The sequence below is a fragment of the Hypanus sabinus genome, chromosome 16 (assembly GCF_030144855.1).
Source record: "Hypanus sabinus isolate sHypSab1 chromosome 16, sHypSab1.hap1, whole genome shotgun sequence".
Lineage (NCBI taxonomy): Eukaryota > Metazoa > Chordata > Chondrichthyes > Myliobatiformes > Dasyatidae > Hypanus > Hypanus sabinus.
In genome coordinates this window covers 69,455,213-69,521,873 of record NC_082721.1, presented here as the reverse complement: position 1 = coordinate 69,521,873, position 66,661 = coordinate 69,455,213, and the positions used below count along the sequence as shown (strand labels likewise).

The following is a 66,661-nucleotide window of genomic DNA, read 5'->3' as shown; positions in this document are numbered from 1 at the left end:
CTGCCTGCTAGCTTCATATTTCCCCTTATTCTGATTAAATGCTTTATCTCAGATACTTGCATATGGAGTGAGTATTGGTCCCAGATGAGGTAGTTCGATGATCTCAGAAAATGCTGATTTCCAGGAATTTTCATACACAACAGTTTCTAGAGTTTACAGAGAATGGTGCAAGAAACAAATAAAATTCCATTTTGCCACAGTTCTGTGGGCCAAAAAGCCTTGTTAAAGAGAGAGGTCAGAGGAGAATAGCTAGACTGTTTCAAACTGACACGAAGGTGACAGTAACTTAAATACCACAGTGGTGTGCAGAAGGACATCTCTGAACATGTACCATGTCGAACGTTGATGTGGTTGGGAGATGTGGTGTGTAGAAGACCAGGAATATACACTCAGTTGTTACTTTATTAAAGCGGCACTGAATATACACACAGCAGACCAGAGGGCTCCAGGGGGCATGCGTGACTCCCATAGAATGCCTTGAAAAAGTATTCAGGCCCCAAACCTTTGTTCACATAAATGAGCACTGCAGCCAGGAACTTTGATCAATCTAACAGAATTTTTTTTATTTGTGAACCTCATGCTCCTATTTTCAGAGCAGAGCCCCCAAAACAGGGAAAACTGTAAAGCACGAAAAACTAAAAAAACAAAAATTAAAATGTCAGCAATTCAGAAGTATTCATTCCCTCCCCCCCTCCTTTGCTTGGTACTTAGTTGAACCACTTCTTGCAGCTATGACAGCCTGGAGTCCTTTGGGATAAGTCTCTATTAGCTTTGCACAATGTGATGGGTCAAGATTTGCCTATTCCGCCTTGTAAAGTTTCTCCGGTTGTGCCGGGTTATTTGGGAAGTGGCGGTGTACAGAAAACTTGAAGCTTTGCCAGAAATGTTCATTTGGGTTAGGGGCTGGACTCTGACTGGGCCACTCAAGGACATCAATTTTCTTTATTTGAAGCTATTCCATGGTTGCTCTGCCTGTGCACTTTGGGTCACTGTCCTGCAGAAAGACAAACTTCCTCCCCAGTTTAAGCTTTCTGACGGGGGCTAGTGGGTTTTTATCCAGAATCTCTGTGTTTAACAGCATTCATCTTTCCATCAATCCTGACCGGATTTCCAGTCCTTGCTCCTGAAATACAACCCCACAGGATGATGCTCCCTCCACCATATTTTACAGCAGTGATGGTATCAGCTGGCTGCTGCACCATATTAAATTTACGACATACGTACCGCTTAGTGTTGAGGCTAAAATATTCCACTTTAGTCTCATCCAACCACTAGACCTTCTTCCACATCTTTAAAGTATCTTCTAAGTGATGCTTTGCAAAGACATGCTTTATTTTTTTAACGGTTCACATCTCAACCTGCACATCGGGCAGGTAACACCACCCTACTGTAAAGAACGGTGGAGGTAGCAACATGCTATGGGAACGCACACAAACTGCTGGAGGGACTCAGTAGGTCAGGCAGCATCCATGGAAATGAACAAGCGGTCAACGTCTCAGGCCGAGACCTCCCCCCTTCAGGATTTAGGTTTCGGCCCAAAACATCGACTGTTTGTCCATTTTCATGACCGCAACCTGACCGGTTGGATTCCTCCAGCATTTTACGTGTGTGGCTTTGGATTTCCAGCATCTACAAAATCTTCTACGCTTATCATGCTGTAGGGATGCTCTTCAGCAGCGGGGACTGGAGATCTGGTCAGGACTGATGGGAAGATGAATGCTGCTGAATACAGAAAGATCCTGGATAAAAACCTGCTAGCCTCTGCCAGAAAGCTTAAACTGGGGAGGAAGTTTGTCTTTCAGCAGGACAATAACCTAAAGCACACTGCCAGAGCAACCATGAAGTAGCTCCTGAAGTGGTCCAGTCAGAGCCCTGACCTTAACCCGATCGGACATCTCTGGCAAGACCTCAACATAAGAGAATAAGACATAAGACATAGGAGCAGGAGTCAGCCATCTGGCCCATCGAGCCTGCTCCGCCATTCAATAAGATCATGGCTGATCTAGCCATGGGCTCATCTCCACCTACCTGCCTTTTCCCCAGACCCTTAATTCCCCTACTATGCAAAACTCTATACAACCTTGTCTTGAATACATATACTGAGGCCGCCTCCACTGCTTTACTGGGCAGAGAATTCCACAGATTCACCACTCTCTGGGAAAAGCAGTTCCTCCTCACCTCCATCCTAAACCTACTTCCACAAATCTTGAGGCTATGTCACCTAGTTCTAGTCTCACCTACCAGTGGAAACGACCTTCCTGCCTCTATCTTATCTATCCCTTTTATAATTTTATATGTTTTTATAAGATTTCCCCTCATCCTTCTGAATTCCTGTGCATGCAGTCCCAGGTGACTCAATCTCTCCTCATAGTCTAACCCCCACGTCTCTGGAATCAACCTGGTGAATCAACCACCTCCAAAGCCAATATACCCTTCCTCAAGTAAGGAGACCAGAACTGCACACAGTACTCCAGATGTGACCGCACCAGTACCCTATACAGTTGTAACATAACCTCCTTGCTCTTAAATTCAATCCCTTTAGTAATGGCCAACATTCCGTTCACCTTATTGAAAGCCTACTGCACCTGCAAACCAACTCTTTGTGATTTGAATAATAATCTGATCTTCCATTTCTTCTTCCAAAGTGAATGACCTCGCATTTACCAACATTGTACTCCATCTGCCAGACCCTTGCCACGCACTTACGCTATCTATATCTGTCTGCAGACTCTCCATATCCTCTGCACAATTTGCTTTTCCACTCAATTTAGTGTCATTAGCAAACTTAAATGCACTACGCTCGGTCCCCTCTTCCAAATCGTTAATGTATAGTGTGAACATTTACGGGCCCAGCACCAACCCTTGTGGTACACCACTCACTACTGATTGCAAACTAGAGAAACACCCATGTATCCTAACTCTCTGCTTTCTATTAGTTAACTAATCCTCTATCCATGCTAATACATCACCCCTAACTCTATGCATCATTATCTTATGGATAAGTCTTTTATGTGGCACCTTATCGAATGCCTTCTGGAAATCCAGGTAAATAACATTTGTCTGATTCCCTCCATCCACTGCACTTGTTATATCCCCAAAGAACTCTAGTAAGTTTGTCAAACAGGACCTGTCTTTGCTGAATCCATGCTGCGTCTGCATGATGGATCTATCTCTTTCCAGATGCCTTACTATTTCTTCTTTAATGATAGCTTCAAGCATTTTCCCAACTACTGATGTTAAACTACCTGACCTATATTTATCTGCCTTTTGCCTACATCCTTTTTTTGAACACCTTCTTCCAATCCGCCGGGACCTGCCCAAAATCCAGAGAATTTTGGTAAATTATCACCAAAGCCTCAACTATAATTTCTGCCATTTCTCTCAGTTCCCTAGGATGCATTCTATCAGGACCAGGGGACTTGTCTATCTCTAGGCCCACAAGTTTGCTCAGTATTACCTCTTTAGTGATAGCTATCCTCACCTCCCTTCGCATCCGTATCATCTCTCTTCGGCATGTTAGATGTGTCCTCCACCGTGAAGACTGACATAAAATAGTCATTCAAAGCCTCAGCCATTTCCTCATTACCCAATATCAATTCCCCTTTCTTATCATCCAAGGGACCTATGTTCTCTTTGGCCATCATTTTCAGTTTTATATAATTATTAAAATCTTTTACTATCTGTTTTTATATTTTGCACTAGTTTATATTCATAATCTATCTTCTCTTTCTTTATTGCTCGCCTAGAGGTTCTTGGTTGCTTTTTAAAGTTTTCCCAATCTTCCAGTTTCCCACTACTCTTGCCAATTTTGTATACATGAGCTTTTAGTTTGATGCCTTCCTTGATTTCCTTAGTTCTCCATGGCTGTCTCTCCCCAGTCTTACTGTCCTTGCTTTTAACTGGAATATATTTTGTTAAGCACCGTGAAAAATCTCTTTCAAAGCTTTCCACTGTTCCTCCACCGTCCCACCATATAGTCTGTATTTCCAGACTACCTTGTTCAAATCCTCCCTCATCCTCTTGTAGTCTCCCTTGTTTAGGCACAATACACTGGTTTTAGATTGAACTATTGCACCCACAATCTGTACGAGAAACTCAGTCATACTGTGATCACTTTTTTCAAGAGGAACCCTCACCACAAGATCACTAATTTTACCTGCCTCATTGCACAGGACCAGATCCAAGACAGCACGTTCCCTTGCAGGCTCAGTAACATGCTGTTCAAGAAAGCTATCACATGTGCATTCTGTAAGTCCTCCTCAAGACTGCCTCATTTAATTTGATTCACCCAATCTATGTGCAAGTTGAAGTCCTCCACAATAACTGCTGTTCCGTTCTTACCTGCCTTAGGTATTTCTCGATTTATTGCCTGTGCCACTGTCATGTTATTATTCAGTGGTGATACACACCTCCCACCAGTGATTTTTTCCCCTTTGTTATTCCTAATCTCTACGCAGATTGATTCAACATTCTGCTCCTTAGATCTGATATCATCTCTCACTATCACCCTGATCTCATCCTTAATTAAGAGCACTACCCCACCTCCCTGTCCTTCCTGTCTATCCTTCTATATTACCTGATGTCACTGGATTTCTAATTCCCAGTCCTCTCCACCCTACAACCACATTTCTGTAATGGCCACTAGATCATACCACTTTATAGTGATTTGTGCCACAAATCACTGACCTTGTTACGAATACTACAGGCATTCAGATAAAGTCCCCTTACACTCATTGTGCCTTTAAAATCTAGTGATCTGTGTCTCCTATGCACTTGACTTTCCTGCACTCCACCCTTACCTTTCTCTTTTTTAACTTTAACTTCTACTTTATCTTTATCCACACTTTTCTCTTTTACTTCATCCATATTTCTCTAAACTGTTAAATCTACACCTCCCCCCCAACCCATGTTATAGTTTAAAGCCCTTTCAACAAGCTTGGTTTTGCGATTCACCAGGATCCGGGACCAAGCACAGTTCAAATGGAGCTGATACCATTGGAACCGCTCTCTCCTTTCATGGTACTGGTGCCAGTTTCCAATGAATTCAAACCCACTTCTCCCACACCAATCTTTAAGCCATGCACTTAACTCTCTAATCTTCTTAACCCTATGCCAATTTGATCATGGCTCAGGTAGTAATCCAGAGATTACCACCTTTTGGTTCTGCTTTTTAATTTAGTCTCTAGATGCACAAATTCCCTCAGCAGAACCTCTTTGAAACATAGAAACATAGAAAACCTACAGCACAATACTGGCCCTTCGACCCACAGAGCTGTGACAAATAAGTCCTTACCTTAGAAATTGCTAGGGTTACCCATAGCCCTCTATTTTTCTAATCTCCATGTACCTATCCAGGAGTCTCTTAAAAGACCCTATCTTATCCGCCTCCACCACCATTGCCGGTAGCTCATTTCATGCACTCACCACTACTTGCATAAAGAACTTACCCCTGACATCTCCTCTGTACCTACTTCCAAGCACCTTAAAACTGTGCCCTCTTTTGTTAACCATTTTAACCCTGGGAAAAAGCGTCTGACTATTAACACGATTAATGGCTCTCATCATCTTATACACCTCTATCTGGTCAGCTCTCATCCTTCGTCCAAAGAGTCTCATCCACTCCAAAGAGAAAAGGCCAAGTTCACTCAACCTATTCTCATAAGGCATGTTCCCTAATCCAGACAACATCCTTGTAAATCTCCTCTGCACCCTTTCTATGGTTTCCACATCCTTCCTGTAGTGAGGCGACCAGAACTGAGCACAGTACTCCAAGTGGGGTCTGACCAGGGTCCTATATAGCTGCAACATTACCTCTCGGCTCTTAAAATCAATCCCACAATTGATAAAGGCTAATGCTTCGTATGCTTTCTTAACCACAGAGTCAACCTGCGCGGCTGCTTTGAGCGTCCTATGGACTCGGACCACAAGATCCCTCTGATCCTCCTCATTGCCAGAGTATTACCATTAATACTATATTCTGTGATCATACTTGACCTACAAAAATGAACCACTTCACACTTATCTGGGTTGAATTCCATCTGCCACTTCTCAGCCTATTTTTGTATCCTAACCTCTGACAACCCTGCACACTATCCACAAGACACCCAACCTTTGTGTCATCAGAAAATTTACTATCTCATCCCTTCACTTCATCATCCAGGTCATTTATAAAAATCATGAAGAGTAAGGGACCCAGAACAGATCCCTGAGACACACCACTGGTCACCGACCTCCATGCAGAATATGACCCATCTACAACCACTCTTTGCCTTCTGTGGGCAAGCCAGTTCTGGATCCACAAAACAATGTCCCCTTGGATCCAATGCCTCCTTACTTTCTCAGTAAGCCTTACATGGGGTACCTTGTCAAATGCCTTGCTGAAATCCATATTCACTACATCTACTGCTCTTCCTTCATCAATGTGTTTAGTCCTATCCTCAAAAAATTAAATCAGGCTTGTAAGGCACAACCTACCTTTCACAAAGCCATGCTGACTATTCCTAATCATATTATGCCTCTCCAAATGTTCATAAATCCTGCCTCTCAGGATCTTCTCCATCAACTTACCAACCACTGAGGTAAGACTCACTGGCCTATAATTTCCTGGGCTATCCCTACTCCCTTTCTTGAATAATGGAACAATATCTGCAACCCTCCAATCCTCTGGAACCTCTCCCATCCCCGTTGATGATGCAAAGATCATCATCAGAGACTCAGCAATCTTTACCCCCGCCTCCCAAAGTAGCCTTGGGTACATCTCGTCTAGTCATGGTGACTTATCCAACTTGATGCTTTCAGAAAGTTCCAGCTCGTCCACTTTCTTAATAACTATATCCTCAAGCCTCTCAGTCCGCTATAAGTCATCCTTACAATTGCCAAGATCCTTTCCCATAGTGAACACTGAAGCAAAGTACTCATTAAGTACCTCCGCTGTCTCCTCCGGTTCCATACACACTTTTCCACTGTCACACTTAATTGGTCCTATTCTCTCACGTCTTATCCTCTTGCACTTCACATACTTGTAGAACACCTTGGAGTTTTCCTTAATCCTATCCGCCAAGGCCGTCTCATGACCCCTTCTGGCTCTCCTAATTTCATTCTTAAGCTCCTTCCTGCTAGCCTTTTCATCTTCTAGATCTCTATCATTACCTAGTTTTTTGAACCTTTCATAAGCTCTTCTTTTCTTCTTGACCAGATTTACAACAGCCTTTGTACACCACGGTTCCTGTACCCTACCATCCTTTCCCTGTCTCATTGGAACATACCTATGAAGAACGCCACGCAAATATCCTCTGAACATTTGCCACATTTCTTCCATACATTTCCCTGAGAACATCTGTTCCCAATTTATGCTTCCAAATTCCTGCCTGACAGCCTCATATTTCAAGTCAAGTCAAGTCAAGTAACTTTTTATTGTCGTTTTGACCATAACCGCTGGTACAGTGCATAGTAAAAATGAGACAACATTTTTCAGGACCATGGTGTTACATGACACTGTGCAAAAAAACTAGACTGAACTACGTAAAAAAAAAACTATACTAGACTACAGACCTACCCAGGACTACATAAAGTGCACAAAACAGTGCAGGCATTACAGTAAATAATAAACAAGACAATATGACAGTAAGGTGTCAGTGTCATTGGCTAACTTGATGATTTGGTTCGAGCTGTGTATTCAGCACAGTCGTGGGTCAGTAGAGTGAACAGCAGTGGACAGAGCACACAGCCCTGGGGGGCCCTCATGCTCAGTGTGATGGTGTTGGAGATGCTGCCTCTGATCCGGACTGACTGACTGACTGACTGACTGACTGACCCAGTTGCAGACGGAGGTGCTCAGGCCCAGTCGGCTCAGATTTCCAGTCAGCTTCTGAAGGATGACTGTGTTGAATGCCGAACTGAAGTCTATGAACAGCATCCGAACGTACGTGTCTTTTTTGTCCAGGTGGGTTAGGGCCAGGTGGAGGGTGGTGGCAATGGCATCGTCTGTCAAGCAATTGGGACGGTACGCAAACTGCAGGGGGTCCAGTGAGGGGGGCAGCAGGGTCTTGATATGCCTCATGACGAGCCTCTCGAAACACTTCATGATGATGGATGTGAGTGCAACGGGACAGTAGTCATTCAGGTAGGACACTGAAGACTTCTTTGGCACGGGGATGATGGTGGCGGCCTTGAAGCATGTTGGAACGTTGACACTGCTCAGGGAGGGAGATGTTGAAGATGTCAGTGAGAACATCTGCTAGCTGGTCTGCACATCCTCTGAGCACTCTACCAGGAATATTGTCTGGTCCAGCAGCCTTCTGGGGGTTGACCCTGTACAGGGTTCTTCTCACATCGGCCACGGTGAGACACAGAACCTGGTCATTTGTAGGAGGGGTGGACTTCCTCACCGCCATGTCATTTTCCACCTCAATCCAGGCATAGAAGTTATTCAGCGCATCTGGGAGGGAGGCATCACCCACACAGTCAGATGATGTTATCCTGTAATTGGTGATGTCCTGTATGCCCTTCACATGTGCCATGTGTCGTCGCTGTCCTGGAAGTAACTGTGGATTAGCTGGGCATATGCACGCTTTGCCCCTCTGATGGCCCGGGACAGTTTGGGCCTCGCTGTTGTTAAAGCTGCCTTGTCGCCTGCTCTGAAGGTGGAGTCGCGGGACCTCAGCAGCGCACGCACCTCCGCGGTCATCCATGGCTTCTGGTTGGCACGTATAGTGATGGTCTTGGACAGAGTAACATCATCAATGCACTTGCTGATGTAGCTGGTCACTGATCCTCTAAGCTGGTAGAGTCGCCATCGCTTGCAGCCTCCCTGAACATGTGCCAGGCAGTGTTCTCAAAGCTGTCTTGAAGAGCAGAGATGGCTCCCGCTGGCCAGGTTTTCACCTGCTTTTGAACTGGTCTGGAGCACCTGACCAGCGGTCTGTATGCCAGGATTAGCACAACAGAGATGTGGGGTAACCGAGGTGGGGGTGGGACTCCACCCAGTATGCATCGGGGATGTTTGTGTAAACATCCCCTTACTCCAATTAAATGCTTTCCTAACTTGTCTGTTCCTATCCCTCTCCAACGCTCTGAATTGTGATCACTGTCTCCAAAATGCTCTCCCATTGAGAGACCTGACACCTGACCAGGTGCATTTCCTCATTCTACTGATGTCGTTGATACCCAGATGGACCACGACAACTGGATCTTTCCCCTCCCACTGCAAATTCCTCTGCAGGCCTGTTAAGATGTCCTGAACCGGGGCACCAAGCAGGCAACACAGCCTTCAGGATGCTCTATCCCTGCACCAGAGAACTTTATCTATTCCTCTGTCTATACTATCCCTGACCACCACTACATTCTCTTCTCTTCCCCCACTTGAGTGGCTCTCTGAACCATGGTGACACAGTTAAGTTCCTCATCCTCATCCTCATCCACACAGGGAGCAAGAATCTCAGACCTGCTGGACAAGCTCAAGGGCTGAGGTTCCTCCAGCCCTCTCTCTGGGATCTCAAGATTGCTCTCCACTGCCACTCCCCAACTAACCTGGCACAGCTTGAGTAATTTTGCAAGGGTGGATGGACAAATCTTGCTCCATCACCTTGTGCAAAGTTAATCTAAAAAGACTACTGGCTGTGGTAGCTGAGGGGGTGGTTCATGTAAGTTCATGCAAAGGGGATTCAATACTTTTGAGTTGCTGACATTTCAGCTTTTTTACTTTTTAGCTTTTCATACTTTACAATTTTTGCTGTTTTTGGGGGGTCCTCTGTGAAAAAGGAGCATATGGTTTTCAAATAAAATTTCTCAGTTACATTGTTCAGAGTCCCTGGTTGTAATACTAATTTATATGAACAAAAGGTTAGGGGCTGGATAATTTTTCAAGGCACTGCAGATAAGTGGTTGATGGTTGAGATAGTCTGAGTGGTTGGGGGGCCGGTTTCTCTCTCTATATCATTTTCTGAAAATGCTGACTCGGACTCCAGGGGCTGCTACTTCTGACTTCCTCCCCTTTGAATTACCATCTGCATTTGCCCTGAATTCTCCTCCACCTCAAACGTAGTGGCTTCAATATTCAGGTCTAGTTTTACCGCGACACCTCTTCCAGGTACTCGTTCAGTAGGAACACTCTCAACGCAAACAAAATTCCGGAGGAACTCAGCAAGCCCGGCAGCATCTACGGAGGGGAATAAACAGTTGACGTTCGGAACCAAGATCCTTCATCAGGACTGGAAGTGAAGGGGGAAGAAGCCAGTAGAAGAAAGTGGGAGGGGGGGGGAGGAGGGTGGACAAGCTGGCAAGTGATAGATGAAACCAGATGAAGGGGAAGGTGGGTGGGTTGGGGAGGAGCTGTGCAGTAAGAAGGTGGAAGAGGTAAAGGTCTGAAGAAGAGGAAGAAAGGGGAGGCAGGGGGAAACCAGAGGGAGATGATGGACAGGTGACGAGAAGAGATGTGTAGGGAGGGTAATCAGAATGGGGAATGGAAAAAGTGAGAAGGAAGGTGGGGGGGGGGGGGGAAAGAGCAATTACCAGATGTTAGAACTTCCCAGTCTTGATAAGAACTGAATAGTCTAATCTTCTGGAATAGATTGATGTGTTGGCTGAGAAATAATCGAGACTGGCCTCCACACACTGGAGTTAGGTACAATGCCTTCTCATTGACTGATAAGGGTAGATGCTGAAATAATGTATCTTTGCACCGGAGAACACTTCCCCTTCGGCACACTTTCCATGACGAGTGCCCTGTCCCGCTGGGGCTTCCTCCATGGATCACAGTCCATCTCCCTTGTCCGGCGGGCCAGCCACACCTCACAGTGAGCGATCTGAGGACCCCTGTACCCCAGTAGTTCCTCAGGCTCAGTAAACAATCTGCCAAAACTGCTCAGCAGGCTGAGCGGCATCTGCGAGGGGAAACGAATTGTCGGTGTCCGGGGTCAAAAACCTGCATCAGGACCAGGCTGGTTCACTGAGAGACTGTGTTTGTGCATGTGTGTATGTTTGTGTGTCAGTGGAGATGAGTGTGTGCAGATATTTATGTGCGGCAGTGTGGTAGGTATGTATCTTTGTGTGCATGCTTATGTTTAAACCCCACCCATATTTTTTATAGCCTGAGAGAAGTGAAACGTTTTCACAGGAAACATACCATGTTGGCTTGGCACCAGCTAGACAGTGTGAGAACACGTAACGTTCGATGATGCTTTTTGAATTCCTCACAGACCTGGTGTACACATCAGTATTTCGATAGTTAACAGTTACAATATCAATACTATTTAGAACTGATTTTACTTATCAATTATCTGCTTAAAGATTAATAATAATCATTTTGAACAGGTTTTCTCAATCCTTCATTTATTTCAATCTGGTACACTCTATCAACAGTAAAACAAAGAATAAATGTACATAAGCAACAGGACTTATTAGTTTTTCCTTAAAATGTCATAATTATTGCTGCTAAATCATTATTCAATAATAATCTCAGTTCAAAATTTTCATGGCATGCAAGAAATTTTTTTAGATTGTTGCTAATTTGGACACACGGGCTCAAAAAGCTACTAGTAATTCATTTTTCAGATATGATACAACATTATAAGAAATTTTCTAATGAACCAGTTAAAAGTTAAGAACCAGGGCTCCAGTGAGTGGGTAGGGAGCACAGCAATCATTCCTGATGGGCGGTTGTTGAGTCATCGGGATTTCCAAACACTTGTATAGTGGACTATCGGAGTTTTAGTGTAATTCCATTGTAAAATGGATAATGATGCTGTGATGTCCTCTAGTGGGAATGGGGAATAGGTTTGTGAGTATATAATTCCTGTGCAATTGTACCCTCTGCTGGTCAAAATATGGAATAACAAGGCATCTGATATTTATGTGTTATCAGAATCAGTCAGGTTTATTATCAGCGGCACACGTACTGAGATTTTGCAACAGCGGCACAGTGCAAGACATAAACATTATTATAATTACAAATACATAAACAGTGCAAAAAAATGAACAATGAGGTGGTGCTTATGGGCTCATGGACCATTCAGAAATCTAATGGCAGAGAGGTAGAAGAATTATTGAAGTAGGGCCTCAAGCTCCTGAGCTCCTTTGCCTCCTCCCGGACGGCAGAAACAAGAGGAACATATGTCCTGGAAGATGAGGGCTCTTAGTGATGGATGCTGTCTTCTTGAGGCACTCATCTTTGCAAAATTGAGGATCTTGATTCACAGAATTTAACCATCATTTTGTAGGACGTTCCAGGAAATACTGTGGAGAGGCATTACCTTCAAGCACAAATGCCTAGATACATCAAAGCCTAAATTAATCCTAGACAGATAAAGGATATTGACCTGAAATGCTGATTGTCCTTTCCATCCATGGTCGCGACCTGACCTGTTGAGTTAATAAGACCAAATGACCGTAAGTTCCTCTAACCTTGCGTGTTGCTCCCTTGCACATTGGTCACTTTTAAAAGGCCAGTGAAGGATTAAAGATCAAACAGGGATCTGCACTTTGCTGGTAGAAAACAACTTTAATGTTTGTTTTTATATTCTGCTTTCCCGTCATAGTTCAAGCTCAGTAAATTTCTGAATGAGTATCAATCAGGGTTTGGTTAGTGGATCTCACCTAGGTTTCTGATAAGGGCTTTTTGATCTAAAACATTAATTCTGCTTCTCCTTCGACAGATGGTGCCAGACCTGCTGAGTGTTTCCAGTATTTGAGGTTTTTCTTTATGTTGTCAAGTGTCAGTTGATGGTAATCGACTTCAGAACACGAAGCAGGCCAGCCCATTTCGGGACATGCTGCTACAGGTCTAGAGTGATACAGAAGTCAACAAAGAGAAATGCTCTTCCCTGGGGAAGTCAGTGAATCCGTGAATCTGCTGGAGGATGAAGATGGTCCCCTGAATGGGTGGTAGTGAGGGAGTGAGGAATGAGACTTGTTTTGCTGTTGCTGCCTTGTTCTTTGGTACGTTCTGTTTTGTTGTGTTCTGTGTTGTTTTCCCAGCATTGTGGTCATGCCATGTTGGTGCCAGAATGCGAAGCTCACCCTTGGGTGTGTTAGTTGCCAATACAAACAAAACTGTAAGTTTCAATGTACATGTGAAAAATAACTCTGAATCTGAATGCTGTAGTTGGTGGTCTCAACACATTCCTTTTTCTTTACATTCACAAATGTATTTAATTAACTTCTCCAGGCAGCTTGTAACTTGTGTTAGGACTATTAGTTCGTGCTAGTCCCGTCATGGGGTAGGGTTGCACCTCTGTAAAACTCTGGTTAGACCATACCAGGAACATTGCATTCAGTTCTGTTCCTCTCGGTGTACGAAGGATGTGGAAGTGTTAGAAAAGGTTTGGAAGAGATCTATCGAGAAACTGTCCTGATTACAGAGCACAACTTGAGATGAGTGAGCTTGAGCTTTTCCCCTTTGGAGCAAAGGAGAGTAACAGGTGGTTTGACAAGAAGCACAGACAGAGCTGACAGCCAGCGACTCAGGGTGAAAATAACCAATACAAGAGGGCATCATTTTAAGATGATTGGAGGAAGGTATAGGGTGGGTGTCAGAAGTAAGTTTTTACACAGAAAATGGAATGCTCAGCCAGGGTGGTGGTGGAGGCCAGCCAATACAGTAGGGATATTTAAGAGATTTAGATAGGCACATGAATGAAAGGAAAATGGTGAGCTACTAACTTCCGTTAATACCCCTCCTCCCCTTCTTACCCCATCCCTGACATATTTAGTTGTTTGTTTTTTTTTCTCTCTTTCTGCCCATCACCCTGCCTGTTCTCCATCTCCCTCTGGTGCTCCCCCCACCTTTCTTTCTCCTGAGGCCTCCCGTCCCATGATCCTTTCCCTTCTCCAGCTCTGTATCCCTTTTGCCAATCACCTTTCCAGCTCTTAGCTTCATCCCACCTCCTCCAGTCTCCTCCTATCATTTCGCATTTCCCCCTCCCCCAACTACTTTCAAATCTCTTACTATCTTTCCTTTCGGTTAGTTCTGACGAAGGGTCTCGGCCGGAAACGTTGACAGTGCTTCTCCCTATAGATGCTGCTTGGCCTGCTGTGTTCCACCAGCATTTTGTGTGTGTTGTATGAATTTCCTCGTGTTAGCTGCTAAGAAGGGGTTAGACTGATAGTAGAGTAGGTGAAAAGGTTGGTGCAACATTGTGGGCCAAAGGACATCTACTGTGCTGTAATGTTCACAGAATAACTTGTTCTGTATTCTATGTTCCAGTAACTTACCACTATACAACCTTCCTCTCAACTTACTCGATTGTTCCATACCCTGGCGTCACTATTTTACCATAAAATGAGGAAGGAACTGCACTTCCTCCACAAGATATTGCCTTACTTGGTAGAGGACCTCCCTCCATTTCAAACAAGGTATCGATAGCTGAATCCATTATTTTCATTTTCAAATGCTGACCAAACTTGCTGTCTCCACTCAGTGGCCACTTTATTAGGTACACATGTACCCCCGTTGGTAAATGTAAATGTCTGATCAGCCAGCCACGTGGCAGCAACTCAATGCATGGAAGCATACAGATATGGTCAAGAGGTTCCGTTGTTTTTCAGACCAGACATCAGAACGGGGAAGAAATCCGATCTCAGTGACTTTGACCGTGGAATGATTGCTGGTGTCAGACCGGGTTATTCGAGCATTTTGGAAACCGCTGTCCTCCTGGGGTTTTCACACACAACAGAGAACGGTGCAAAAACCGGAAACCATCCAGTGAGTTGCAGTTCTGTGGGGAAAACGCCTTCTTAGTGAGAGAGGTCAGAGGGGAACGGTCAGAGAGCTGACAGTAACACAAGTACCCACGTGTTACAGCTGTGGTGTGGAGGAGAAAAGCTCTGAACCCACAACTTGAAGTGGATGGGCTGCAGCTGCGGAAGACCATGAACATACACGTAGTGGCCACTTTATTGGGTACAGGTGGCAGCTGACAAAATGGCCTCCAGTGTACATCCAAAGGTCTGTGTTAATTATTAACTGTCCCATGCCCAGTACCACTGATAAACTTTGCCACTTGTTAGCTCATGACTAATAAGTGACAGAAAAATGTCCCAACAGAAAAGTTAAAGCTGAAGTTGATTGTCACATGCATGAGTGCGTGTATGTGCAGGTGCAATATAAAACTTACTTGCAACAGTATCACAGGCACATAGTGTTATATGGGCAGGATTAACCACAAAAATATAATTTAACCATAAATTATCCCTAACTTTTACAAGGAACACAGCATTTCTACAAGACAGCACTTCACTGGACCCCTAAATGGTGGAGGAAATGCTGGAGACCAAAGACTACAGCGCCATACTGTGGAGGCAGAAATGCAGACCCTGAAGCCATTGTCCCCAGATGCTTCAAAACCTCCACAATCACCCCTGTAGCAAAGAAATCAGTTGTAGCCTGTCCGAATGATTACCGTCCCGTTGCCCTGACCCCCTTAGTGATGAAATGTTTCGAACGGCTTGTCCAGCCTCATATCACAGCCAACCTCCCCTCATCGCTGGACCCTCTACAGTTTGCTTATCGTCCCAATCAGTCTATGGAGGACGCAATATCCACCACACTGCACACAGTTCTCTCTCACTTGGACAACAAAGACACTTATGCCAGAATCCTGTGTGTGCTGCCTTTATGGCAGTCATTTAGTTTATAATATTTTTGCTTAGTAATTTGTTTGTTAGCATTCTAGTTAAAGTTAGGATTGTTTAAAGTTGTCTGTGAGATATCGCGGCATGTGATGACGTCACATCCGGTTTCGTCGCGTCCTGTGGGAAAATACCGGTTTGGAAAAATGGGAAGGTGGGGGTCGAGACATGTGCGAGCAAACGCCAGCAAAGTTTTCTCTCTACGGAACATTGTGAAAGCGACGCTGTGAGTTATGAGATAATCGATATGTTGAATTAAAATGTTAACGCCGATCCTGTTAAAAGTAACGATGGTCAATAATGTTTATGTTTTCTTTAGTTAAAGAGTTGCGGATAGTTTGCGTTGAAGTGCATTTAAAGCAGTCAATGGCGTAGGTAGATTCTGACCGTATGCTGCACTTTAATGTAATGTAGTTGTTGTAGTTTTACTTTTGCAAGTATTTACGATGTAATTGTAATATCAAGAAGGAAACAAATGCTGTACAAATCTTGTATTGTTTTATCAACAGTTTTCACCATACGTCAATGTGGAAGAGTGAACAGTAGACGGTTAATCTTACTGTGATCCTGTCGTTATTGACAAAGGTTTAACTCGGTGTTTAGCTCGGCGTTCCGTTAAACCTGAGCAAGAACACTATACTGTGCATTGATTTCAGTTCAGTGTTCAATACCATCATCCTGCAGAGACTAGTGGAGAAACTGTCGCTGCTTGGCTTTAACACTGCCATGTGTCGCTGGATTCCAGATTTCTTGACAGAGAGACCACAGTCAGTCCATGTTGGCAGGAACATCTCTGACTCCATCACACTGAGCACTGGATCCCCACAAGGCTGTGTGCTTAGCCCATTGCTGTTTACACTGCTAACACATGACTGTGCAGCCAGATTCAAGGAGAACCTGATCATTAAATTTGCTGATGATACCAGTGGTGGGGCTCATCAGCAAAAATGATGAAACAATGTACAGGGAGGAGGTCAAACACCTAGAGAGCTGGTGCAGTGACAACAACTTGATGCTTAATGTCACCAAAACCAAGGAGATGATCAGTGATTTCAGACGGTCTCAGCCTGAGCACACACCCCTCAGCATCAGCGGCTCCACAGCGGAGAGAGTGGAAAACATCAAGTTCCTTGGGGTTCAGATCTCGGACAATCTCACCTGGTCCAGGACACCACTGGGATTGTGAAATGGGCCCAGCAGAGATTGCACTTTCTGAGGAAGCTTAAACAAGCATCACTCCCCACTAACATCTTAACTACATTCTACAGAGGCGAGGTTGAGAGTGTGCTGACCTTTTGCATCACAACCTGGTACTCCAGCTGCAGTGCTGCCCACAAAAAAGCCTTGCAGAGGGTGGTTAGGGGAGCAGAGAAGGTTATTGGGGTCTCCCTACCTTCTGTCCAAGACCTCTTTCAGAGTCGATGCCTCCAGAAGACACGGTACATCATTAAAGACCCCTCACACCCTCTCCATGAACCGTTTGTTCTTCTGCCATCAGGTAAACGTTACAGGAGCATCAAAACTAAAACCACAAGGCTACTAAACAGCTTCCTCCCGCAGGCAGTCAGACTGCTAAATAGCTGCTCTACCTGACTCTGCTTTGGACACTTTTAACTCGCACTGGATGCTTATAACTTGTTTTTAACTGATATGTGGCTGTTGTGTTTTACTATTTATTGTTATGTTTATTATTTAGTGTTGCGTTTGTTATGTTATGATTGCACTGCTCCTGGGAAACGTTGTCTCATTCTGCCCCGCAGAGCTGATGTACAGTTAGAATGACAATAAAATTTTTGAATCTTTGAATCTTTTGAAGCACCCCTGGGGCAAAATAGAGAAGACAGCCAAGGACAGGCAGAGAGAGAGAGGACCTTTGCTGCTGTCCTACACAACAGCGGTGTATGGGCAGTGAGTAAGAACGATACAAGAGAGAAGGCAATTTAATCAAAAAAGCAAAGTCTATTTTAACATAAAATGATCAACATGGTCAGTTTCCTTTCCTTTCCTTTCAGTTAGTCCTGACAAAAGGCCTCGGCCCAAGGCGTTGACAGTGCTTCTCCCTATAGATGCTGCCTGGCCTGCTGTGTTCCACCAGCATTTTGCATGTGTAGCATGGTCAGAGTGTTGGCAAGCTGCAGAGATTATGGCTGTGCAGGTTGGTTCAGGGACAAAATGGTAGAAGGGAAGGAGCTGTTCTTGAACTCCATGGCGTGGGACTTCCAGATTCTCTATTTGCTGCCCGATGGTAGCTGAGAGAAGATGGCAGGACCCAGACAGTGGAGGCCTTTGATAAGAGATACCCCCTTCTTGAGGCAGCAGCTCAAGGTGGTAGGTGGTACACTCCAGAACATGGAAAATGCAGCACGCTAGCACAGCAGTAAGTGCAGTGCTTTGGAGTGCCAAAGTAACTGGGGTTCAATTCCCGCCGCTGTCTGGACGTCATCCCAGTGACCCTGGGGTTTTCTCCAGGTGCTTTTGTTTCCTCCCATGTTCCAAAGACGTAGGGACACTTGTGGGCTGCCTCCAGCATAATCCACGATGATTTGATTTGACACAAACAATGTAGATTTTGATGTGCATGTAACAAATAAAAGTTAATCTTTACAACAAACTTCAGTTGGGAGGATATACACCATTTTGTACTTCCTACAGATATCCGTTAGTCTCGAGAGACCATTGATTTGTGCCTTGGAAAATTTCCAGGGTGCAGGCCTGGGGAGGGTTGTGTGGGAGACCAGCAGTTGCCCAAGTCTCCCCTCTCCACGCCACCGATGTTGTCCAAGGGAAGGGCAAGGGCCGACACAGCTTGGCACCGGTGTCGTTGCAGAGCAATGTGTGGTTAAGTGCCTTGCTCAAGGACACAACACGCTGCCCTAGCTGAGGCTCGAACTAGTGACCTTCAGATCACTAGACCGATGCCTTAACCACTTGGCCATGCACCAACAGCTAAGATGGAATATATTTTCCTCAATATATTTCCTGTAAAATTCCTTGTCAGGCTGACACCAACTTGCTCCATGCCTCTCACTACTACCCTTTTAAAGTAGCACAGAAGGAGATCATCTGAGTCAATCCCGGCTCCCAGTGGAACAATCCCAACATTCATCCAGGCTTTACTTCTGAGGACTCAGGCAACATTCTCCCGCGAAGCTCTCCTTCATTTTCACTCCCCACACCAAGCAGTAACATGCAGTATATAATTAACTTACCATTCATCACAATAACCCCCAGTGTACATTTTCACTCCAACACTAACATACAAGTAGTGTCCACTTCATTAAATACACCTGTACGGTACTCATTAATACAAATATCTAATCAGCTGATCATGTGGCAGCAACTCAATGTTTAAGAGCATGCAGACATAATCAAGAGGTTCTGCTGCTGTTCAGACCACACACCAGAATGGGGGAAGAAAAGTAATGTAAGTGACTTTGACCATGGAACAATTGTTGGTGCCAGATGGGGCAGTTTGAGTATCTCAGAAACTGCTGATCTCCTGGGATTTTCACACACAGCAGTCTCTAGAGTTTATGAGGAATGGTGTGAAAAACTAGAAAAAAAAATCCAGTGAGCAGCAGTTCTGTGGGCAAAGATGCCTTGTTAATGAGAGAAATTAAAGAAGAATGACCAGATTGGTTCAAGCAGACAGGAAGGTGACAGTAACTCAAATAACCATGCTTTACACCAGTGATATGCAGAAGAGCACCTCTGAACACACACTTTGAACCTTGAAGTGGATGGACTACAACAGCAGAAGATCATGAACATACACTCACTTTATTAGGTAGCTCCTGTACCTAATCTGAAACCTCTTCTGTGCTACAGGTCTTCAACTGAAGTCAAGTTTATTGTCATGTGCTCAAGTCCAGGGAGGTCCAGGCACAATGAAAAGTTTGTGTGGAGCAGCATCACAGGGTATAGGTACAGACAGCAACGCAAGACGAGGGAGTTTCAGGGACAAAGAAGAGATTGCTTGAAGCTGCATCACAGGATGTAGGTACAGGCAGCAACACAAACTATAACTTATACATAAAAAGACGTGCTAGAGTGGAATAAAGACTACACAAAAGCAAGATCTTGGTCCGAAAACAAAACAAGGACACAATCAAAGACATGTCCATATTAGTGCAAGAAGTGGAGCACAGTGTTGCAATGCTGAGATAGGGTAAGAGTCGTGTAGAGCAGTTCAAAAGCCTGATGGTTGTGAGATCCTTTCTGTATTCTTGGACTGACGTATTGTTGTTATCCCACAACCTGATGGGCATTTTCACCACGGAAAGAGGGATACATAAATACTGGTGGAAATCGGGAGCGTGCAATAATTGGTAGTCATGCAGGTAATGTTCAAATATAAATTTAAAAATATTACATTAAATTTAGTTAAATATACCAATGGATCATCGGTGGGTGGAGAAATAGGTTAGGAAGCCTTTGATCCCCTTCCATCAAGTGCAAGGAGATCTCCCGTACTCTGGGCAGAACAAGGGGGCATTATAGGAAAGTCCAGGGGGGATGTTAGAGGCAAGTATTTTACACAGGGAGTGGAGGGTGCTTGGAACACCCTGACTGGGATGATGGTAGAGGGAGACACATTAGGGGCACTTAAGAAACTCTTAGGCACACAGACGGTAGAAAAATGGAAGGCTATGTAGGTTAGATTGATCTTAGAACAGGTTCAAAGGGGCAGCCCAGAAGTGTAGCAAGTAGCATAACACTATTAAAGTGACAGCAACCCAGCTCAATTCATACGCTGCCTGTAAGGAGTTTGTACATACTCCCTGTGACCCTGTGGCTTTCCTCTGTGTGCTCTGGTTCCCTCCACATTCCAAAAGACATACAGGTTACTAAGTTAATTGGCCAAATGAGTGTAATTTGGCTGCGAGGGCTTGTTGGACCAGAAGGGCCTTTTGCCATGCTATATCTTTAAAATAAAAGAATATATATGGTCGACACATCATGGGCCAAGGGGCCTGTTTAGAGCTGCTATCTATGTTCGATGTTTGATTGGAGTGCTTTGTTTTGGATGAAACTTTAAGTCAAATTCCAACCTACTCTCCTAGATGAGTGCATGAACCTCATTGCTATATTTTAAAGAAGCATTGGTGACCTCTGACTGGTGCTTGGGCCAATATTCGTCATTCAACCAACGTCACCAGAACAAATTTCACTTGATCATTGATCTCACAGTTTGTTAAGTGGCTGCTATCTTTGAGATGCTATGGCAACTCATCAAAGGTGACTCTTTGTCTTAAAGCACGTTGGAGGTCAACATGAAAGGTGCTTTATAGAAGCAATCTCTTTCTTCACTCATGATCACGAGACACACATGATCGTGGTCCACCATGGATGGGATGTTCACACACCACCAGCACATGTCCCTCTTCAGGGGAAAGAGGAAGAGAGCTGTAACCTGATTTATCTTGATTCTGTATTATTTTTATCCTCTGAAAAATTGAGTGGCAAACTTGGCTGAATCATTTACAGTTGTAGGAGTAGTGTGGAAGTTAGACTTACGATATCCTCATCCACCATCCCTGAAAAGAATTCTTGGATAATAATCAGCTTTCAAGAAGAGAAATTGGGTTTGATAGGATTGCTCTAAGTACCCAATAGACTCAATGGCCACTTGAGTCTATTGGGCCCATTGACTCCTTCAAGTCCTAGGTAAATTGTATGAGTTCCTTCAATGTCCTAGGTAAATCTGAATATAATTACAGACTTCAACAGATGCACTGCTGAAAATATCCTGGATAGTTGCATTCTGTTCAAGTACAGCAATTCCAACGCACAGCAACATAAGAAGCTGCAGAGAGTAGTGGGCTTGGCCAAATATATCTCAGGCACATCTCTCCCCACCATCCTAAGTATCATCGAGAGCCATTGCATCAAGAAAGCATCATCTGTCATCAAAGCTCCCCACCATCCAGGCCATTTTCTCACAACTGCCATCAGACAGGGGGGTACAGAAGCCTGAGGTCCCACACGGTTCAAGAACGGCCACTTGCCTTCAGCTATTCAGTTCTTGAATCAACCTGCACAACTTTCATGTAGCCACTCTATAGACACTTTGCACTGCAACAGACCTTCTTTGTTCCAATTGTATTCTTTCTTGCATAATTATGCATATTTTTGTCTGATTTATGTTTTCCTGTGAATATTGCATCTCTTCTGCAATCTACCTGTGATGTTGCTGGAAATATACTCAGTGCTCACTTTATTAAGTACACCTGTTCGTTAATGCAAATATCTAATCAGCCAATCATGTGACAGCAACTCAGTGCAATAAAGGCATGCAGACATGGTCAAGAAATCCAGTTGTTGTTCAGACCAAACAACAGAAAGGGGAAGAAATGTGATCTGAAGGACATTGATCGTGGAATGATTATTGGCGCCAGATGGGTGGTTTGAGTACCTCAGTAACTTCTCATCTCCTGGGATTTTCATGCACACCAGTCTCCATTTGTTAGAGAATGGTCCCAAAAAACACCAAAAAAAAAAACATCCAGTAAGCAGCATTCCTGTGGGCAAAAGCACCTTGTTAATGAGAGGTCAGGAGATCAGCCAGATTGGTTCAAGTTGAGAAGAAGGCAACAGTAATTCAAATAAACACACATTACAACAGCAGTTTTCAGAAGAGGATCTCTGGAAGCACAAGACATTGAATATTGAAGTGGATGGACTACAACAACAGAGGACAATGAGCATACTCACACTGGCCACTTTACTAAGTACAGGAGGTACCTAATAAAGTGGCCACAGAGGATAACATTTTCACTGCACTTGTGCATACATGTGCTTGTGCATAGAACAGTAAACTTGGCTTTGACTTTTGACTTTGAAGGGTCTCCATTCTGGATAATTTGCTTAGTGTGGAGACGGAAGGCAGGTTTTCAGCCTGTAGGGTGATAGCAACTCTGCAGAAATTAGAACGCAGGGGCCTTCCTTTAGCTGTAAAGCTGCACACAATCATTGAGGGACAGCCCAAAAAGAAGTGGAGATTTCACATAGTGGAGGCCAAAAAGAAGTGGCGATTTCACATAGGTCCAAGGCTGAAGATTAGGAAAAGCAATGCTTTGTGGCAGTTTTCAGAGTTTGGTTTTGCCCAATCAGTGAACATGATTCATTAGAGAGGGCGAATGAAAACAGGGCAGGGGCGAGCCGAGAGGCCATTTTTGGAGGAACCGTTGCATCAGTGGGCCAGTGTCAGAGTGGTTTTGGCTCGTCAGGCTTTTGCCAGGTCAGTATCTCACAAATTTCTTCTTCTTCTTTATTCTTCATTCCTTGTCTGTAAGGGCACAGTGAGGATAGCTCCAGGGACAGTGTGTGTGTGTGAGATGTGGGAAGTCTGGGAGACTTCCATCCTCCCAGACAACAACACCTGCACCAGGTGCACCGAGCTGCAGCCTCTCAGAGAAGGGTGAAGCAACTGGAGCTGCAGCCTGAAGACCTTTGGTTCATACAGGACACTGAGTAAGTGGTAGGTAGTCCTAGGTTGCAGAAGGTATGTAACTAGGTGGCTGACAGGGGAAGGATGAGAAATGGACAGCCAGTGCAGAATGTTGCCTGGATTGGGAGCATGCTTTATGAGAATAAGTTGAGTGAACTTGGCCTTTGCTCCTTGGAGCGACGGAGGATGAGAGGTGACCTGAGAGAGGTGTATAAGATGATGAGAGGCATTGATTGTGTGGATAGTCAGAGGCCTTTCCCAGGGCTGAAATGGCTGCCACAAGTGGACACAGGTTTAAGGTCCGGTGCTCCTGGTGTGGCCTTTTATATATTGGTGAGACCCGACGCAGACTGGGAGACCGTTTCGCGGAACACCTAGGCTCTGTCCGCCAGAAAAAGCAGGATCTTCCAGTGGCCACACATTTTAATTCCACGTCCCATTCCCATTCTGGTATGTCTATCTGTCTATCCATGGCCTCCTCTATTGTTAAAATGAATCCAAACTCAGGTTGGAGGAACAACACCTTATATACCGGCCGGGTAGCCTCCAATCTGATGGCATGAACATTGACTTCTCTAACTTCCGTTAATGCCCCTCCTCCCCTTCTTATCCCCTCCTCCCCTTCTTATCCCATCCCTGACATATTTAGTTGTTTGCCTGTTCTCCATCTCCCTCTGATGCTCCACCCCCTTTCTTTCTCCTGAGGCCTCCCATCCCATGATCCTTTCCCTTCTCCAGCTTCGTATCACTTTCACCAATCACCTTTCCAGCTCTTAGCTTCATCCCACCTCCTCCGGTCTTCTCCTATCATTTCGCATTTCCCCCTCCCCCCACTACTTTCAAATCTCTTACTATCTTTCCCTTCGGTTAGTCCTGACGAAGGGTCTCGGCCCGAAATGTCGACAGCGCTTCTCCCTATAGATGCTGCCTGGCCTGTTGTGTTCCACCAGCATTGTGTGTGTTGTTGTTTGAATTTCCAGCATCTGCAGCTTTCCTCGTGTGCACAGGTTTAACGTGCTGGGGAGTGGGTACAGAGGAGATGTCAGGGGTGAGTTTTTTACTCAGAGAGAGGTGAGTGCTTGGAATGAGCTGCCGGCAACGGTGGTGGAGGCAGATATGATAGGGTCATAGGGTCTTTTAAGAGGCTTTTAGATAGTAAAAGCTTAGTAAAATAGAGGGCTATAGGTAAGCCTAGTAATTTCTAAGGTAGGGACATGTTCAGCACAACTTTGTGGGCCGAAAGGCCTGTATTGTGCTGTAGGTTTTCTATGTTTCTATGTAATACCCCTTCAGCCATTCCCCTCAATAATACAGTGTATATCACTTTGGATACATTTGAGGGGGGCATCCGACCATGGGCGTGATGGGGTCTCCAGCACTGTGGCTCAGAAGAAAGGAGAGGTAGAGGACTGCAGTGGTGATAGCAGATTCCATAATTAGAGGAATAGAGAATAATTAACAGTGAATGCGATAGAGACACCCGGACTGTATGTTCCCTCTCAGGTGCCAGGATTAGGGACGTCTTGGATCGGGTCCGTGCCATTCTGAAGGGGGAGGGTGAGCAGCCAGAAATCTCGGTCCATATTGGCAACAATCACACAGGTACAAAAGGCAAGGAAGTCCTGAAGAGAGATTTTAGGGAGCTAGGGTGAAGGCTGAAATGCAGGACATACAGGGTAGTAACCTCTGGATTGCTGCCCGTGCCATGCGCCAGTGAGGGTAAGATTAGGATGATTTGGCAGATGGATGAGTGGTTGAGGACCTGGCGCAGGGGGCAGGGTTGTGGTTTTCTGGATCATCGGGATGTCTGCTGGGGAAGATATGACACGAAGAAAAGGGGTGGGTTATATCTAAATCTGAAGGCAACCAATATCCTTGCAGGTAGGTTTGCTAGAGCTGTTCAGGAGGGTTTAAACTAATTTGGCAGGGGGATAGGAGCTGGAGTGATAGGGCTGAGGATGGGATAGTTGGCTTACAAGCAGAGACATTGTGCAGTCAGACTGCAAGTAGGGAGGGGCTGATGATAGAGCAAAATTTTAGTCAATAGGATGAGCTGTAATGTAAAAGGCGGACAAAATCGAAAAGGGTGAATACAGGACTGAAAGTGTTATATCTGAAGGCACAGTACACTGGATGAGGGAAGACGAACTTGTAATATAGTTTCAGATTGGCATGGATGATGTGGGCATCATTGTATCATGGCTGAAGGAAGACAGTAGCTGGGAGGTTAATGTCCAATGATGAACATTGTATCAAAAGGACAGGCAGGTAGGCAAGGGGCTGGTGAGGCTCTGTTAGTAGAAATTGTAATCAAATCATTAGAAAGAGGTGACATGGGATCAGAAGGTGTAGAATTGTTGTGAGCTAAGAAACTGAAAGGGTAAAAAGACCCTGATGGGAGTTATATACTGACCTCCAAACAGCAGCAAAGATGTAGACTACAAAATTGCAATGGGAGATAGAAAATGCATGTTGAAAGGGCAGAATTATGATAGTCATGGAGGGTTTAAATATGCAGGAAGAATGGGAAATTGAGTTTGGTGCTGAATTGCAGGAGGAGGAATTTATAGAATGCTTGTAACATCCTTAATGTACAATGTATAGTAAAACATCTGTGCTTGAAATTATAATCTAATGGATTTTGGTGTCAAATATCTTGTTGATATTGTTCTATATCACTTTGCTACATTTGATGCAGCACATAAATGTATATGGAGCTGAAGGGACCTTGTCCTGTTTATCCTCTCCCAACCTCATTATCATCTCTCTTCTCCAGAGGATCATCACATTGATGTGGTGGAGAGGCTTGTGAGTTCCTGAGAACCCAGCAGTGAAGCTTCTGGTAGGGTCGCCCATGGTGGGAAGGTCATGGGGAGGTTCTAGACAAAGAGCGATTCAACGAAGACCTCAATGTTGGAGCCGGCGGAAGATGATGGCACATCACAACAGCCGTGAAGGTGGAGGAAGACCGCAGCCGTGAATTGTCTCCAGTCATCTCGTGTGCTATGCCACTTGACCCTGATCCTGATCTGTCAAGGACTGTGCAATGGCTGCCCGTGTATCAGCTTCCCCATTTGAAACAAGGTCGCACACAGATGTTCTCCATTAAGGGAAAACCCCTTGTGTGAACATCGTGTTCGACTCAAGTGATCACACTATGTAGTTAAATAATCTGGGAAGTCACCTCTTCCACAGCTCTGTCTCCTGCAGGTTCACACAAAGGATTCCAATCTAAAATTTGACATCTCCTTCTGTCCTGGAATTCCAAACACATCTCTTCTCAAAGGTGATCACTATCTCAGCTGCTGGAGTTTGAGCAGAGTAGACTTAATAGGCCAAAGAGCATAATTCTGCTCCTATGTCTTATGGATCTCCAAGGCAAGGTTTTAAAATGCTCAAAACAGAGATGAGGTAATTATAAAAATGGAGGATGCATTTTAAATTTCTTCAATGAGCAAGTGGATTACTAACAAGATCATTCTTTTGTAATTATTCATATGCCGGTAATATTTATTTGTTACTTTTTTTTGTATTTGTACAGTTTGACTTCTACACATTGATTATTTGTCTGTCTTTGTACATAGCTTTTCATTGATTCAACTTATTTCTTTGTTCTACTGTGAACGCCTGCAAGAAAATGAATCTCAGGTGACATACGCTGTATGTACTTTGATAATAAATTTACTCTGAACCTTCGAATTTACTTTGATGACTCTTACTAATTTCTGTAGATGTACGGCGGGGAACACTTTTGTCAGCTAGTATGAAGGCTCCAATGCACAGTATCACAAGAAACTGCAGAGGGTTAGAGACTCAGCCATCTCCACTGTTGAGGATATGTTCAAGACATGGTGCTTCAAGATGGTGGCATCCATCTACAACATTACCTCTTCTCATTACTGCCATCTGGGAGGATGTACAGGAATCTGGAGGCCCAGATTCAATGATTCAGGATCAGCTTCTTGACCTCTGCCATCAGATTTCAAAATGGTCCATGAACATATGAACTTTAACTTGCATTTGTGGTTTTTGTACTATTTGTTTTTGTAATTTGCATTAATTATAGTCTTTGCACTGTACTGCTGCTGAAAAATAACAAATTTCATGCCATACAAGTTGATGATAATAAATCTGATTTCGCTTTGCTTGTTTTTAATAAGCATTTACTGGACCATTTCAGTGGGGGTGATAAAGGGTTAACACAGTACTACAAGATTAGGGTCTCAGGCAGATTTCCTTTCTTTTCTCAAGGTTTGTTCATGAACCACAGTTCTATATCTGGACACTTTTACTAATCCTGTACATAATTACAAACTGGAAATTGCTCAGTGACTAAAGTGAGATTTAAGAAGCTTTCACTGGATGTTTCCAAGACTCAATAATGTGACTACTAGTGCAAAGACCATCACAGAACCAGGAAGGAAGCTGAAGTTCATGCAGTGGAGCGTGCAAACCGGTAAATATCCTGTTGTTGGACGAAAAAGTATTCAAGCCAAACATCAAACCAAATAGAAGTCAAACTTCTCAATAACTGTTTGCTACATTAATCAGTATTTATACAGTCTAAAGCACAGGTCAAAAAATCTGTAAGAGCACAGATAATTTCAAAAATAATGAAATTAAAGGTTTCTAAACATAAAAAAATTACTAAAAGGAGTAGTAAACAGTAAAAAAAACTAAATCAGATCAGTATTTGGCATAACCACCCTTTGTTTTTAAAACTGCATCAGTTTTCTTAGATATACTGTTATGCAGTTTTATAAGAAAATCAGTTGATAGGTTGACCCAAGTATCTTGTTTGCCCCAAACTGATTTTCTTGCCACAGTTCTCCCGCAGCCTTCGGCTGTCTCACTTGTATCTGGCTCTCCAGATAAGCCCAGATTGCCTTGATGGTGCTGAGATCAGGGCTCTGTGGAGCCCATACCATCTGAAACCGTATTAAAAATGTAAAATGTAGGGTGCCCAAGACTTTTACACAGTACTGTAATTTAGGCAGGAGAGATTCTGAAGGTGCTGGAGGAACTCAGCAGTTGAAGCAGAATCTATAAGAAAGCCAAGGGCCTTTGAGCTAACCAAGTCAATGCTAACTAAGATGCCTATCTACGCTGGTCCCATAGAACCAGAGAACACTATGGCAAAGTACAAGCCCTTCAGCCCTCCATATTGTGCCGACCCACATAATCCTTTAAAAAAAGTACTAAACCCACACTACCCCATAACCCTCCATTTTTCTTTCATCCATGTGCCTGTCCAAGAGGCTCTTAAGTACCCCTAATGTTTTAGCCTCCACCACCAACCCTGGCAAATCATTCCAGGCCCTCACAACCCTCTGTGTAAAAAACCTACCCCTGATGTCTCCCCTAAACTTCCTTCCCTTAATTTTGTACATATGCCCTCTGGTGTTTCCCACTTGCCTTTGTTTGGTCAATATCCCTCAAACCGGTCCTCTCAATGTACACATCCAAAGCAATACACACAAAATGTTGGAGGAACTCCACAGGACAGGCAGCATCTATGGAAAAGAGTACAGTTGGTGTTTCAATGCTTACTGGGAGAAGTGAATATTCATGCTATCAGGTTGGAGGGGACCCAAACAGAACGTAAGGTGCTGCATCTCCACCCTGAAAGTGGCCTCATCTTGGTACAAGTGGAGGCCATGGATCAACATGTGTCAAAGGGCCTTTTAAATGGTATTATTGTATGAGCTTGTTCCATAAAGAACACCCTCTGTGTGAAGATGTCACTCTTCAAGTCTCTTTTAAATCTTTCCCCTCTCCTCTTAAACCTACAGTATGCTCTTCAGTTTGCCATTTTCCCTAGGAAAATGGCAGCCTAAGCCAGTCATTTTATAATTCCCTGTAGTTCCACCTCAGTCTCCAATGCTAGCCTGCCCAACCTCTCCCATAACTAAGGCCCCCCTCCCCCAACCGAGTGCTGGCGACACTCCTGTATATCTGCCCTGCACCCTTTCCAGCTTAGAAAATAAGACAATAAGCAAATTAGTGGATGAACATCTGGTCCACAACTCTCGAGTAGGAACTTCTCTCAATTAAAAAATATCGTGTCCCTGAGAAAGCGACACAATCCAATGTTAACAAAGGATGTGAAGGGAAAAGTTAAATTATGAATAATGGTAGACTAAACATTAAGGCGAACACTGGGTGGCTAGCCAGAGAGTGGGCAAGTGACAAGCCCAAGGACTGAATGATAAGCCAGAGGTCAGATGTTTTGGGATTCTGTGGCAAATGACTGAAGAGCTCAGAAGGGAAAAGTTGATTATGAGAGAAAATGTGCATGATGTATCAAAGCAGAACTCCTATGGGTACATAGTTCTAGTATAAAGCTTTCACAGCACCAGCAACCCAGGTCTTTGAGTTTGTACACTCCCCATGGCCATGTGGGTTTTCTCCATGTGCTTCCTCCCAGATTGCAAAGATGTGTGGGTTGGTAGATTTGAGCACTACATACAAAATGCTGGAGGAATTCAGCAGGCCAGGCAGCATCTATGGAGAAGAGTAAAGAACTGACATTTCCGGCAGAACCTTCATCCGGATTGGGAAAAAAAGATGCGGTTAGCATCGGCAGATTTCCTCGTAAATTGATCACATGGTTGTACTTGGACAGCACAAGCTTGTTGGGCAGGAAGGGCCTCTTACCGTACTGTATCTCTAAATAATAATAACATAATAGGAGCAAGAGTAGGCCATCTGGCCTGTCGAGCTTGCTCCATCATTCAAGATTATGGTGGATCTGGCGTTGGACTCATCACCTCCCACCTACCTTTTCCCCATTACCCTGCTATGTTCCAGAGAACAATGCTGGTGAATTACTAACATGAAGCAAAGAACTGTTTATTCAGATTTATTTTGCATCAGACTTCACCACGGAGGACTCTGCAAACAGATGAGTTGATTCCGTGTAACGGAGCAATTTATAGAAATTCCAGTCACAAGGGAAGAGACACTCACTAAAGGCAGGACGATCACTGGGTCAGAAGGGCGCACGTCCAAAAGTTTTAAAAGGAAGCGGTGTCAGAAATATTTGACCCTTTGGTTAAAATTTTTCCAGAGCTTGCTAAATTCTAGCAGTTTATCAGATGACTGGGAAATGGCCATTGTTACTCCCTTGTTCAGAGGGAAACAGAAGTTGGAGAACTATAGGCCAATCAGTTTAAAATCTTGTCTGAAATACTGGAGCCAGGGATTAACACTGAAATCAGAATGCATTCAAACTTAGCTATGAAATTAACTCATCTCTAAAATTTGCTCAAAGCTGTTGGTAGTTTGAGAGGAACCTGTCAATGTGGTGTATTTAGATATCCAAAAGGCATCTGACAAGGCACTGTGCATGAAGCTGATGCCCAAATAGTAAGCCCATGTTTTGAAGTGTATTAGCGCAAATTGATGTGGCTGTCATATATCAGTCTGTGGGCTACCCAAGTAACATCCCACCAGTCTGAAAAGGACCTACTTATTACACTGAATGGGTGGATCACAAACCAGAGGAAAAGCTTAGAGATGTGCTAGTCACCAAAATAGACAACAGGATGCAAAGGCCACAAAATCAATTTAATATCTTTACAAGAAATGTAGGCTTTTTTGATATGTACAAGGCAGGTTAAGCAGGAAGGTGTCCACTGATGTTTTGACCCTGCAGAGTCCTTGACACTGGCACTTGAAGAGTTGAATTAACTTAAGCCAAAAAAAAATGAGAAGCTTGGGAAAATTGTGCAACAATCATAACTATGGCAAGATGTTGCACAACTTTACATTCAGCAGCATAAACATTACAGCAATCCTGGAAATTTTTGATGTGTTTTTGTCAACTTGTAGTTTGGCAGGTGATTTTCTTTTTGAAGACTCTACACTAGTTACAACAAGTGTTTCAGGTGCATAACTTAGCTCCCTAAAAAAAAATTCAGATCACTAAGTAGTTATTAAAAATGACTCGAGCTTTGGGGAGGAACAGGGAAAAAGAAAAGCTAATTAGAACACTTTTGGGACCTGGCAATTACTAGTAAAGCCAGCATTTGCATCTTATTCCTAATTTCCTTAGGGGCTATGGTGATCTATCACTTTGAACTGCTGTCAAGCCCCCCTTTTGCTAGAGAATAGGGAGTTCCAGATTGAAACAGACCAGTAACATTTCCAAGTCAGATTTACTTTAGTTGATACCTCAGACAAATAGGACTTAATTGTAGAGCAGACTCATCCATTCATGGAGGTAACCATTAATGATCATGAACATAATTAGGTAAAAAAAGTAGGAAATCCAAGTTCAGGTGACTAATGAAATGGGTAATCATGAAACTGCTGGTAGTATACCAGACAGCAAGACATTACAGTGCCAGGTGTAAGATCTGGGCTCCATTGCTGCTGCTGTCTGAAGAGTTTGTACATTCACCCATGACTGTTTCCTTTGGGTGTTCTGGTTTCACATTCCAAAGATTACTAGGGTTAATGAGTTGTGGGTATGCCTTGTTACCAATAAGGCCAGACAAATGCTTGGATCAGTGTTTCTCATGTCACACACCAGTCAGAAGGAAATGTGCATTTGTCTGTCAAACCTGATCTTTCAGGAAGGAGTACATACAAAACACTGCATACTGAACATTATTCATTGATAACTGACTTCAACCCTGAAGGGTAGAGTTCAGTTTCTTTGCAGAGTTCTGAAAGTCAAGTCCAGAAACAAATTAAAATCTGACAGGGTCCACATACCAGTTTCATTTTGCTCACCATTTCACAATCCAGTAGCCATTAAAGAAATTAACTACCAATGGAAGGTCACCTGAATACAAGCTTACAGCGAGGCAAAATTTCCTTTCACCCTTTTGGGCAGTAAATTCCAATTCATACCAGTACATTTGTCTTTAAAGAATATAGAAACCAATCGGCTTTCAATCTTGTTTTATTCTGACACAGTAAAAAAAACACACATTTACAGGAGTTTGTTTGGACCTTGCTACTTGCAGCACAGATGTGGACAAATACCAAACTGATCCTGTGAGACAATCTTTACATTAACAAAAAATAAACATTCAGTGCTTGGATCTGGTCCAAAATGCAGGAGCCTAGGCCTGTTTTTCAAAGTACTTTTTGCTGCTTTGCACATCAGGCTTGATGGTGTCACTGCCGGGCTTCCATCCTGCAGGGCAAACTGGGGGAGAAAAAAAAAGAGGTTAAGATTTAGCAAGGATTTTTTTTATAATTGTACATTTATTCTGAATAAAGACTGGAATAACAGACTCAAGTTAATATCTGTATTTCTAGGAACTCCTGGTGGGCATTAGTATCCAAGGACATGCATCACAATGCTACAAGTCAACAAGGCAAAATTTTGGACCATCTCAAGGAGTTGTTTCTGCAAGATCAGAAACAAGGGCAGCATGGTGGCATAATGATTAGTGCCAGCTATTAGAATTTAATGTCCACCACTGACTAAATTGTCCCTGTAACAACAAGGGTTTCTCTAGATTCCTCTCACATTCCAAAGACTAAGATAATAAATCGTAGGCATTGGTGTCAGGAGCATGCTGACACTTGCATGCTGCCCCCCAGCACATCCTCAGTGTTTGTCATTGATGCAGAAGATATTTACACCTGACAAATGAAGTCGATCTTCATATCTATTCACAAGTAATCCATACTGAACAGTCATTGACTGAACAGTTCTGGGGGGGGGGGGGGAGAAAAATGCTTAAACTGAGACTTCTGCACATCAGATTCATAAGCTGGGAAATTCTCAGGACTGAGGCCACTTGCCCAGCAGCAGTGCATTACCTTCTCCATGTCTGTCGGTGAACTGGAAAGCTTGCACCAGCCTGAGCGTCTCATCCACCGACCGACCAACTGGAAGGTCGTTGATTGTGATCTGCCGCAAGATTCCTTTCTCATCAATAATGAAGAGTCCTCTTGAATACAAAAAAAAAGAATCACATATTAAAACACAGGAGAGACAGGGAGGGGAAAGGGGGAGGAAGCTCAAATAAGTTGAGCAGCAAGTTGAAACCAGTAGTTGGTTATGTACACCAGTGAAACAGCTACTGTCTGGATACTGGTTTTACTGGATGGAAGATAAGGTCATGTGCATTTTCATGTTCTCCATGACCAATAGCTTCCAAATGATCCCTTTCCTCATGGGAAAGGCATTAGGCTGGGAAGTTCATCAAGTGGTAGAATCAGGGTCAACTTAAAGGAACATGGAGAGGAAACAGAATGCAATGGAAGCTTAATTTGTACAGACTTCCCTCCCACATGAAAGACATGCTGGTCAGTAGGTTAACTGGTCACTGTAGGTCAGTTAACCTACTAAACAGCATGTCTTGTAGATTGCAGAGGTAGTAGAATCTAAGGGGACTTTATGACAGGGTTACTGAAAATGGAATTATTGACGGACATCTCGCAGGGGAAGAAAAATGGAGGGCTATTGACTAGTAAACAGGAATAAAGATTGTGCTAATGTGCGAAAAAGGAACTGCAGACAATGCCTACAAGTACAGATATGGAATACAGCAGTGAAAATGTCCATGTTTCAGAAACATCATTGTTATAGTATGCACTGCTGTAACAGAATATTGGATTTGCTGTTAGATCTCAATCATTTTATTCTGTAATAAGGACAGAATCTGTAAGTCTTTCTGTAATAACCTCTTATCAATATACAGGTAATAAGATAATAAATCGTAGGCATTGGTGTCAGAAGCATGGTGACACTTCTATGACAAACTCAATGCAGCAAATGCCCATTGTCTTATATGGAAAGATTTACAAGTCCTGCGAAGACCACTGAATGGTCTCTGGGTACAATCGGCTGGAGTGAATTTCAATATCCCCATAATGGCCTTGCATCTTATTGTTTGCCTGCACTGCATTTCAACTAACACTTTCTGTATTGTTATTGGTTCCTTTCTACCTCCATGCACTGATGAGGAATTAATGGCAGGTAAAATAATTTCTGTACCTAAATATGCAAGTCATTTCAAGCATTCTACATAGTTTACAAACAACTGCCGGAAGTGGCCCAATATTAGAAATCCTTGTATTGCAGATTCAACCTATAAAGCGAAAGTCAAGACCCTGAATTCTACTTAAGAATTATTCACTGACCTGTAAGAAATGCCCTCATCTTCCTTTAGAACACCGTAGTCTTTGGAGATGGAATGTGTCAAGTCAGCAACCAGTGGAACATTCATGTGGCCGAGACCACCTTGTTTACGAGGTGTGTTGATCCTAAAAAAAAATGTATCCAAAATAGCTTTGAAAGTGTGCTGGCTAGGAAACTTGAATATCCAGGTTAGAAATACACCATTTCCCCCAGCAAGTTTCGTGGAATGAATGCCATTGTCCATGTAGATCTATTTTTTGTAAATTATAGGTAGAGTTGTCTGATGAAACAAGTTAAACCTGCTGAGTTTGTGTAAACAACCCATGTCAATGACAACTTAATTGGTCATTTGCAAAAAAACTGGTTCTTCAGCTCAGAGGCAATGCTAAACTTCAAGCATTTTTGCACTAATGATATTGCCTCAACCTTTTAACCCACTCTAAAAATCAATCTAACCCTTCCCTACTATATTGTTCATTCGTTATGTGCTGCGTTTTAATGACATGGGCAATCATGGTTTTTCCATAACCATGATTGTTCTTGGCAAATTTTGGCAGAAATTGTTTGCCAATGCCTTCTTCTAGGCAGTGTCTTTACAAGACAGGTGACCCCACCATCAATACTCTTCAGAGATCACCTACCCTGCATCAGTGGTTACCTACCTAGGACATGATATGCACCACCTGCTCCCATTCCTTCATACATCTTGAACACTGGCTAAGCAGGTGCTGCACCATGCCCAAGGGTGACCCGCAGGCTAGCAGAGGGGAGTACCTTACACCTCCTTTGGTGGAGGTATCACCATCCCAAAACACTCCCTTCCACGTATCCTCCATTTTCTTTCATCCATGTGTCTAAGAATCTCTTAAATGTCTTTACCACAACCCCCAGCAGTGCACTCCAGGCACCCACCATAAAATCTAACATTGATCACCTTACAGTGTCCCCTTGTATTAACCATTTTCAGAAAAAGTCATTAGCTATCCATTATCTTAACTTGTATACCTCAAGCTCCTTTACTCAAAAGGAAAAGCCTCATTTTGCTCTACCCATTAGTCCAAGGGATGCTCTAATCAGCATTCTGGTAAATTGCCTTAGCCCAGCAACCTCAATATCTCATTGTAATCTATGACAACCTTCTACACTATACAACACCAGCAACCTGATTATTATTACTTTTTTTAAAAAAAATAAGTGGATTGAGGAAGTGGAAGTTTGCAATGAAACAAAGAGCAGGGGTCTCACAAGAGATTGCTGCAGAATGCCAAACTCCAGGTAAAATGTTCTATGCAGCCAAGCTTCTCTGGGTCCCATGTTTCCCGACACTCTGAATGCACCCACAATAGAGAAACACCTTATTAAAATCCACATACACCACTACCTTCAATTTTTGTCACTTTCTTGAAAGCTTCAGTCAGGCTCATGAGCACAATCTGCTCCTAACTGACCCTAATCGGGCTATGCTTCTCCAAAACCTCAAGTCCCATCTCCAAGCATCCTGTCCAATAGTTTGCCCACCACTGAAAACTTAGATCTACAATTCAGGATTATACACATTGCCTGTCTTCAATAAATATTTGTCACTCTCCAATCTTATGGTGGTCATCAAGGACAAAAGCCAAAGATAACAATCTCTTCCCTCCACTCCTATAGTAACCTTGGGTACCTTCTCTATCCCCAGACACTTGCCCATTGACATGCAGAACAGATTAATATTTCTCCCCCCCCCATACATTTGTTCCCAAATTCCTGCCAAAAGCATCATAGTTTACCACCCCCATTACTTTCTAAACCTTCTGTTCCTATCTCTATCCAAGGCTATGGTAATAGCATCATGATTCAGGGGAGGAGATTTAGGATGGAGATGAAGAGGAACTGCTTTCCAAGAGTGACGAATCTGGAATTCTCTGCCCAATGAAGCAGTGGAGACTACTTCAGTGAATTACATGCAAGACAAGGTTGCATAGTAGAGGAATTAAGGGTTATGGAAAAAGGCAGGTAGGTGGAGACGAGTACACAGCCAGATCAGCCACGATCTTGTGCAAGGACAGGGAATTGTCGTCATCTGTCTCTAGAATGCTCACCCCTCCCCAAGAAATCAGTCACATGATTGAGTCCATTGCCTTGTACCAGATCTAGTATGGCCTCACCACATATCACCAGGAATGCTTCCTGGACACAGCTAACAAAATGGATCAATTAGCTTACCAACCTGCACGCACATCCTTGGATCAGTTGGGGTAAATGAGACATGGGGAAGCCCACTGTCACAAAGCATGTGCAAACAGGTCAGGATTAACTTTGGGCTGTGGAGCTGATGGAGGCTGCACTATCCAGTAAAACAGTCACATTGGGCAGGGTTCACTGACCTAGAAAGATAGCCACAAACTTATGGCAGGCATGTTTTTAGGAAGTGGTACTAAAGTTCAATTTAAGTGCCTGAAACATCTTTAGCCACAAAAATTGGCAAGCCCGGGGCAGGAAGTGGAATTACAATCATGTTTTAACATTTCGTTGAAGCCATTCCCCAGTTTTTTAACAATGTCAAAGATAACCCCAAGTTCCCGACTGAACACAAAAACCGTAAAAAAAAATTTAAAAAGCCTTACCAGGCTAAGTGACTGAAGTGGGAATCTGTGGAGGCACCAATAATTTCACAGTTTATCTTGCGAAAGTCATCCGCTCTGTCGCTGAATGCAATGATCTCAGTAGGGCAGACAAAGGTGAAGTCCAGTGGATAGAAGAACACGACAACATACTTTCCTGGGGTGAAAAGGTGATCAGCATTACACAATCTTTCTAACCTGCTCGGATCACTGATGAAAAGGCAGGTGTCCAGAAAAAAAAACAAGTGCAAGTTTGAGCTTAAAAAAATCCCATTCAAGAACAGTTCACCATGTGTATACAAGGATCACGTGCATTAGATGAACTGTGTTGGTCACAAACAATGTGTACCAATTGTACCAAGAGAAATCTAGCACAATTCATTCTATTGTCATTCAAAGAGTGAGCACTCAAATCACTGTCATTGAAGGCTGCCAGTGGGAAGATAGAATTGATATGGATTGGTACAGATGTGGACCACAGGCCATTTTGACTGAACAGTTACATGGAACCAGTAACTAAATGCAGACATCTTCCAAAATCACAGACAAATAATTTTTCCTGGGGAGGCTGCCCAACCAAGTACTTCTGATGAAAAGATGTTGACCAACTTTTCCCCCGAGATACAAGATGGCAACAAACCCTTCTGCTGCAAGTCTATGCCACACAATTACATGCAGGGGACCAATTTATCTAATAGCCTGTTGTCTTTGGAATGTGGGAGGGAAACCTCTGCACCTGGAGGAAACCCATGTGGTTATGTGGAGAACCTCAGTGGCAGAAATTGAACCTGGTCACTGCAGCTGTAAGGTGTTATGCCAACCACTACACTACTACAAATTTTAAATACATTTACTAGCTGGCATAAAGGACAGATTGGAGAATTTTGCACTGGATTATGGAAGAGCCAAATACTTTGTCATAAATGAGATGGCTTTGGAAATCAAGGCCAACTGTTTGTTAAAAGATATGGATGTTTTCCCCAGTGCAATTTAGTTGGCAATGTCTTTGCATTTACTGCTACCACAAAAACTTAAAACCGGATTCTATACGAATACTTCTGCACTGAGAAACTATTTTCTTCTCAACTCACAGCAATAGTTTCCTTCGCCATACCACAGACCTAAAGAAGAAAAATTAGTCATCACTATTACTTGCCAATGTTATTTTTCCTGCTGCACTGCAAGTATTTACACTGTTGCTACAGATACCTGCCTCCAAATTAGACATTTGTCCAACATGAGCACCCACGCAGAAGTTTTCCCAAACTACCAGTCTTTACTCAAGTAACTTCATAGCCAAAGTTGGCAACCTTCAGACAAAGCAGTCTACCCACATTGATATCATTCTTTGCACTGGTCATTGATATTCTGTGCTACTCCTGCTTCAGACAAATTCCTCAAGTTTGTTTGCTATCATGATATAGTCAGGATCCATCTTACTTTAGATCTTCACCTGATAGTGATGCAATAAATAAGTTGTCCTTGACCTTTGTGGATATGTTCCCTCAACTGGCTAGGTCCTGGCTCAAGATCAGTTCCACATTTGCCGGGTTTACTCCAAACCCTCAAACTGAGCACAGCCATGTGAACCAGCAAACCTACTGGTAAGGAGGTTCCACAACCAACCTCAGGTAACCCTTGTACCCAAAGGGGTGTGCATGGTCCAAGTCTCTCTAGTTGTTCAGTTACAGTTTTGATTTTAACAAAACAGTAGTTACACAGCTGCACACTTGTTGCACTGCACCAATGATTGGTCTTCAATCCCAAACTTATGACATCTATATCATGTTGGTACAATCAACAGCTTCCTCAGCTGCTCCGCTTGCCTCATCCCAAATATAGAGATTGTAGCCTAGCTACATCCAGAATTTATGCAAATGGTAGAAACTGTCAAAGATATAGGACTGTGGAGAGAATGATTAAATGGGTGCTTGATTATCATAGACTTGATGGGCCAGCAGCCAGCTTCAAACTGTATCTGCTTCTTCGCTCAATGATGCGATTTCCTGCTTGCGAGAGAAATGAAACTAGTTGAAAATGTCAACCATTGAGACAAGACTCCAGGTGGCAGAATCTGGAGTGAAAAATAAGATGTGTGAATAACACAGCAAGTCAGGCAGGATCTGTGAATGGAAATGGACAGAATATTGCTTTGGGTTGATACTCCACCTGGGAGAGCATTACTATGCTCATTGTTTATTCAGCCAGTAAGTTGTTTTAGAATGGTTAGCATGGTTCTGCACATGGTTAATTGCATGATTTAAAGCAACTATCACAGCCCTGTCTCCAAAGTAAATTTTGTATCCATTGCTAGCTTACTCTGGATCCCATGAGATCTAGGCTAATTTACAATGCTCAAGTCCATGATTATCACCCTGTTGTCAAACCTCCTGAACAGCTCCCCAAAAATGTTAAATCTCACATACAGATTGAGCAAGGTTCAACTGCATGCCAAACTGGTGCAGAAGTCATAAGGTTGTAGCAGAGATCTCACCCCAGACTTGAGGCCTATGACAGTGGGACTATATCACATTCAAGGTTTACGATCATGTAGGTGGCATGAGAAAATGTGCAGATACGCCATAACTGGTGGTGTGGTGGACAATCATGAACAGAACAGGCCCGGCAGTCCATGATGTTATGCTGACCTTTGGCCTTCAAGACCAATCTAAACCTTCTCTCCCACATAACCCTCCATTTTTCTATGCATCTCAGGCTCTCAAATGCCCAAATGTATCTATCTCTACCTCGGCAGTGTTCCCCAGCACTGAACATCCCTTCTATTTTTCTCCAATCAGCTTATCATGTCCTCACTATAGCCTCTTCCACTCTGGGAAACCACTTTGGATGGCCATTCTCTGCCTCTTGTACACATCTATCAAGTCACCTCTCAGACCTTCACTCCAACGAGAGAAGCCTTGCTCACTCACTTTCTAACCCAGACAGCATCCTAGTAAATATTCTCTGCATCTTCTAAAGCACGCTGTCTATAATGGAGTGGCGGAAACTAAACAATAATCCAAGGTTGCAGCAAGATCTGAATCTGGGAAAGTGGACCAAAGAATAGTAGATGGAATCGATTATGTGTTTTGAGAGATTAAATCAGGATAGGACAGTAAAATTACAGTGCCCCAAGGAGTTGTAGAACAGATCCAAAGGTACAAGTGCAATTCCCCCAAAAGTGGCAATACAGGTAGATAAGATGGAGGCATATACACTCAAGTGGTCACTATTAGGTACACTGGCTTGTTAATGCAAATACCAATCATATAGCAGCATCTCAATGCACAAAAGCACGTAGACATGCTCAAGAGGTTCAGCTGTTCAGACCAAATTGGGATGAGGATAAAATGTAATCCATGTGACTGACTGGAATAATTGTTGGTGCCAGACAGGGTGATTTGGGCATCTTAGAAGCCGATTTCTGGGATTTTCATGGACTAGCATTTACAGGGCAGTGCAAAAAAAAAACCCAGTCAGCAGCAACACCTTGTAAATGAGAGGTCTGTCATTCTCCCGGCAGGTTCAAGCTGACAAATGCAATAGTGCTGGAAATAACCACATGTGATGCACAGAGCCGCAGCAGAAAACAATGAACAGACTCAGTGGCTGGTATTTGGTAAAGAAGGTACCTAGTCAAGTGACCACTTAATGTCTGCCTTCAAAGGACAAGAATAAGGGCTGGCACATTGTTACAGCTGTACAAGACATCAATATCGTGTACAGTTACTAGAAAAAGGACGTGATCAAGCTGGAGGACACTGAAAAGATTCGCAAGGATGCTGCTGGGACCAGTGTGCTCGAGTTTGAGAGACCGGACAAAATTTCCACAGAGCAAGGAGGTTAAGAGGGTGCTCTGGAAAATCTGTGCATAAACAATTGTTAATTTCTTCTTGCACCCCGCCCCCCCCCAACCACCAGTATGAAAGCCTATAGCTGGAGAGTATAGTTTTAAGCAAGGGAATTTAAAGGCAACCCAACAGGCAAGTTCTCTCCAGAAGATGATCTGCTAGAGGATTACAACATTTAAAGACTGCATAGGACATGGATAGGAAATGTTTAGGGATACGTAGGCAAAGGGGACTAGCTCAGGTTGATTGACTTGGGCCAAAGAATCCTTTGTGCTGTACAACAATGACAAAGCACTACATGCTAGAAAAACAGTGGATTTTAGCCACCAGGGATGACTTGCTTCAGCCAAGGGAACTACTGATTTGGCAACCTTGAAGGCTTTGCTGCTAGCAATTTTTCTGGAAGCCCCACCCTTAGTCCTCTTCCCTTTAGCCACCAGTCCAATCCTAGACTGCTCGTCAATCTAATATTTTTATCGATTACAATTCATAAAGTGCCCTACTGGTAAGGATACATGCCACCACAATAAAAACCTACAATTAGCCAACCTGATCCAGCCCAAATGGGTTTTTTTTAAAGCCAGCATATCCCGATAGTCACGTCTCATGGACGGGATCTATACTAGATCAGAAGTATATACTTCAGGATCTATACTACATCAGAGATCATAGCCCAAGATTTCATTGATGAACATGAGAAATGACAACTGTAGCCTCAATAGCAAAGCGGGTAGTTAAACACATCTTTCCATGAATGATGGTCCTTGCCATTTTTATACAAATGGGAATGGCTTCCCATTGCCTTCTGGATAGTGTCTTTACAAGACAGGTGTCCCCAGCCATCATCAATTCTCTTCAAATTGTCTGCCTGGCATCAGTGGTCACATAACCAGGAACTGTGATATGCACCACCAGCTCCCATGTCTTCAAATGACCCTGACGGGTCAACACTTTGCCCAAGGATGCCCTGCATACAGGCTAGCGAAAGGAAGGAGCACCTATGGTAGAGGCATCTGCAACCCACCATCCCAAAGTACATCTGATAAATTATGGATTAATTGGTTTTCAATTGATGAAAGTGTGGGAAGTGCATTGAACCAAGACTTCGTGCTATCCTAGATGAATAGTTTTAAGAACTTTGCCTCACTGCTCATCCTTCAGAATACACTGTTCAGAAAGTCAATTGAACTAATAATAGTCAATAGCTACAACTGGATTCAAACTATGCTTAGACAAGTCTGATCATTGCAAAGTATAGACAAGGCAAAACTGATATTTTGAAACTGGACAGTGAACATTTAAGGCTGTGGAAGGAAACTTAAACCACCTTACCTTTGTAACTGGACAGAGTCAAATCCTTGAATTCTCCACTGGGCATCACAGCCTTGGCTGTGAAATCAGGGGCAGGGTGACCAATTTTAGCATTTCCAGCTGCCATCTTGAACAGTTACTGCACAAGAAGAGGCCCAGTATTAATGCAAACTAAAGCCAACGTTTTACCTGCACAATGGGCTGCTTAAGCTACTCCTAGTACATTTGAAATAGATTGTATTATAGCAGAAAGGAACATTCCAGAAACCCAACCAGAGCCAATACCATCCAACAATTTCATAGTATTTATCTGAGTCATGACATAAACTGAACATACACTTTTTCACTATGGGAAATGGAGAAATATTACTAGCATTAATTCCCAGCTTTGGTTACACTGATCACAACCAAGTCAACAGGTGCAGCATATTGAGTCTGCAAATATACTAGATAAGCTGTGTAATATAAATATTGAAAGGTGACCTAGTTAATTTAAAAGTTATGAAAAAACAGTTAATTATTTGGATACATAATTGTTTTTTTTAATCAACTTGCATTACTTTTAGACTCATCAACATTGCCAAACTTAGCATGGAGATTGAAAATTTGCAGTCAGGTACTAGGTTTTGTCAAAACAGTCTCCAATTATCAAGTGTGGAATTTACTACAAGTTTTTGAGGGATTCTTTGGATTAAGGTAAATAATCAAGAGCTTTAAAGAACTGTTTAAAATATTCTGCAGGGGAAACTGCAGTCACTATGAAGTCCAGAACAATTGTTGGTATACCAGTCAACAACCAATTCCACAAAATAAGGTGCCCCAGCAATCTTAGTTAAGAATGAAGAGATTCAGGAAGTACCATTTCCTTGTGGTTAAGCCAAAAAATATGAGCAAGTTAATCTACTCCTATGCAAATTTTCCCACAAGGTAGATCGAAGATAATACTAATTCAGTGAAGTAGCACTAATACTAGAACATAACTAAAAGTGGGAAAATGTAAATTGTTAATCTTCCACCCAGGCATATGAACCAGCTTTTAAAAAGTGCCAGAATTTGACGGGCATCATAAATCCAGAGATAAGAGATGTGCTTAATTTCTACGCAACCCTGCTAAAGTCTATCATGCCGACGGCAGTACAGAAATTGAATAGCAAGTCTTCGATCCTCCATAAAATGAAGTTTAACCTAATACAAGGATTAAATTTCGGCTCATTATTTCTGCTCCGAAACATCCGAAGTAACGGCCGGGTTTGAAGCCTAAACTGCTTTCACTTTGATGTCGGACGTACTCGATTCGATACAGTGTAGCAAGTTAAACGCCGCAAATAGGAACTTCAAACCGAACATACACTTGAAGATACGATGGATACACTTGAATACGTTTCTCAGAATGGATTAAAAATGTTGCAAAAACCGCAGGGAACGAATTCGCCAAGGATATTAATTCCGATTGCAAAGATTAAGGCCCAGTCCCATTACTTGTGTCAGAAATACAAGGTAACCAACATAGCTTTTAAAATAAGCTTTTAGGAGGCGGCTTGCGTCACACGTGGGGCTCTTTGTTACAGCTCCATTTGAACGGAAATACCATTCGCCACAATTCCCTCGGCAGTACATTCAAGGACAATAAAACCAATAAATGAAACTTAGCAAAAATAAACGACAATTGCAAGTCAACACAGGCAGCTTTATAAAAAAAATGCAAATGTGAAAAATAAAAAAAAAGGTGCAGAAAAATAAAGAGACACAACTGCGTTGCAGACCTGGTACGGGACAGAGCTCCACGATACTCCGATAGCCAATATCCCGCTACCTCACCCCCCTCCTCCTACTTATAGTGAGTCAAAGATCGCGAGAGTGAGACGCCCGCAGCCACTGGCTCCAGAATGACTCAGCAGAAAACCAAGCTCCCGCTCTTAAAGAGACAGGCAGAGAGCAGGTGTCAGCATGACTTTGGAGTTTCATCCCTCATCCTAAACCAAATATGTCAAACTCAAGGCCCGCGGGCCGGTGGAATTATCTTTGGCCCGCGAGATAATATCTAATTACTATTAAAGCTGGCCCCAGTAATGGAAGCGCCTATGGCGTATGATATGGCTAATGCTGAGTTTATTCAGGTAACCAGGTTTTCAGGGTTTTTAGTGTTTATTCGGCAGTCTTCTTCATAAGAAACGGAATTTGTAAAGTGAAACACTTTGTAGTTGCAGCAGAGACTGAGACACATGAGAACAGGCTGAAAAAACAGAGGCAACGAAAGCTGCGTTCGCACTGATCCGGCCCGCGTGAAGCTGCATTTTGCTCAATCCGGCCCGTGACCTAAAATGAGTTTGACACCCCTGTCCTAAACTGACAACTTCCAGGGATGAGAGCCAAGACAGAATGGAATGAGGGAATGAGGTTGAGCAGGTTAACCAGAGAGAGAAGAGAAAAGTGGCAGATAGATACGAAGGGTCTCGACCCGAAACGTTGACTGCTTCTTTCAACGGATGCTGCCGACCTGCTGAGTTCATCCAGCTTCTTTGTACGTTTTGATTTGACCGCAGCATCTGCAGTGTACTTTGTTTTGGCAGATAGATAGATAGTGTGAAGGAGAGGGAGTGAGCAGAGTATTCTGGTACTCTGGATCTGATGCAGCATTAAGAAAAACCAGTGGCGTATCTAAAGTATGGCAGGTGCCCTGGGCGCCACTGAGCAGTTTCTATTAAAGTCAGACAAGCCATTCTCGGATGGAGAGTGATAAAAGAATTTTCTTCAGATGTATGATCTGTCTTTGATTATCATGGGTGAGAAGCACTTAATTCACAGCGTTGTGTAAGAAGACCATGAAATGTTTCTTCATGAAGAAGAAGGAAAGCGGAGCTGAAGGACGGAAGAGACAGAAGTTGGAGGCGGAGGAAGCCAAGAAGTCGAGCAAGTTCTTCATGCTCTGAAAGGCCTGGAGCAAGTAGTTCGACACGTTCCATGGAGTCGCCTGCACCTGCTACAAGTCTGTTAGAATCCCAAGGTGGATCAAGTACAAATGCATCACAAGTCGAGAAGGAAGTAAGGTCAGATAAATCTGACGAGATTAAGAGTGAAGCTGCCACAGAGAATGTGGACATGACAGGAGGGGAAGACTATGGTGGTGGTGGTGATGTTGAGTTTATTGATGAGATTTTACCAGATGAGATTGAACCTGATGACACTGAACCTACTGAACTGGGTGGTGTCAAAGAGCCTCAAACTGTCATACCAGAAGTGATTGAACAACATGACATTGGACTTCTGAAGTTCGACAAGGATACTAGAAAAGCAATTCTGCCTGACTCGGTCAGAACAGAAATAATCATGCTGGGTTCGAAGTATTTCCAAAACAGTGAAGGGCCTTTCCTACCAACAAATAACTGCTGAATGAATAAAACTTGATTCAAATGGAAATTGGGAAATGGTTGTGGTGAGGAAGTGACTCGCTTATGGCTGGTCTATTCCCCTTCTAAAAAGTCTACATTTGTGTCTGTTGTCTTCTCTATTCCTGATCAGATTCCTAATCCTCATTGGAGCAGGAAAGTGGATTCAACCAGTAGAAAGCACTTCAAAAGTTTAGCGTTCATGAAAATGCCAAGAATCGTCGGGAATGCTTTGCACAGTGGAAAGAAATTGAAAGAAATTTAGCTGGGAAAAGACAAGTTATTGACATGGTATTTCAGTCACAGATTGAGAAGGAAAAGCAGAACTAGCATGTTATCTTGACGAGAATCCTTCACCACATAAAATTCCTTGTGACTCGGAACCTGGTTTTGCGGGGACACTGGGAGTCACTTCAGCTGCTAGACGATGACTCCAATGTGGGAAATTTCCTTTGCTTACTGAAACTACTGGCCATCTTTGACCCTGTCGTAAAAAAACCCTCACTCATTTGGAAAGTATTCCTGGATCCACATCTCATCTTTCTCCAGGTGTCCAGAACAAATTCATCCACATGATGGTATCCACTGTTTGCCAGAATTTGCTAAGAAGCATTCATAAAGCCAAGTACTATGGTCTCATGTTCGACTCAGCTGCTGATCAGGCACACCATGAGCAGACATCAGAAGCAGTGAGGTATGTGGAAGTTGATTTTGAGGGGAAAACAGTTCATGTTAGAGAGTCCTTCCTTGGTTTTATCCAGATAAGCCAGAAGGATGCTGAGAGCTTGGTTGAAGACACCTTGAAACAGCTAGAGAAGGGCGAAATGGAGCTACAGGATATGACAATGCTGCTGTGATGGCTGGACACAGAAGTGGTGTTCATCAAAGAATAAGTGAGAAAAACAATCTGGCAGTGTTTGTGAATTGCGACAATCACTCACTCAACTTGGAACCATCAAAGCTCTCTACGTGTTTTTCTCTTGCTCAACACTGTGCTGGGAAAAACTCAAAAACGCCGTGCCTGTGGTTGTTAAGTCAGAGTCCAAAACTAGGTGGAGTGCAAGGACAGAAGCAGTGAAGCCCATCAACAAGTACCTTGAGGAGATACTTCAAGTTTTCCAAGACATGATAGACAATGAAAATGAGACCAGTGAAACAAGAAGTGATGCAAGGCAGCTGTACAACTGCATTTTGAGTTATGATTTTCTGATTTTGCTAGGATATTGGAACAAAGTACTCATTCGCATTGACCGTATTCAAAAGATGCTACAGGATCCTATCATGAACTTCCACAATTCTGCCCTGGATTTGAAAGCCCTCCAAGATCATTTTTAAGATGAAAGAGAAGTGTTGGTCAGAGAGTCACTTGAGGAAGGAGTCGGTCTCTGTCAGGGATGGAATATTGAAGTTGAAAGACGTCAGAGATTAAAGAAATGAATGGCTGATGAGATCTGAAGAGATGCTGGGTTAACAGCTAAGGAGGAAATGGAAAGAGTCGTGAAGGGAACACTCGACTGTCTTCACAGAGAAATGGACAAAAGGTTTACTCATTTGCACGACACTGACGCCATTTGGGTTTCTTCTCAATGTCGAGGGACAGTGTTACGGTGCTGACAGTAACGACCTAAAGAAGAAATGTGAAAATTTGGGAGAATTGTACAGCTCTGATGTTGATGGACAGCAGCTATATGGAGAAATTTTGGATTGCAGAATGTTGCTATCAGGGCAGGTCAACATGAAATTATCAAGACCTGAAGAGCTTCTTGAATTTATTGTTCAGTATGGAGATGAGAGTGTCTTCCCCAATCTTCACATTGCTATTCAGATAATGCTAACCATCACAGTTTCCATCGCGAGCTGTGAGAGATCATTCAGCGAGTTAAAACTAATACTTTTGTATTTGAGAGCCTCCATGGGTCAAGGCAGACTCTGTGATTTTGCTCTGCTGAGTGTAGAAAGAGAAGAAACTGAAAGAACTGACTTTGATCACATCATAGACCGATTTGCATCAGTGAAATCAAGGAAGGTGCAGTCATAATTTTCATGTAGTGCCATAATTAGTTAATTAAAAGATTAATGAGCATGATTTGTATTTTTGAGCTGATATTATAGCAAAGTTATTTAAAAGATGGGTGTCAGATGTTTGGACAGGGGCGCAATTTCAGTACTTGCCATAGGCGCTATTTTCCGTAGATATGCCCCAGAGAAAAACACAATAAAAAACAAAATAATTTTAAATATAAAAGCAATCCTATAAAACGTAACCATTTAAGTGTGACTGTATATACAAAACATCAGCTTATAGACTGAGACATTGTATCTACATAAACTGATGGTAGGTGCAGGAACATCTGTATATAATGTGACTCTAACAGGAACATTGGTTGTATGTCTGTCTTAGTGGTAGTTTTTTATTGATTCTAATGTGTTTATTTTTCTCTACAGTGAATGCCCACAAGAAAATGAATCTCAGCGGGGTTGGATTGCACCCTGTCAGTGAATGGGAGCATGAGAAGAAGCAGTGATTTCACTTCGGTCTGTGGTTGATGATTAAAAACAGCAGCACTTCACGGCAGTTTTCAGAGTAATACAATACTGAATCAGTGAACAGAATTCATTAGAAAGGGCAAATGAAAATGACACGGCCATTGTATGAGTGTGCCAGTATTATAGTGACTTTGGCTCATCAGGCTTAGGCGAGGTAAATATCTGGTAAGTTTCTTCTTCATTATTCTTCATTCCTTGTCTGTTAGGGTACATTTAATGCAACAAGGCAGGCTTCAGGAGTTGTGTTTTATTCTGTGTATGAGACGTGGGAATTCTGGGAGACCTCCAGCCTCCCAGATAACCACATCTGTGTCATGTGCCAGTTGAGCTACAGCTCCTCAGGGAATATGTTGAGGAATTGGAGCTGCAGCTCAATTGGCTTGATCTCATACTGAGGAAGTGATAGATAGGAGCAACAGGGAAGTAGTCAGCCCTGAGTCACAGGAGGCAGGCAACTGGGTGACTGTTCAGCAGAAGGCAGGGAAAGGTGCAGCTGGTGCAAAGTACACCCGTGACCAATCCTCTCAATAATGAGTATACCACTTTGGATATGTTTGAGGGGGAGCTACAGCAACTGGGTCTCTGGCTCTGAGTTTGGTGCTGTGGCTCAGTAAAAAGAGAGGTCAAGAGGACTGCAGTAGTGATAGGCGATTCCATAGTCAGATGAATAGAGATGAGATTCTGTGGACATGATAGAGAGACGCAGATGGTATGTGGCCTCCCAGGTACCAGGGTCAGGGATGTCTTGGATTGAGTCTATGGCATTCCAAAGTGGGGGAGGCGATGAGCAGCCAGAAGTCTTGGTACATATTGGCACCAATGACGTAGGTAGGAAAGGTGAAGAGGTCCTGAAGAGAAATTTTAGAGAGCTAGGAAGGAAGTTGAAAAGCAGGACCTCCAGCATAGTATTCTCTGGATTGCTGCCTGGGCCATGTGCCAGTGAGGGTAAGAATGGGATGATTTAGCAGATGATACATGACTGAGGAAATGGTGCATGGGTCACAGGTTCGTATTTATGGATCATTGGGATGTCTTCTAGGGAAGGTACGACCTGTACAAAAGGGATGGGTAACATCTGAACCCATTGGGGAAGGCTTAAGTATTCTAAGTGCAGGATGACACAGCTGTCACTGCTAAGAGAAGTCAAAGCCATCCTAAAAGCCAAAGGGAAGGCATATAATAGAGCAAAAATTAGTGGGAAGTTAAAGGATTAGGAAGCTATTAGAAATGAAAGAGACAACTAAAAATGTCCTAAAGAAGGAAAAGGTGGAATACAAAGGTAAAATTGCCAAGAGGATACCAAAGGTTCTTCAGATATATAAAGGGAGAGGCAAGCAGATATCGGACCACTGGAAAATGATGCTGTAGAGGTAGTAAAGGGGGACAAGGAATTGAGAAATGAACTGAATAAGTATTTTACATCAGTCTTCACTGTGAAGACACAAGCAGTATATCAGGAGTTCAGGAGTGTTGGGGGCAGAGCTGCGTGAAGTTGCCATGACTAGAGAGAAGGTTCTCAGGAAACTGAAAGGTCTGAAGGTAGGTAAATCATCTGGACCAGATGGTATACACCCCAGGATTCTGAAGGAGGTGCTGAAGAAATTGTGGAGGCATTAGTATGATCTTTCAAAAATCAATAGTCTGCCATGGTTCTGGAAGACTGAAAAATTGAAAATGTCACTCCACTCTTCAAGAAGGGAGAGATGCAGAAGAAAGGAAATTGTACGTCAGTTAGTCTAACCACAGTTTTGGGAAGCTGTTGGAGTCGATTGTTAAGGATGTGGTTTTAGGGTACTTGGAAGCACATGACAAAATAGGTTGGTCATTAAGGTTTCCTTAAGGGAAAATCTTGCTTGACTAAGCTGTTGGAATACTTCAAAGAAATAACAAGCATGATAGACAAAGGAGAATCAATGGATGTTGTACAGTCGCATTTTCAAAAGGCCTTTGACAATGTGCCACACATGAGGTTGCTTAACAAGTTAAAAGCCCATGGTATTCCAGGAAAGGTACAAGCATGTTTAGAGCATTGGCTGATTGACAGGAGGCAAAGAATGGGAATAAAGGGAGCCTTTTCCAGTTGGCTGCCAGTGACTAGCAGTGTTCCATAGGGGTCTGTGTTGGTACCACTTCTTTTAACGCTTTACGTCTATAATTTGGAATTGATTGCTGTTTTCCAAGTTTGTGTGTGATACGAAGATAGGTGAAGGGGTGGGTAGTGTCGAGGAAGCAGAGAGGCTACAGAAGGACTTACACAGATTAGGAGAATGGGCAAAGAAGTGGCAGATGAAATATTGTGTTGGGAAGTATTTGGTCATGTACTTTGGTAGAAGAAATAAAACCATAGACTATTTTCTAAGTGGAGAGAAAATTCTAAAATCTGAGGTACAAAGGGGCTTGTGAGTCCTTGTACAGGATTCCCTAAAGGTTCACTTGCAGTTTGAGTTGGTGGTGAGGAAGGCAAATGCAATGTTAGCATTCATCTTGAGAAGACTAGAATGTGAAAGCAAGGGTGGAATGTTTGGGCTTTATAAGATGCTGGTGAGGCTCACTTGGAGCATCGTGTGCAGTTTTGGGCCCCTTATCTAAGAAAGGATCTGCTGACATTGGAAAGGGTTCAAAGGAGGTTCACAAAAATGATTCCACGATTAAAAGACTTGTTATATGAGGAATGTTTAATGGCTCTGCACCTGTATTCACTTGAGTTCAGAAGAATGAGGGGGAACCTCATGGAGGCCAAGTCATGGGGTATATTTAAGCCAGTGGTTCAAAGGTTTCAAAGGTACACTTAATGTCAGAGAAATGTATACAATATACATCCTGAAATGCTTTTTCTTCGCAACCATCCATGAAAACAGAGGAGTGCCCTAAAGAATGAATGGCAGCAAGCAACAATCCTCCTCCCCCCACCGGCAAAAAAAAGCATTGGCACCTGCCACCGGGCACTCAAGCGTGAGCAAAGCATCAGCAAAGACACAGACTTGCAGTTTCCCCAAAGACTGCATTTCACCTGGTATTTGACATAACACAGGCTCTCTTTTCCTAATAAAGGAGAAAGAAGTGCCTTCATTTTCACAGCGAGCGGGGAGACATAAGAAACAACTCAATGTTTTATGATGTTAAAAGTCCGTTACATCGCTTTTTTCGAGCTCTGTGCCCAAAGATCTGGGCTCACAGCTGTAGATATTCTGACTCCCTCCTGATGACACACGGGTGTCCTGCCATGACACCGGCCTTCGATCTGCCCGTCTTCAGAACCCCGAGATCCTAGGCCTCCAAATCCGAGCCAGACTCTTAGACCAACTCCTTGGCGTGCCTAACAACAGCCAGTTATGTAACCCTGAGAGCGGTCCCATTCTCGCAAAGAACCGTAGTCAGTGTGTAACTCCAGGTCAGGGTCTTCAAAAGAACCCTAAAAGGAAAAAAACAATAAAGATATTAAAGATGGAAATAGAGCTGTTTCCGAAGATGCAAGCAAAGAAGTCGCCATTTAGCACCATCATCAGTCCGCTCTGCCTCCAGATCTCCAGGTTGATAGATACTTGATTAGTTAGGGGATAAAGGGATGTGGGGAAAAGGCAGGAGATCGGGCTGAGAGGGAAATGAAGCAGCCATGATGAAATGGCAGAGCAGATTCATTGAGCCAAATGGCCTAATTCTGTTCCTGTATCATATGGTCTTATGGTCTCTGAGTAGTATATGGTGACATATAAATTCTTTGATAATAAATTTACTTTGAACTTCAAAATGATAATGTGACAAGGTGACCCTTGGCAGCAGGAATTCTTCTAGGTAGCAGCAGGGCAAATGAGAGCAGAGTAGGACAGTGACTGTGTCAGTGTGGGGGTGGGGTGTGGAGTGTTAGCGTAAAGCCTCAACGCGTGGAGATGTTGTTGCGGCCACCTTTGGAACACTGTTTTCAGATTTGTTCACTCTGCTGTAACAATAATGCCACCAAGCTGGAAAGAATGCAGAGGAGATTTACTAAAATGTTGCTGGGCCTCGAGGAATTGAACCATGGAGAGAAGCTGAGCAGGTTGGGGCTTTACTCATTGAAATGGTGGAGAAATAGCGGTGATCTTATTGACGTGTGTAAAGTCATGAGGTGCATAGAGAACATGAATGTACGAAGTGTTTTTCCCAGGGTTGGGGACTCAAGAAGCAGAGGACATAGATTTAAGCTGAGAGGGGAGAGATTTAATAGGAACCTGAGGGACATCTTTTCACCCAGAGTGATCTGTATATGGAAATGTACTGCTAGATGACATGGTGGAGGCAGATACGTTAACAACATTTAGAAGGAAATTGGGCAGGTGCTTGGATAGGAAAGACTTAAAGGAATATGGACCAAACAGGAGTAAATGGGACCAGCAAAGATGGGCACATTGGTCAGCATTTGATCCGAAAGGTCTGTTTCCTGGCTCCATAACTCTGTAGGACTTTCTTCCTCCTGTAATCAAACTTCTTCATTATCGAGGCAAACATTCATTTGCCTGCTGACCCAGCATTTTGGCCATCAACAAGTGTACAAACACACATAGATTCTGCTGAACTTCAAAACTACCCAATTTCTCACCATACAACAAATACATTAAACCTGTGATAATCCAATATTCAATTATTCAAAATTCCAGAAGATTTGGCATCTTACTTACTCATTAGTTTAGAATCAGAATCCTTTATTATTACTGACTTATATGATGTGAATTGTTTTGCAGCGGTACAGTCTAAAGATACAAAATTACTATAAATTACAACATAAATAAGGAATAATGAGGTAGTGATCGTTGTTAATGGATCATTCAGAAATTTAATGATGGGGAATAATCTGTGTCTAAATCATTGAATGTGGCTTTTCAGGCTGCTCTTCTCTTCGTTGATGATAATAATGGTTGGCTGCAAATGACTAGCGGTGTTCTGCAGGGGTTGGTGCTAGGACCACTTCCTTTCATGTTATATGTCAATGACTTGAGCGACGGAATTCATGGATTAATAGTCAAGTTTGTAGGATGATATGAAGATAGGTGGGAGGGCCAGGTAGTGACGAGGCAGCAGGGAGACTGCAAAAGGACTTAGTTTAGGAGAATGGGCAAAGGACTGACAGATGGAATACAGTGTTAGGAAGTGTATGGTGATGCACTTTGGTAGAAGATATAATAGCATCGGCTATTGTCTAAATGGAAAGAAAATTCAAAAGTCCAAGGAACAAAGGGGCTTCAGAGTACTCGTGCAGGATTCCTTGAAGGTTAATTTGCAGATTGAGCGAGGAAGGTAAATGCAATGTTACCACTCATTTTGAGAGGACTAGAATATGTAAGTAAGGATGTAATTCGAGAGCTTCGTAAGACATTGGTCAGACCACATTTGGAGTATTGTGAGGAGCTTGGGGCCACTTATCTAAGAAAAGATGTGCAGGCATTGGAGAAGGTCCAGACGAGGTTCACAAGAATGATTCCAGGATTGAAAGTGCTAATGTATGAGTGTTTGATAGCTCTGGGCCTGTCGTCACTGGAGTTTAGAAGAATGAAAGGTATCTCATTGAAAACTATTGAATATTGAAAAGCCTAGGAAGAGTGGATATGAAGAAGATGTTTCCTGTAGTGGGGGAATCTAAGAACAGAGGGCACAGCCTCAGAATAGAGGGATGTTCATTTAAAATGGATGTGTGAAGAAATTTCTGTGGACAGAGGGTAATGAATCTGTGGAATTCATTGCTACAGTTAGCTGTAGGGACCATAACATTGGGTGTTTTTAAAGCAGAGCTTGATAGGTTCTTCTTTAGATGGCATCAAATGTTATGGGAAGAAGGCAGGAGAAAGGGGTGGAGAGGGATAATAAATCAACCATGATGGAATGGCAGAGCAGATGATGGGCTGAATGGCCTAAGTCTACTCTTATGGTTTTATGGTCTAATGAGAAGATGGCATGATTCAGGTGGTGATGGTTCTCAGTAGTAGATGCTTCAATGGCAGGGAATGTTGAAGCGGTGATGGGACTGGCTGAGTCTACAACACACTGCGGCCTTTTGCAATCCTGTGCATTGCAGCCTCCATACAAAGTAGAGATACAAACAGTTAGAATGCTCTTCTCTGTACACTTGTAGAAATTAGCTAGAGTCTTTAGTAACAACCTCCTAATGAAGTCCAGCCATTGACACGCCTTCATTAAGATTACATCAAAATGTTGGGACCAGAGTAGATCCTCTGAGCTGCTGACGCCTTATATAAACCCTTTGATCCCCTACATATATGCCCTCTATGGGTGGTCTGGAAAGGCCTTTTCCCCAGCGTATCGACATGTACTAACAGGATTGGACAGAGTAAACTGTAGACTTATGAAAAGGAAACCACTTTTGAAAAATCATCATTTAAAAAAAAATAAAAACAGAAATGCTCAGCGGGAAAAGAAACAGAGTTAACATTTCAGATCGAAAACACTTTGTAAGTTCTGTTGATGTAGAAGGTAGCAGGTCTATTTGGACTTTCATGGGTTTAAAGATATATTAGCTTTATTTGTCACATGTACCTTGAAATACCAAAACACATGGTGAAATGTGTCATTAGCATCAACAACCAATACAGTCTGATGTGCTGGGGACAGCGTGCAAGCGTTGCCATGCTTCCAGTGCCAACGTAGCACAACCGCTACTCACTACCCTAACCCATTTGTCTTTTGGAAGGTGGGAGAAATTGAAGTAGCAAATAGGTATCCCATGCAGCCGCAGGGAGAATGTGCAATCTCCTTACAGGCAGCGGCAGGAATTGAACCCTTATCTTCTGATCGCTGGTGCTGTGAGGCGTTACACGAATTGCTGTGCTACTCTGGTGGCCACTGTCAGACTTTCAGAAAGCTTTTAATAAGACGTCACATTAGAAAACATCATTTAGAATAGAGGTGCTGTGGCTGTGTTGCAGTACATGGATAATCTTGTATATGCGTAGAAATCTGATGATGGGAAGAAGCGTTCTTTTGCCAACTTTATTTTTTTCGTAATTTACAGTAAATTTTTATACCTTTACATTGAGCTGCTGGAGCAAGCAATAAATTTCATGTTGTGTACAGTTATAATAAAACCTGATTCTGATTGTTCATCATTGTAGCTGCAAGCTGCACTCTGTTGTTGATTCATTCCCTGAAGCAAATCAGATGCTGGATCTTGATTCAACGTGCATTAAATAAACATCCTCCATCAACTTATGCCCACTACACCGCAGTGCCTTCCATCTAGTGCACCAGGAGTCCCTGGGAAAATGTGGGACCACTCTTTTAGTTTCAGGAAACAACTTTCGGAGAAGGCAATTATCACTACCTTGAGCAGGGTCTTCGGATGACTGAGGAATAGAAGCTCGCAATAAAGGAGCAAGGCCTCAGACTTGCAGAAAGCTCATGGTTTACTAGGCCTGTCCCTCCTAAATAGCTTTGAAACCTAGACTGCCAAAAGCAGATACTGCAAGGAACTATTACAAGCATTTATTTAATTTAACGGGAACCATATATTGTCTCCTGCATTTCTGATGGTTATTAACTAGATACTGGCTATTCTGCTGGGTGTGTCCAACACTTTCTGTTTTGTTATTTTTATCATAATGGACTTCTGACATCTGGTATGTGGGTTCTCAAGAAAAACCTGTTTTTTGTTGTTTTGCCAGCACGGTAACTGTCATCATAAATTACCTGAACCCTGCACCCTGTTGAACTAATAGAGCATTTGTCAGAGCATTGATGGAGGCAAAGCATGCACCTCAGATGAGAAAGAGAAATAATCTTGTGTGTGTGTGTGTGTGTGTGTGTTGTGCGAAGATAGGTTTGTTCGACAGATAGTTGCATTTTTCCCCAGAGTAACACACACAAAATGCTGGAGGAACACAGCAAGTCAGGCAGCATCAATGGAGGGCAGTAAGCCGTCAACATTTCTGGCCGAGACCCTTCATCAGGATTGCATTTTCTCTAATCATGATCAAATGACAGGCTAACATGCCCTGAAACTAAAACAAGAATATGAAGCCAAGTCACAAACAATCTGCTCAAAGAACCCAGCAAGCCAGGTAGCATCTGTGGGAGGAAAGGACTTAACTTTTAACATTGATACCCTGCATTTGGACTGTACTCTTATCCCAGATTCCAACATGTGCAGTATCTTGTGTCACCAGTATGTCTTGACTGAGTTGTATCTTGTTGCCCGTGTCGTTGGTACCTTGCACTTGCACTTTCTTCCTTTGTCCTCTCTCCTCTCCTATCAAATTCCTTCTTCTTCAGCCCTTTATCTTTTCACCAGGTCATGCTCTCTTCTCGCTGCTGCAATCATAGGAGCTTCAGGACTCACACCAGCAGGTTCAACAATAGTTATTATCTCTCAACCGACGGGCTCTTGAACCAATGGGGATAACTTCACTCAACTTCACTTGCCCCGTAACTGAAATGTTCCCACAACTTATGGACTCACTTTTAAGGATTCTTTATGTCATGTTCTCAATATTTATTGCTTATTTATTTATTATTATTATTTCCTTCTTATTGAATTTGCACAATGTGTTGTCTTTTGCATACTGGATGAACAGCCAGTTGGTGCAGTCTTTCATTGATTCTAATATGGTTATTATTCTATTAGGATTTACTGAGTATCCCACAAGAAAGTGAATCTCATGGTTGTATGTGGTAACTTATATGCACTTTGGTAATAAATTTACTTTGAGTTTTGAAGACATCCTTACACCCAGTATTTGGGATCCACACTGTTAAACTTTGAAGCACCAAGTTAACGCTAACCCTAACTGCTGGATGATGTCAAACCAATCCAGTTGAAGGGTCTCACAGCAAGATATTGACCAGCCATTCCCTCCATGGATACTGCTTGACCTGCAGAGTTCCTCCAACATTTTATTTGTTGTTGCTTTGGAGTCCAGTATCTGTTAATATTTGGTTGAGTATCCACTATTATCTTCATGGAGATCTGACGTAGATTTGGGAGACTGCTTTATGAAACACCTTTGCTCCATCTCCTGGTGACAGAACACTTTAATTCCAATCCCATTCCCCATTCTAACATGGCCTTCTCTACTGCTACGGTGAGGCCACTCTCAGGTTGGAGGAGCAATACCTCATATTCTGTCTGGGAAGCTTCCAACATGATGGCATGAACCTTAGTTTCTCTAACCTGGTAGTTTCTTCCCTGTCTCCCTTCCCTCTTTATACAATCTCTATTCTAGCTCCCCATTGCCCCTTCTCTTCTCGTTAGAGGCCTATTCTCTCCCTCTAGTGCCCTCTCCTCCCCTTTCTCCCAGGTTCTCAATCCTCTCCTATCAGATTACTTCTTCTTCAGTCCTCTACCTTTTCCAGCTATCACCTCCCAACTTCTCACTTTTTCTCCCCTCCCACACCCACCCACCTTTCCCCTCCCCTGGTTTCACTGATCACCAAATAGCTTGTACTCTTTCCATCCCACACTTTCTTATTCTGGCATCTTCCCCATTCCGTTCCAGTCCTGATGAAAAGTCTCAGCCCAAAGCATCAACTGTTTATTCCACTGCACAGATGCTGCCTAGCCTGCAGAGTTCCTCCAGCATTTTTTTTTGCGTTTGCCACTCTAAATTTCCAACATCTGCAAAATCTCTTGTGTTATTAGGAACCATTCATTAGCTGAATTTCCTGTGCCTTGAGTTTGTTACAGAACCAAAGTGTATTTGCAAACATTTCCTCAGGCCCTTCTATTAGACATTTGTAGTTCTAAAACCAAACTTTATCGTTACTTGCAGTGCCTGGTAGATAAGAGCATTAGTGCATTCTCTGCTTTTTGTGATAAGCAACTACAGTTGCTTACTGGCACCTACAGAACTCCCTAGGGTGTGCTTATGATTTTAGTTTATATTTCACTGGGAATATTTCTTTTGAAAACAATTAGAAAGCATATTTTTTTAGCATGACCTTTTGCTTCTCTTTGTATTAACTCACTTGTTTTGTTTAATTATGCACCGTTTTCACAAAAGATGATTCTGCCAAACAGTGTTCAGTGGGAAGTTGCAACTTATACAACTTGAGTTCTTACTTTGGTGACGGAAACTGACGAGACCACAATGTTCCTGGGAGAAGTTATAAAGAGAGAATTTGCTGGGTCTCTACAGAGTGTTGAAGTTTAGACAACATTGGATATTGGCTATATATTCTGCCTAATATTTGATTTGACTTTATTAGGGACACATTGGGGAGCCAAAGAGATAGCACCAAGTGCTACTCAATGTAGAAGGGGCAGCTAAGACACTTGACAAAGTAAGACTATGAGACATAGGAGCCGAATGAGGCCATTCAACCCATCAACTTGGCAGCACCATTCCAACATGGCTGATTATCCCTCTCAACCCCATTTTCCTACCTTCTCCCTACAACCTTTCATGCCCTTACTCATCAAGAACTTATCAACCTTTGCTTTAAATATGCCCAATGACTTGGCCTCCACAAACATCTGTGGCAATGAATTCCTCAGAATTACCACCCTCTGGCTAAAAGTTCCTCCTCATCTCTGTTCTAAAGGGATGTCCCCTTCTACTCTGAGACTGTGCCCTCCGGTCCTAGGCTCTCGCATTATAGAAAACAACCTCTACACCTCCACTCTATCTAGGCCTTACAATATTTGATAGATTTTAATGATACTCCCCCTCCTACTTCTAATCTCTAGTGAGTACAGGCCCAGAGCCATCAATCACTGCTCATGGCTTAACCCGTTCATTCCCGCTTGTCTGCAACGCTAGCAGATCTTTACTTAGATAAGAGACCCAAATCTGCTCAAGTGCGGTCTCACCAATGCCTTATGAAGCCTCAGCATTACATCTTTCTTTTTATATTCTAGTCATTAAATGAATGCAAACATTGCACTTGCCTCCCTTATTGCTCCCCACCCTTCAGGACCTGGATCAATATGTTGACGTTGTGTGGCGGCTTGTGTGCTTCAAAGCCTCCAACAGGCGATGCCAAGGCTGATCCAACCCCAGCTCTCGAATGAACAGAGTGATGTCTACCCAACCTGGGCCACACTTCATCATGAATCAAGACAACTTTTCAAAGCTGAGCTGGATTTGCAGTGGTGCTTCGATGCGGACACGAGCTGGAGGAATAGCTTGATAAGAAACAATTGGAAGTGTGAAGAGAACAACATCTGCCATATGGAATAACATTGCAACCCACATTAATAATCACACAGGTCTGCTAAGGTTTGTTTATTTATTATTTATAGCTATTTATTGGAACTACAGGGGAATAGAGGCCTTTCAAGTCCAACAAGCTGTGCTGCACAGCAAACCACCGATTTTCATCTTCGTTCAAACTATTAAAACAGCATTGGGACCATATCACCAAGGTGTTGACATTTTCTGGATGTGTGATATGTACAAATAATGGACCATAGAAACAGAAACAAAAGGGGAGTAAGGTGGATTGGAGAGAGAAAAGAAGCAATGGTTGTGTCTCTGCAGTCTTCACAATATGGCAAATGAGAGATCATTGTGGAAAGAGGTGTCAAAACATGCTTAATGATACCTGAGGGACTACCTGGACTTGCTCAATACTGACAAGATGAAGAACACTTCCAATGCACATTGTGTGGTTGCATTCTTACATTTGCAATCCATTCCCAATAGTTATACTTGGTCCACATATCAATGGTGGTGGTGTATTCCAGGGAGTACTCTGTGATCTTGTTCCATGGTTACAATGAACACGGCACCTGGAGGGACACAGAAATTGTAATGTGCAGGTAGTAGTGGACTCAGCCCAATGCATCACAAGAACATCATGACCCTCCTTCAGTGGTATCTACAGGAGGTGCTGCTTGAAGAAGGCAACATCCATCATTAACCCTTCCACCATCCATCTTCTCACTGCCACCATCGGGCAGGAGGTACCGAACCCTGAGGTCCCACACATCAGATCTTGAACCAACTGGCAAAACCCTAATCACTGTAGTTTAGCAACACTATGACTACTTTGATCATGGACTTTGGTTAGGATTTTGTTTGGTTCAGAACCGAACGGTTGAAGGGAAGTGGCATCACTATGACCTCTCTGCTGTAAAATGGACTTTGCTTTGTTCTGATTCTGGACTTCCTTGTAAAAAATGTGGATAATTACTTTTTCTTGTGAATGCTCCTTGTATGAGGCTACACGCCTGTGATGCTTCTGCGAGTAAGTTTTGCATTGCATCCATGTATGTATGTAATTGTGTACATGTTAATGAACTCAACTTTGACATGGCATCGTCTGTTACTGCCACCCAGAGGAGGAGCTGTTGGAAGCAGTGTTAGGTTAACCATGCTAGGTTAAAAGGCTAATCCCTGAAAGCTGGCTCTCTTGTCAGTGCTTCTCTCCGATGTTCACATACTGGAATACATACAGGATTACCTTCATCTGCAGCTTACCCAGTGTGAATTGAGAAACTGCTATGTGCTTGTTCATACAGAAACATGGCTTCCACTCCCATGCACCATCTATTTGAGTGGCATGGTAATGCTACGGTTAGCATGATGCTATTGCAACTCGGGTCATCAGAATTGAGAGTTCAACCCCAGCATCTTCTGTAAGGAGTTTGTACGTCTTCCCCGTGAAATGCATGGGTTTTCTCCGAGTGCTCTGGTTTCCTCCCACAGTCCAAAGACAACATATCAGTTAGTGGATCATTTGGTTATTGTAAATTGTCTTGTGATTAGGTTAGATATAAACTGGGGGTTGGGGAGGAGGTAGGGTAGCTGGGCAGAGTGGCTCAAAGGGCCAGACGGCCCTATTCCATGCTGTATCTCTAAATAAATAAATTCTCAGGCTATGACCACTCAGGGACTTTTGCTAATATTAATTCCTGGCTGTATCATGCTTTATCATAGCTATGTGTGCTGCATCATAACTATTTGTGTGTATCGTAATTATACGTACTGTGCGTGACTAGGTGCTGTGTCTTGCACCTTGCCCCCAAAGAAACGATGTTTTGTTTAGCTCTATACATGTGTATTGTTGAATAAAAATAAACTTTAACTTGAAATATGCCAGATCACTGCAGCATCATGCCCGGTTTTAGTTAGACTAAGAATCACATTAGTAGAATAACAACTCCACTATCCCTCTATGCAGTGGGCAACTAATGATGGAGCATGTAGGGCACAAGAGGAAAGGATGAAGGATGGAGCATAAGGAGTGGCACTAAATGGTAACTATCAAAGAGCTGACACATCTATGGTGGAGCAGAAGTTTCCTTTTGATCTCTATCATCCTGTGTTTGAATGATGCGCCAAACATTGATTGCTGTATGGGATGGGCTCATTAAAAACAATGATTTGTGTAATTAACTTGGTTTTATATAAGAAGAAACAGCATCCAAATATTCCTTCAAATAAAATGTTGTTTAATCATGTGTCTAATATTTAAATTTATTCAGTTGTATAATAAAGCAGGCTTTGAAATTCAAATTGTTTTCATGAAAATTCAAAAGATTTTCACTTTTTAATTCAATTTTCAGTTTTGTTACCCATCAAATAAGGAATGAATAATCAACAGCTTGCATCTACATAGACTCTTTAATGTCAATAAAAATCACAAAACCCTTTACAAAGGCATAACAACAAAATGAATGCCACGCTAACTCACCCAAAAGAGTGGGCTGTACAGGGTGATATGCAGTGGGGTGATGTGCTTAAGGGGGAAATCCACAGCCTAGGATGAAGACACAGTCATGAAAGCTGAAAAAAAGATAACAAGAGAAGCACAAGATCAGAATAGATCTCCAAGAGTTCTATAGACCTGGAGGAGGTACAGAGAAAGAGGGGAGAGAGGCCTTCAAAGGATTTGAACAGATGGACAAGAATATTAAGGTGGAGACAGAAGGAGCAAGAGAAGATAAGACCATGGGTGAGCAGAATGGTGTAGGATAGGACATTAGTAACAGGTAATGCTGCCTGTAACCTTGGACTAGATCCTCTGGAGAGAGGATACAGATCGCCTGAAAAGGCACAACTCATGAATCCCACTTGATATTTACACAACTATGATCCCACCAGGTCATAATCTTATTGTGGCCATCATTACCTGACAGTCGTGCAACCTGCGCTGTTTCTCATATTTCTGCTCCTTGTGTCTCCGTTACCCAATGGTCATTCAGTAGGTAAGCCTACTTGTTGTCGTCGTGGCTATCCCTCGAAGTCGAGGATGATGGTTTTCATTCCGCTTCCACAGAGCGAAGATGCCTGTGCGTGTATTTGTTTAACGTGTACTTGATATTGCACTCCAAGAAGCACACGATACTTCACAAATCAACCAACTGATTCCAATGGCATGGAAACCATGATGATTGGAGCTGATGGATTTGTTGCAGCCTTCATCCACCTTCACAGCCATTGAGTTCGAAGTAACTTTGTCCGCCTGTTCCACTGTTGAGGTCTTAGTTGGATTGTTCTTTATCAGGAACCTCACCCTCGACCTCACCATCATGGGTGACCTTACCAGGAGCATAGCTCCAGACGGCATCGCTCTTGGGATCTCAGGACCACACAAACTTCTCCACCACGCCAAGGTGGCAATCCCCAGAGAAGAACTAATCTACTATTGATTCTCCCCTCTTGGACAATTGAAAATGTCACCCTTAGAACTTTATTACATAGGAATTATACTTCTATGTATCATTTCCCCTTGCTAACCTCAGTTAGCTGAAACTGCTGAGAAAAGTTTTATTTTGATCACAGGGTGCTCTCCAAGTGTTCACGGCTTTGCGGGTGCACTCGTCAGCTGTAATGGTTCTGGAGCAAGTTCAAACACGACTCCAGTCACAGTTAATCCCATTGCAGTGAAGAACATTATTCCACTCATTCCATGTTCTTGCAGCATCCTTTATCTTTTCCAGGGTATGCAACTTGTGGATCGTTTGGTTTCGTACTCAACACTGAAACCATAAATTTTCCTTCACACACAAGACTACTCAACGTTTAATGTGCCCTCCCTTGTGCTGAAAGTCGAGTTTATTGTCACATGCACAAGCGATGTACGCACAGGTGCAATGGCTCACAACAGCACCAGAGGCACACAGCATTGACAAGAAAAATATAAACACAATTTTTACAAGAAAGAACAGTATTAGAATAAAAGGAAACAAGGTATATGTAGAGGCAAAGTGGTCGTCGTGTTGCTAAACTGTAGTGATTAGGGTTGTGTAGGTTAAGAGATGAACTTGGTAGTGTGGGTTTCTGCCTGATACGAACGGTGAAAAAAATGGCATGGGTCAGATGGTGGAGATTGTTGATGATTGTGTTACCTCCTGTATACTTAGAACTTTATTTTTATTTTTTATAGTAATGCACCATGGAGGTGGCCCTTACGGCCTTTCAAGTCACACTGCCCCAGCAACCCCACAACCCTCATGACAGGACAATCTATAATGACAAAGTAACCTACCTGGTACACCTTCGGACTGTGGGTCGAAAGTGCAGCACACACATTCCAGAGATTCCTTACAGGCGGAGCCGGAATTGAACTGCAAACGTCGGAATGCCCCGAGCTCTAATAACATCATGGTAGCCTCTCTGTTACTGTGGCACATAGAAGAGTGCAGTGCAATGCAGGCCCATCAGCCCGCAGTGTTGTGCCAATCTTTTAACCTACTGTAAGATCAATCTAATCCTTCCTTCTCACATTGCCCTCTATTTTTCTTTCATCCATGTGCCTGTCCAAGGGTCTGTTAAATGCCCCTAGTGTATATGCCTTTACCACCACCCCCAGCAATGCATTGCATACACCCACCACTCTCCATGTAAAAAAGCTACCTCTGACACCCCCTTTTGTTTCCTCAAAACACCTTAAATTTATGACCCTTGTATTAGCCATTTACGCCTCGGGAAATGTCTCTGGATGTTCACTTTTTGTACGCCTATTTCTTCAATCAGTTTTTTTCTTTCAATTCCCTGTCTTTCTTCTGCACTGTTAAATTCATTACCTCAACCTGTTGCTCCTTCTGCCCTCTGTTCCTCAGTCAGCAGCTGCCATCCCTATCCTTTCCTTGCTTTGCTAGCTCATCAGCTTTTCTACTTCACTCACTGAATGGTTTCAAGTGCGTTTTCACCTGTATGACTCCGCATTTTTTCCCCTTTGCTTTTCCAGATATGTATTGCAATAATGTGGCAGATGGGAGAGGCTGTTCTATAAGAATCAGAATTATCAATTGAAACAAGCCCTCCGGCTTCCCGCAAAGGCAAATATTTTGTAAGGCTTGTAACATCAAACTCTCCGTATGTATAACCGACCTAGGCAGGAAACATTCTAACCACATGCGCTGCAACTGCCAGCTCTGTTGTTTGCACACACTTGTTCATTGGTAAATTTAAGTTACACCTGTCCTTGCTGTGCTCATGCTTCACGTACACTCCACACCTGCTCTCCTTATTTTCCTGCACAGCCGAGGAAGCATCTGCAAACATTTTAAAATAGGATTCAGTCTTTTTCATGCCTTAGCCTCTTCTATCTATCACCTCCCAGCTTGTCACTTCATCCTATCCCCCCCCCCCCCCAACCTGGCTTCTCTTAACACGTTCTAGCTGGTACTCCTTCACCTCCCCCCACCTTCTTACTCCAGCTTCTTCCCCCTTCCTTTTCAGTCCTGATGAAGGGTCTTGGTTCCCAACGTCGATTGTATATTCCTCTCCATAGATGCTGCCTGACCTGCAGAGTTCCTCTGGTAGTTTGTATGTGTTGACTCTGGATTTCCAGCATCTGCAAAATCTGTTGTGTTTTTAAATCCTTGTCGTTTGCACCTGTTCTCAGTGATTGCTTTATCTGATCTACTTTTACTCCTAATTTTTGCTTTGATACAATTGGTCCTTTGGAATCATTTACTATCATAACCCTTCACTTGTGCTTTTGCCGGTATAATTAAGATTATCTGCAAGCAAGATAGTTCAAAGTAAATTCATAAATCAAAGTACGTATACTGTATGCCACCATTTACAACTCTGAGATTGATTTTGTTGCAGGCATGCAATCCATAATTGAATAATAACCACAATAGAAACTGTTGTGATACTCACCCAACTGCACCAGCTTCTGTGGTTTATACACTCTAACTCTCTGGAATAAGCCTAGCTGGCACGGCCCCTTTATGGATTCAGGACCGTCCTGCTAATTGGCAGCCACATATTGGTGCCAGAGTTTCAATATTTAAGGAGGTTCCGTACTCAGTCGTCAGCTCTACTTGGATTATTGTGCAGCTTCTAGGTGAGTACTGTGTTCTTGTTTTAGTCTTGCATCGTGTCCCAATTCCAGTCTTGGATACTCCAGCATCTGGGTCCAACCATCCTTGGCTAGGTCTCTTGTCACTACTCAAGGTCTCTACTCTACACTGATATTAGCCTGGAGAAACATGACCTTCAGGTAGTCATTTGTCAACTTTCACGAGGAAGCCAGAGTCACTCGGGTGAGGCTGTCAGTCACTCTACAGAGTCAGGAGAGATTCAGTGGTGACCCAAGTTCTTGCTGCAACTTCCTCACTCAATACTCATTGGTGCACGAACTCCAGCCATCCTGGTTCCCTTCGAACCATGGAAGGGTGACCCTCACTACTGACTGGGAGTGACCTGGCCTGGACCACCGTGCATTGGGAACGAAGGTCGGAGATTTGCTCAGATTCAGAGGAATTTATGGCTGCCGTGAGGTGGGTGTTGCATCATCCTGCCAGAGAAAGCCAAGTTGGGACTGTGATGAAACTGCGTCAGGGCACGGTGCTCCTGCAGTGGTGCGTTGAGCGGACATGTGATCCCCAAATCAGTGGTTGACTACACTATCGAGTTTCAGACTTTGGCCCAGGAGAGTGGCTGGAACAGGGAAGCTGTAGCCAGTCTACACTGCCACAGGCTCCAAGACAAACTCGCCTTGGAAAAGGCAGCAGAGGACTTAGAGGTTCTGACCAACCAGTCCGTCCACCTTGCTGAGCATAAGGGGGACTACTGCAAGAGTTCAAAGATGGCTAGCACAAGCTTGACCTCAACAGATCGCAGTTCCACTCCCTAATATCAGACAATGACCAATACATCTCCTGATCAGCCCTCTTTCGAGCCCATGCAGATCAGTTACACAAGACGCTCTGCCGATGAGATGTCCCGGTGTTGGAGTCAAGGTTGCTGCTATTACTGTGGGGAGGCAGATCACCTGCAGGCTGAATATTCAGGAAGCTGCTAAGACCATCCAGTGTGGGGTGAACTGTGACAGGAGCAGCCACCACTCCCAATCCTATGGATTCCGGCATCACACTAAAGGTGGAGTTCTCCTTGGGTTGGGGGGGGTGGATGAATGGCAAGAAATGAATGGCTTGGGGGGCTCTGGGACAGCTGGAAATTTCCTGTACTTAGGGACCACCGTCGGCCCAACATACTGCTACAGGAGTTGAGCTGGCCCATGCTAGGCTCCGGGCAGATCCTGCAGCAGACATTGGTTAAGCAGATGAAGATAGAGGATTATGTGGAGGACATTAGTTTCTTTATCATCAAACCTTTGAATCTTTTTGATTCACCTCTTCATTATCCCTGATCCTCAAACAACTTTGGCTGTCCCAGCATAATCATTGCTTGGTCCAGTCATTGCCATAGGGTATGTTTTCAGTGCAGTATTCTGACCCCCAGACTCTTCCAAGACCAATGATCGACAAGGGGGCAGACTTTGGTTCTGGGTAACCTGAACCCATCTGGAGTCCCAGACCTGTCCCCAAGGGCAGACAAGCTGGTTCTGGCCAACAGGCCTGTGTGAGTCCTGACTCTGTCTAGTCAGGGGCA

General features: G+C 43.2%; 1 protein-coding gene across 1 annotated transcript; it reads right to left on the bottom strand.

Moving 5' to 3' along the window:
* Positions 1 to 31,969: 31,969 nt before the first annotated feature.
* LOC132406418 (peroxiredoxin-1-like) lies at positions 31,970 to 43,834 on the bottom strand. Its single transcript, XM_059992056.1, has 6 exons — positions 43,713 to 43,834; positions 41,971 to 42,088; positions 36,791 to 36,944; positions 34,184 to 34,306; positions 32,858 to 32,988; positions 31,970 to 32,234 (listed from the first exon to the last, which is right to left on the bottom strand). The coding sequence occupies exons 2-6, from the start codon at positions 42,074 to 42,076 to the stop codon at positions 32,149 to 32,151; spliced, it is 600 nt and encodes a 199-aa protein (XP_059848039.1). The 5' UTR covers positions 42,077 to 42,088; positions 43,713 to 43,834; the 3' UTR covers positions 31,970 to 32,148.
* Between the last annotated feature and the right edge of the window lie 22,827 nt (positions 43,835 to 66,661).

Coding starts and splice junctions, on each gene's coding strand:
- LOC132406418 (XM_059992056.1), bottom strand. CDS start 42,076: ATGGCAGCTGGAAATGCTAAAATTGGTCACCCTGCCCCTGATTTCACA. Junction 34,307..36,790: donor CACTTCAGTCACTTAGCCTG/GTAAGGCTTTTT, acceptor ATTTTTTTTTAG/GATCAACACACCTCGTAAAC. Junction 32,989..34,183: donor GATGAGGGCATTTCTTACAG/GTCAGTGAATAA, acceptor TTTGTATTCAAG/AGGACTCTTCATTATTGATG.